The sequence below is a fragment of the Apium graveolens genome, chromosome 1 (assembly GCF_009905375.1).
Source record: "Apium graveolens cultivar Ventura chromosome 1, ASM990537v1, whole genome shotgun sequence".
NCBI classification, from domain to species: domain Eukaryota; kingdom Viridiplantae; phylum Streptophyta; class Magnoliopsida; order Apiales; family Apiaceae; genus Apium; species Apium graveolens.
Genome location: NC_133647.1, coordinates 9,047,142 through 9,119,230, shown reverse-complemented (window position 1 = coordinate 9,119,230; position 72,089 = coordinate 9,047,142). Strand labels below are relative to the sequence as shown.

At 34.8% G+C, this 72,089-nt stretch overlaps 2 protein-coding genes across 3 annotated transcripts; one reads left to right on the top strand and one right to left on the bottom strand.

Annotated features, from left to right (window-relative positions):
• The first annotated feature begins 26,275 nt into the window (after positions 1–26,275).
• On the top strand, positions 26,276–30,440 carry LOC141719136 (uncharacterized). 2 transcript variants are annotated; one of them, XM_074521520.1, is made up of 12 exons: positions 26,276–26,496; positions 27,306–27,390; positions 27,960–28,011; positions 28,105–28,125; positions 28,222–28,275; positions 28,601–28,651; positions 28,905–28,967; positions 29,114–29,179; positions 29,315–29,353; positions 29,458–29,580; positions 29,726–29,818; positions 29,964–30,440. In XM_074521520.1, exons 1-12 carry the CDS (start codon positions 26,424–26,426, stop codon positions 30,231–30,233), a joined length of 990 nt encoding a protein of 329 aa, XP_074377621.1. In that variant the 5' UTR covers positions 26,276–26,423; the 3' UTR covers positions 30,234–30,440. The 2 variants fall into 2 exon arrangements, with proteins under 2 accessions (XP_074377621.1, XP_074377625.1); XM_074521524.1 differs by lacking the exon at positions 26,276–26,496 and having other exon boundaries at positions 27,300–27,386.
• Positions 30,441–31,042: 602 nt separating this feature from the next.
• On the bottom strand, positions 31,043–43,677 carry LOC141660577 (protein ARABIDILLO 1-like). The gene is made up of 13 exons (XM_074467571.1): positions 43,577–43,677; positions 41,451–42,949; positions 41,117–41,275; positions 40,943–41,023; positions 39,968–40,099; positions 38,797–38,924; positions 36,917–37,004; positions 35,934–36,028; positions 34,526–34,589; positions 34,069–34,244; positions 32,162–32,383; positions 31,719–31,803; positions 31,043–31,605 (listed from the first exon to the last, which is right to left on the bottom strand). Exons 2-13 carry the CDS (start codon positions 42,801–42,803, stop codon positions 31,429–31,431), a joined length of 2,760 nt encoding a protein of 919 aa, XP_074323672.1. The 5' UTR covers positions 42,804–42,949; positions 43,577–43,677; the 3' UTR covers positions 31,043–31,428.
• Between the last annotated feature and the right edge of the window lie 28,412 nt (positions 43,678–72,089).

Genomic DNA, 72,089 nt, shown 5'->3' with positions numbered 1-72,089 from the left:
AAACTATGCTTCAGTAGGGATTCTGACAGTGTGTCATACCAAGCTCTAGGTGCCTGTTTTAGTCCATATAGAGCCTTGAGTAACTTGTACACAAAATTTGAAAATTCTGGATCTTCAAATCCAGGTGGCTATTGCACATAAACTTCTTCTTCTAGCTCACCATTCAGGAAGGCACTCTTGACATCCATTTGATACACTTTAAAATTTGAATGTGCAGCAAATGCTAGAAAAATCCTTATTGCTTCAAGTCTTGCAACTGGAGCAAAAGTTTCATCATAAGCAATTTCTTCTTCTTGTGAGTAGCCTTTTGCAACCAACCTTGCTTTGTTTCTGGTAACTATACCATTTTCATCCATCTTGTTCCTGAACACCCATTTTGTTCCAATAATGCTTCTACTCTTTGGTGCAGGAACCAATTCCCAAACTTCATTTCTTTCAAACTGATTCAGCTCTTCCCGCATGGCAGATATCCAATCAGGATCCAATAGAGCTTCATCAATTTTCTTAAGCTCTACTTGAGACAGAAAACATGCATGTAGCCACTCATTAGCAGCTGCACTTCTAGTTCTCACACCAGCAGTAGGATTGCCAATTATTGGTTCTCTAGTGTGACTTTTATCTCACTTTCTTGTATGAGTTTGTTGACTTTTGCCTTCATTATTTTCTTCATTTTTGGTATGACTGTTAGATTCTTCTCTCTTTCTCCCCCTGAGTTTGTGCTATCAAATTCAGGTGTTTGAGTTGAGTTTCCATTTCCATGATTTTCTTGTTCAGTAGACTCTTCATTTGTCATCTGTTGTGCATCAACTACATCTTCCCCATCAGAATCACTATCAATGTTGAGGTTTTCAAATACAAGGGCTTCAGCTTCATTTTCATCAAGATATTCCAAGCCTGGACACTTGTCATCATCAAAAGTCACATATGTGCTTTCCATAATTTTCTTTTGATCTATCACATAAACTTTGTAGGCTGTTCTTTCCAATGAGTATCCCAAAAAAATTGCTTCAAAGACTTTTGAGTCAAATTTTCCTACATATTCAGAGTTGTCTTTCAAAATGTAACACTTGCTTCCAAACACATGAAGATGCTTTACAGTAGGCTTTCTTTTAGACATGATTGAGTAAGGTGATTTGCCATGTGCCTTGTTGATGAAATATCTGTTCTGAGTGTAACATGCAGTGTTAACAGCCTCTTCCCAGAAACTTGTTGGCAACTTGGCATCTTGCAATATTGTTATAGCAGCTTCAACTAATGTTCTGTTGTTTCTTTCAAATACTCCATTTTATTGAGGTGTTCTAGCAACTGAGTATTCTTGAACAATGCCTTTACTTTTGCAGAATTCACTCAATGTTGCATTTCTGAATTCTGTTCCATTATCACTTCTCAATCTTTTTACACAATTGTGATCTTCAGCCTATTTTTCTATCATCTTGATGTGCTCAATTATGATGTGTGAAGTTTTATCTTTAGAGTGCATGAACTCTACCCAAGTGTATCTTAAGAAATCATCCACCATCACAAGTGCATATTTGTTTCTTAAAATCGATAAGACATTTACTGGCCCAAACAAGTCCATGTGAATAAGTTACAATGATGCACTTATAGAATTCACAGTTTTTGACTTGAGACTTGATCTTTTCATTTTTCCTTTCTGACAAGCTTCACAAACTTCAACTTGAGCAAACTCCAGTTTAGGCATATCTCTTACTAACTCCTTTTTGACCAAGGTGTTAATTATCTTGAAATTCAAGTGAGACCATTTCTTATGCCATAACTTGCTTTGTTCTTCTGATGCCTTAGTGTAGAAGCAACAAATTCCATCTTTATTTATTGAGTCTAAGTCTACAACAAATAAGCTTCCTTTCCTTGCTCCTTTCAGAGCAACTTCACCAGTTTTCTTGCTGATAAAAATGCATTCTTCTTTGTTGAATAAAACTTCAAAGCCTTTGTCTGCAAATTGGCTAACACTGAGAAGATTCACTTCAAGACCAGCTACCAGTGCTACATCATCAATGACAATATTTTCAGAAACAATCTTGCCATATCCCATTGTGAATCCTTTGCTGTTGTCTCCAAAGGTCACCAAAGGGTCAGCTTTCTCCTCAAACTGTGATAGCAGGGCTTTATCACCTGTCATATGCCTGGAACATCCACTATCTATAATCCAGATGACTTTCTTCACTTTGCCCTACACACAATGAGTTTTAAGTGTGTTTAGTAACCCAAGCAGTGTTGGATACTTTCTTCTTGTTAACTGATTTAGCAGAAGTAGAATGAGTAGTTTCAGATAAAATAGAGTTCATTGACTGTTGAGCATTTTCCCTTTCTGTTGTAGACCCAATTCTTGTTTATTTGAGGTCTACTCTCAGTTTGTGGCAACTTTTCATCATTTTTAAGTTGCAAGCAATGCAGTCAAACTTGTCATAGAAGGAGTAGGGATCATTTGCATTTACTTCATTGTATTTGCAAGCTCCTTCAGCTGACTTGCTAACCGCCTTTTTACAAAGGTGAGTTAGGTGATTTACAGAGCCACATTTTTCACATTTCTTTCTTGGAGCATCTGCAACATAAGAAAAAATGTTTCTTTTGTTTATCCCTATTTTCCCATTTCTATTTTTCTTTTTCTTTTTTGCATCTTCAATTTTAGTTTCTTTAACATGTGTCTTGGGACTTTGTTTATCCATGAGCTTCTCTTCAGTATTGGAGGACTGAGTTGATTCTGTAGTTTTCTTCTCTTTGTCCTCATCAGCAATTTCTTGCTTGATAATCAATTCTTCTTCACTGAAGTTGACTTCATATGCCTTGAACATAGGTGATACAACCTTTTTCAGCATAGCTGCAACATTTTCATTAGCCGCTGCTTTTCCTTTGTCACCTATCTCTTTCTTCTTATTATTCAAGGCATCATAGTAAAGACCAATAACAATATTTGCACATGGTTTATTTTTCTCATGGTATTGTCCAACCAGCTCAGATGCATTTATGAAAGACTTCATCTTCACCTCATTCATTTCCAGCTTCTCCCTTAACACTACTTCAATTTCATTTTCACACTTGAGCTTGTTCTTGAGATAAGCATTCTCTTGCTTTACAGCTTCAAACTCCACCAACAATAATTCAGTTTCTTGCTTTTCACTTTCAAGCTTCTCATTTATCTTTGTTAATATGATAAATTCTTCATTAGCAACAACCATGCTTGTGTGAATGTGATACATTTCCGTGCTCGTCTTCTCTACAGTTTCCTTATATTGACTCACATTTAAATCAATGGTGGTAAGAGTTGGTACCTGTGATTTATATGAGGATGATTCTCCTTGCTCCAAGTCCATGAGTTCATAATTTCCAAATTCTTTATCTTCATCATTTTCATAGTCATCCCAACTTTTACCCTCTGCAATATAAGCTTTGCTTTGTTGTTTTTTCAGAAGAGCTTCATACTTTGCTTCCAATTCAAGATAAGATTTATCCTTCTTTGCTTTCTTAGGTTTCCTGCATTCTGTAGAAAAATGACCCAACTCATCACAGTTGTAACACCTTATCTTAGATCTGTCAACATATCCAGTTTTGTAACCATTCTTGCTATCAGAAGTGTACTTCCCTTTTCCTTTCTATCTGCTATCTTTGTTGAAAGACTGTCCTTTACCCTTGAAAAATCTTGGCTTCTTTACTCTAATGTTAGAGAATTTTCTAGCCAAATAAGCCATTGACTGATCTAGCTTATCCAGTTCATCAAAAGTGTAGAACTCATCTTCTTCCAATTCCAGAATGACTTGTTCCTGTGAATCATTTGTTCTTTGCTCACTTGTTGAGGCAACTGGAGTTTGAGATCTCGGCTCATCAATAGATGTTTGGCTTTCATTGACAATTAAAGCACTTGAGCCATCTATAACATGTCCCTAACCAGATATCAATGATTTCCTTTGAATCATTTCTAGTTCATATGTTTTGAGAATTTCATATAAAACTTCCAGTGTTATTCTGCTCAGATCTCTCCCTTCCCTGATTGCTGAGATTTTCTGTTCCAAATGATCAGGGAGAGTAAGCAAGAACTTCAAGTTCACTTCTTCAGCTTCATAGTATTTGTCATGGAGCTGCAAGTCATTTATCAGCTTGTTGAACCTTTCAAACACATCTATTATACTTTCCTTTGGCTTAGCCATGAAACCCTCATACTGTGAAATCAGTATCCTTCTCTGATTTGATCTAACTTCCTTAGTTCCCTCATAGAGTATCTTAATCTTTTCCCATATTTGCTTGGTAGTGTCATAGTTGACAATGTTGTTGTACATCACATTGTCAAGTGACTCAATCAATATCAATTGCAAGCCACTATCCAGGGAAACTTTCTCTTTTTCAGGCTCAGTATACTCATAGGGGTCTTTTGGAGTATAATGAGCTGGAATGACCATATCACCATCTGTTGATTCTTCAACTCTAACCATAGGAGTGAAGGGCCCATTTTGGAGTATCTGAATATAGAGTGGATTGGCCATCCTGATAAACAACAACATTTTCTTTTTCCAAAGAGTGTAGTTAGCTTTGTCAAAGGTAGGAATTTTGATGCTACTGATTTTTTGTGTATTCATTCTTCCAAGATCTTGAATCTGTTTACTTTCAGATTTCGCTCTGATACCACTTGTTAGGAAATGAATAACACACAGAGGGGGGGGGGTGAATGTGTTTTACTATTTTTAAGCTTTTCTTGAATCTTTTATGGTTGAACAAAGTAAATTAAATCTAGTAGTGAAAGTGTGTTCATGCAGAAATTAAACTTGCAAGAATAAAGAACACATATCTTCAAAACTCACTTAATTTTATATTAAAATTAAGAATGTTTTGCTACAAAATTTCTAGGCTCTTTGTTGTTAAAGAGCTTAGCTTCTTCTTGAGAGTGTTACAAGATTTTCTATCTAAATTGCTACATATGACTTAAGGACCAGTGTTAACTTTATAATTTAGTTAACTGCTTGTTTACAGAGTGTACAATAAGACATGCTATTAACTTTAGTAAACAGTCACTTGTCATTTCCATTTATAGAAAAGTATATCTTCTATTTTTGGCTTAGCATATCTTTAGCATCCTGTGATCATCTTGATCTACCTTTGTCAGTTAATCTTCACCATTGATCTTGCACATCCTTCAAGCTGCTTTTTGTAGACTTGTCAATCCAGCTGTTTGGATTGTTTGTTGATTGTTAATCTTGGATATTGAACTAATCTGTAATTTTGTACTTTGGGATTTTACCTCGAGATCTCCAGTTTGATCTATAGAGAACTCGACATCTCGGTAAGTATATTGGCTTATCGAGATCTCTAGTACTCTATAGTTAATTTGGCTTGTAGAGGTCTCAAGTTCTCTATAAGAGAATTTGGCTTGTCGAGATCTCCAATCTTCATATCTTCACTTTGACTTATCGATAACTCTGAATTCTCTAGTGACTTCTTGACTTATCGATATCTCAGAGTTCTCTAGTCAAATTTGACTTGTCAACATCTCAGAGTTCTCTACTGGATTTGACTTATCGATATCTCTGAGTTCTCTAGTGGAATTTGACTTGTCGATAACTCAGAGTTTTCTAATGAATATTGACTTGTCGATAACTATGAGTTCTCTAGTGAAGAAATGACTTGTCGATATCTCCAATCTTCATGTCTTTAATTTGGCTTGTCGATATCTCTGAGTTCTCTATAAGCTTTCCTGAGTTCTTTATAAGTCTTCCTGAGTTTTCTATAAGTCATTCTGGAGTTCTCGAATGACTTCTCTATAACACTAAATTTGTGACTTGTAGAGATCTTGACTTAGAATATTTTCCTAAAACAGATTTATTCAACTCCAAGTTTCTTCATAATTCTTCTGAGGCATGATCTTCTTGATCTTCTTCCAGATAGAATTTTTAGGCTTGACACTGTTTATAGAAAAAGACTCCAGTCTGTTCCTTTGACATTTTTATAGACTTTAAGTGTTACAAGTACAAAATACAAATTAAGATAATAATACAACTTACTTAGGGTTGACAAATTGTCTTAGTCTTGTTAAAGTACAGGCATGTCTTGTACAATAATAATAGACTTTCAGGTTTGAGCATGCCAAGTTCTTGGGACTTCAAAGCCATCCATAGTCTCCAGCTTGTAGGATCCTCTTCCTTGAACACTTTTGATCTTATATGGCCTTTCCCAATTTGGAGCGAGCTTTTCCTTCTACCCAACACCAGAAGCTTCCACCTTCCTCAGAACCAAGTCACCTTGCTTGAAGAACCTTTCTTTCACTCTTAAGTTGTAGTAGAAAGAAGCCTTTTTCTGTTATTCCGCTATCTTGGCATGTGCCTCATCTCATACTTTATTAACTGAATCCAGGGCTAGCCTTTTCCCTTCCTCATTTTCTTCAGCATTGTATGCTTGGATTCTGGGAAACGAGTGCGATAATTCCACATGAACAACCGCCTCTGCCCCATACGCCAACATAAAGGGTGTTGCTCCGGTTGTGAATCTACAAGTAGTCCGATAAGCCCAAAGTATTGAGAGTATTTCATCCACCCAATTATTCCTAAATTTCTCGATTCTCTTCTTCAGCCCATCTAGAATTATACGATTTTCCACTTTCGCTTGCCCATTGGCTTGCGGATGAGCTACGGAGGTAAACCGTAACTTGATCTCATTCTCCTCGCAATACTTCCTGAACTCTTCATTGTTGAACTGTGTTCCATTATCGGTTACCAGGATATGGGGAATTCCATATTTGCACATAATATTTTCCCACATGAATTATGCAACCTGCTTAGTTGTGATCTTGGCTAAAGGTTTAGCTTCAATCCACTTAGTAAAATAATCTATAGCTACAATCAGAAACTTTCTTTGAGCTATGGCCATGAGAAAAGGCCCAAGTATATCCATTCCCCACATAGCAAAAGGGATGGGAAAATTGATGGAAGTCAGCATCTCAGGAGGCTGTCGAACAACTGGTGCATGTTTCTGACAATGTTCATATTTCTTCACATAGTCTTTGGCATCGGACATCATCTCTGACCAATAAAAGCCTAAACAGGTTATCTTATGTGACAGTGCTCTGCCCCCCAAGTGTTGCCCACATATACTTTCGTGTACTTCTTCAAGAGCCAAACGTGCCTCATCAGGTCGGAGACATTTTAATGAAGGAACTACATAAGATCTTTCATACAAAATCTCATCGATCAAGGAGTATCTCAGTGCTCGCACAACCAATTTTCTTGCTTCAATCACATCATTTGGCAGCCAGCCAGTTTGAATATGGGCTTTAATGGGATCTATCCATGACGTCCCCAACCCTATAGGGGCTACAAGCTTAACATCAATGCTCCGTGTTTTCAAAACGCAGAAGTACACACTTCCTGAACTCTTCTCTATCTCTGATGAAGCAAACTTAGACAACACATATGCCTTAATATTTTCCTCTATTGGAATGTGCTCAACATAGCATTCATCGAACTGAGTCATCAAAGCCCTTACTAGGCGGACATACCTAGCCATTGTTTCATCTCTTGCCTCAAACTCTCCCTTGACCTGGGATATGACAAGCTTCGAATCCCCACAAACTTTCAAGTTCTTGACCCTCAATGTCCCCGCTAGGCCGAGGCCAGCTATTAGAGCTTCATACTCTGCTTCATTATTTGTGGTTGGGAAGTCTAACTTCATAGCATATTCAATTAGGAACCCATCTGGGCTTTATAAAACTAGCCCTGCTCCTCTTGAATTTGTTTTTGATGCTCCATCAAAATAGAGAACCAAGTATTCCTTCTCTTTAACGCCCTCTTCTTTGTCTCCTTTATTGCCTTCTGTGTCTTGAGGTATAGTATCATCCTGCCCCCCGACTTCTTGGTTGGGTATGGTACATTCCACCACGAAGTCAGCCAACACTTGGGCTTTTATTTCCATTTATGGCTTGTACTTGATGTCGAATTCTCCAAATTCTATTGCCCATTTAATCAGTCTCCCACTAGCTTTGGGACTGTGAATGATGTTTCTCAAGGGCTGATTCGTTAGCACTTCAATTTTATGAGCTTGAAAGTAAGGACGCAACTTCCTTGAAGCCATTACTAGGGATAAAGTAAACTTTTCAATAGTCAAATAGTTCAACTCAGCTCCGTGCAGGATCTTACTGACATAATATATGGGTTTCTGGACTTTAAGTTCCTCCTTAACCAACACAGCGCTCAAGGCATTCTCTGAAACATCAAAATATAAGTACAAAACCTCATTCAGAGCTGGTTTGGCCAACAACGGGGCTTGAGCCATATACTTCTTTAATCCTTCAAACGCCTCCTGACTTTTCTCACTCCATATGAAATCTTTTACCTTCTTTAGGGATTTAAAGAATGGCAAACACTTATCTCCAGACTTAGAGATGAATCATCCTAAGGCAACGACCCTTCGAGTGAGTTTATGAACGTCCTTTATGGAACGTGGTGGTTCCATATCCAGGATAGCTTTTATTTTATCGGGATTGGCCTCGATTCCTCTCTTGGAGACCATCAATCCCAAAAACTTTCCAGATCCCACTCCGAAAGCACACTTTGCAGGATTTAACATCATTTTGTGATATCTCAGGACCTCAAAAGCTTCCCTCAAATGGGCTATGTGGTCAGCCTTCACCAGACTTTTGACTAACATGTCATCGACATAAAATTCCATAGTTTTGCCAATAAGATCTTTGAAAATCTTATTTACCAACCTTTGATAGGTAACTCTTGCATTCTTAAGGCCAAATGTCATAACAAGATAACAAAAAACACCAAAGTCAGTGATGAATGATACCTTCGGGATGTCATCCTTATGCATCTTAATCTGATTATATCCACTGAACCCATCCATAAAACTCAACATCTCGTGACCAGCGGTCGCATCTATCAATGTATCTATTCTTGGTAGTGGGAAACAATCTTTCGGGGACGCGTCATTCAGATCAGTGAAATCCACGCACATTCTCCATTTTCCATTAGCCTTCTTTACCATTACAGGGTTTTCTAACCATTCCGTAAATTGTATCTCTTCAATGAAACCAGCTTCCAAGAGCTTTTCCACTTCTTGCTTGATCGCCTCCTGTCTCTCAGGGGCAAAACTCCTTTTCTTTTGCTTCACTGTCTTTCGATTCAGATCTACATTCAGTTTATGCGTGATCAGTTCCGGGTCAGCTGCCGATCATGCAAATACATTGTTATTCTCTTTTAAAAATTTCACCAACTTCCCACTAACTAGTTATGCTCCAATGAAAGTTACTTTCTCAGGATCCTCGGGAGCCAAAGGAATCGGAACCAAGTCTTCTGTTGGCTTCCCTCTTTTCTCGTTATTCTCACGGATATCCAGATCTTCAATAGGCAAAATGTAATATCCCATATTTTCAAATATTATTATTATAATTATTTGGAATTATTTATGTGATTTTATGTGAATTTTAGTGAATTATCTAGTAATTGGAGTTGATGTTTTGGATGTTTATATGTGATATTCTTTGAGTATTTTAATTTTTATGTACAGAATAAAATATAGATAATTGTGATATTTTTCTGGTAATTTTTGGATTGTTACATGATTTTATAATAATTTATGAATTATTAATTATTTTCTGAATAATTACAAAATTATTTTATAAAGCCGAGAATCGTCAGACTTCAACAGTTTTTGCATTTTTAAAACCCGAAACTCTTCCAAAAACTCCTTCCTAACCTAATCTGGTAATTTCGAACATTTTCCGTGTTTTGACTTTTTCGATCCGGATTACGGTTTGACCCGTGCGCGTCCCGACGTACAATTTTCGATACGATAATCATTTCGGTAATCAACAAAACCCGTCTTCTCGAGAGACGGGATATTTTTACATTATTTTCGTATATGGTGTTTTGTGAAAAGCTCGGTTTTGATAATTATCCAATTCTGGTATTAAATTGTATCATTTTATAGTTACTGAGCGGATAAGTAATCTATTTTTGGATCATTTTGCAGTTACTTCCGGCTAAGCAACTAATTTAACGATCCAGAACGAACCAATATTCCGTAAATATAAATAGCCTATTTCTTATTTCATTTATTTCGTTAATTCATTTACAACCAGTAAAAATAAAGTAAATACAGAGAAAATCCTAGAAAACCGATACGTTCCTGAGAATCAATCGTACGAACGAAGGCGTTATCAACTCCGATTCGGGCGTGCAGCATATCAATACGAAGCTCTCGAAATCTTCTTTCCGAATCAATCATCATTTTTTTGCCCAGAAATCAAGGTTATTTTCTTATTTAATTATTTTAATTCGAATTATTTAGTGAATAAAATATGAATTTTTGCAGACGTGATTATTTGAGTGTTTTGATGTTTCCATGTTGTAGAGCATGCTTTTCTGGTCAATTTCATATATTATACTTCAAAAATAGAGTTCAATATCATATAGAAATTAATGTTTGATTTTCGGGAAATTATTTGAATATGTGTTCTTGGTGTTCTTGAAGAGTTCTGAGAATCAAACCCAAATTTGAGGGTGATGCAGATATCACTTTTTGAAGTATGAGTAACCAAAATGTTCAGATTTTCATGCTCTTTCTGTTTATGCCATCAAATCATTCAACGATGGGTAATTTATTAATTTTGTAATTTGGGGTTTATACCTGAATTTTGGGGGTTTATGATTTAGTGGTTTTTGATTGTTTGTGATGATATAAGTAGGTTGTAATCGTTCTTGGCTTTATTTTGACACTGGAATCATCGTATTTGGTTAAGGATTGAGCCATTTGAGTTCTTGGCCGGAAAGCTTCTCGCCGGTTTTAATGGCTACCGGTCGTCGTTCTTTGTTTTTAGAGTCATACAAATCATTATAATGCGGTGTTATTGATTCTGAGTAGCTGTTGTGATGTGGTGCATAATCAGTTTGAAAAACGATTGAAACCGAAGCGTTTTAAGGTCAAATCGGGACTCACCGGATTTTCTGGCCGGCCGGATTCTGGGCAGAAATCCGGCGAGTTCTTATTGACCCGATTGAGATAGCTGACCCGTTTTGAAACCCAGCAAATGACCCGTTTTTGATTTGTTTTCCCCCAAATTTTCCATCTGAAATATGTTTCTGTATTTTCTGTTTTATTTTAATTCAAAAATCCTATTTTTAATTTCTAAAAATTCATTTTTATTTTGAAAATCATTATTTTAATTCTGAAAATTTATTTTTAATTCAAAAATAAATCTAAATTATTTAGTTAATTAATTTAGTTGATAATTAATTATTTAATTAGTCAATTAATTTAAATATTAATTGATTAATTAATTTAATTAGTTATTAATTAATTTTAATTGATTATTTAATTCGATTTAATTATTTATTTTTGATTTAAAAATTCTGAAAAATAGTTTCGAGCTTTAAAATATTATTTTAAATTATTTTCCAGGCTCGATAATTTTTATAAAATTATTTTCGGGTGTTCGAGCCCTATTATTTAATTATTAAATGAGTTGGAGACCCGTTTTAATTCTGAAAAATGTTCAAAAATTCATAATAAATCAACCGTTCGTCCGTTTAATACGAAACGAACGCGTATAGACTCAGAAAAATATTCCGCTTTCATTAAAAATACTTTAGAGACCCAAATCCTTTTGTTTCGAAAGGTCGCTTGTTTTACAAATCATTCTGAGTTGATTTTTGATCGATAAATCATATTTTTGACCCGATTTCCGTTTTAAACGTACCTAGTCGAACCTTTTGACGAACCGAGTCATAAGTGATATGAATTATATGATACGTGAGTTACGTGCTTATGCGCTATGTGAATTATGTGTGTATGTGGATCAAGAGTCCTGTGTTTGTCTGTTATATTTATGTGTGGGCTATCGTGTGGGTAGACGATAGACTTTCGACTCGCAATTCGTTGAGTGATTATCAATTAGACGATTAAAGTTATATCTTTTAATTATAGATATGGATCATTCGAGTTGATCAGGACAAGACGATGGACAAAGAATGAGATGGAATGGTATTGGGTATCTAGCTTCTAGCAATCGCAGGAGCACCATATCGGTAAAGTGTTGAAAAGAAAGACGGTGATATTTTAAGACAGAATGTCAGAATAGATGCGTCATTGCGAGTGTGACTAACTGCTAAACCTCAAAGGCAAGTATCCCTATCATCACTTATTGTTCAAGTGATATTTATCTTGAATCCTATTATGCAAGTAGTGCTTTTCTTATTCTCAGTTCAAAATAGATAAATGTTTTACAGATCGCTGAATTAAATGATTCTGTTTATGCAAGTATTCTTCTGCTATTCTATGTTGAGAATAGTCAAGTGATTTTACTTATCAAATTACTGGATTTATAACTGTTTTTGGATTTTGAGAAAGATGATTTTGTTGCGAGTATTCCTGCCCAAGTGAATGGGGGAATAAAAATTATTTAGGATGTCAAAGGATTCGACTCCTTTTTCAATAAAAAGGTTTTTAAGATTGGAATGGTTACTGGTTATTGGTTACAGCGTAGGTGATCGAGATATCGGTCCAGTTGTAATATCTTTTAAGGCTAGTTATGCCTTTTCTGGTGCCCTATAGGTACCGTATGTCTTCGGGATACGGGTAGTACCTATATTTATGGTATGGTTGCGGGATATCGGTGTTGTTTCGTGACTGATCATCGGGAACAGCATGAAATGTTATTGGTTCCAATCTAAATTGATATCTAAATATCTTTATTGTTTTGAGAATCATAAAATAAATGATTTATCAACTGATTCTATTTTGGATTAAAAGTGAATTGCGGTTTGATTCGGTTTCTGATTTATGCTGATACTTATATTATTGTTAAATATCAAATGTGGTATTAGTATAGATAATTGATGTTGACTTCAGTATGGAATGTTGTGAGCATCATAGTTCGTATTGATATCTAATTTGATATGACAACAAAATAAGTATTAATTTCAAGAGTTCGGTTTTGAGTAAAGTTTATGATTCAATCCATAATCATTGCTTCTTGTTATTGATGTTTATGATATTTCCGTAAACACTGTTTTACGAGCTTTGCTCTCGTCAAGATTCAAAGTGTTGCTGAAGCATTTTGCTCGAACGTGTCAAAAAGAGTTTTAAATATAATTAAGGAATCAATTATGGGATTCCTCAACTAAAATTTTATGATTCAACAATTATGATTTTAAATGTTCTGCTCTAATGCAGATGTCGGTTTTATATCAAAATGACCCTATATATGTCATAATGATCTTGCTGAGCATTTCTTTCGCTCATACTTTCCTGTTTTCAAATTTAACCTCCAGTGAGGATTAGCTTGCGCTGTTTAGTTATGTAATTCAAGGAAGCAAAGAAGAAGCTCTTGGAAGGTGGTTGGTCCTGGATTTGCGGGCTAGTGTAAGTTTTATTGTGTTAAGTTATTTATATTATATTATATTATAGTTGTATATTTTATTTGGGCCTAGTATACTTCATTTCGAAGTTTTACTAGTGGGTTTAGTTTTGAGTTGGAATTTATTGAAAAGAGTTTTAAAAGAAAGTGAAAAATTTATTGATGAAATTCGGAATTCTTGTTTCTAGAACTGTAACCTGAAAAGATCTTGGATTAGTTTGGGGTCATAAATGATAAATATCTTCCGCTGCCATTTGCTTATTGATTAATCAGGTTAATTTGGATTGATGTTTCATAGTGACGACCAAATCCTCTGACCCTGGATTTGGGGGCATTACAAAAACCTGCCCCCAACTCCATCAGCCCTAAAAGAGGCTACATAACAACTCTTCGCCATCTTTTGATCTCCTCTCTCTTCTCCAATCCCGTTCCGAGTGGGAAACTTCATCACTGAATGATAAGAGGAAGGGCTGCCTTGAAAACATGTAAACCTGTTCTTCCCATGATTGCATTGTAAGTTAATTCAGTCTTTACCGCTACAAAGTCCAATATATATGTTGCTTGTCTTGGTTCCTGACCTATAGTCAGAGGCAACTTAATTATTCCCTCCACGGGGCATTCGACTCCAGCAAAACCATATATTGGCATATCAGTTGGGGTTAATTGAGAATCATTGTAACCCATCCTTATAAAGGTATCATAGAGCAGGATGTCTACCAAAACTCCATTGTCTACAAGGATTCTTTTCATTGGGTTGTTCCCTATTATCGATGTTATGACCAGAAGATCGCCATGAGGAAATTTGACACCCTCTAAATCGAAATCATCGAACGGCATCGTTACTCCTGTCCTAGCCCTCTTTGGGGCTTCTCCGACAATATGCATAGCTTCTCTGGTATTTGAATTTTTTAACGAACCAGCCACAGTTGGTCCTCCAAAGATCGTATTTATCACTGACCCTATGGGTTGTGGTCCTCCAAAGATCGCGTTTATCGCTGGTCCCCTGGGTTGAAGATTTCGCCCCTGATCATCCTAATCCCTTTTGCAATCATCAAAGTTTCTTCTTCCATTATTATTCCTATCTCCTCCATCTCCAGTATACTTGCTCAGCCTTCCTTTTCGAATGAGGAACTCTATTTCATCTTTAAATTGTCTACACTCATCGGTGTCATAACCACTATCCTTGTGAAAGCTACAATATTTGCTCTTATCCAGCTTGGTAGGATCATCCTTCAGGGGCTTAGGCCAAAGAACATCTCTATCATTCTCGATTTCCATCAAGATCTGACTTCTAGGAGCATTCAACTTAGCATATTCGGTGAATTTTTGTCCAGGTCCTCCCTTCTTCGGGGTTGAATCAGTGTTTTGCTCAGTTCTAGGATACTTGTCCTTAGAAATATATTCCAGGTCAGTCTTTCGCTTCTTGCCACCAGCAGGCTCGTTATTCATCACCGTCTTCCTCATACTTTCTTCCACTTTAATATAATTCCCGGCCCTGTCTTTGAGCTATAACATACTTTCAGGGGGCGCTTAGCTAACGACATCTTGAAGAACTCGTCCCTAGTTCCCTGCTGCAGTGCTATCATAGCTACCTTGTCATCAAGGTCCGAAACCTTCAAAGCTTCCTTGGTGAAACGGTTCAGATAGTCTCTCAAGGACTCTATGGCTCCCTGCACAATGCTCATGAGGGATGCTGAACTTTTCTCATACACTCTCCCACTGATGAATTGCTTGATAAAAGCTTGACTTAGATCTCTGAAGGACCCAATGGAATTCGGAGGCAAACGACTATACCATATTTGAACCATTCCCGACAGGGTTTGAAGAAAGGCCTGACACTTAATAGCGTCATTCATAGGCTGCAACAACAGTGCATTATAAAATGTCCTGACATGATTAACGGGATCTCTAGTGCCATCATAAGCTTTTATGGTGGGCATCTTAACCTTTCTTGAGATGTGGGCATTCATTATCTCTTCAGTAAATGGTGGAGTTGGATCATCAGGATCTCCTAGGGGCAGAAGATCACTCAGATCAGCCCTAGGGACAACAGTCCTTCTTTGTAGTGGACCATCCAGGTCTATGATTGGAGGATTTCTTCTCCTTGGAGGTAGTGGGGGTCTCGGGGTCAGGTGCGCCTCCAGGTCGCGCTTCATTATTTGGATCTCAGCTTCATGAACCCTGATCCTCTCTTACACTTCTTGGGGATTCGTCCCTCGGGTGCTTCTGGGGCGTTGGTTAGCATCAGGCGTTGGTTCTTTATTAAGCATGCCTCCTCCTTGGAGCCACATCATCATCTGAAGATTTTGAGTCTCTCTCAGTATAAGGCCCAGAGAATTCTTGATCCTTCGGAATAGGAGCCAAACCGCGTATATAGGGGGCGTCTGCCCTTGTGCTTCACTCCAATTGGCATTTCCACTTCCTCCAACCTCGGGGTATAGGGGCATCCCATAAGGGGGGTTAGTGGTCATAATAGTGGAATACTCATACCCAATGGGTCGAGGATTCACAGGTGCATGTAGCTGCTAAAGTTGGGAATTCATCCCTTGAGGAGCCGGGGGATTCGTCCCTTGTGGCTGAGGCTCAGTAGCTCCTATCTGGGTTCCTCCTTGGGTGGTGGCATAGGTTGAATACAGGGGTATTTCCACCGTTGACGAAATCGTTTGGGTCGTCCCAGTTGGTGTTCCTTCGGGGGCGTTGCTCCCGCTCCGTGTTCTCACCACGGTTATTGTTATGCTTTCCTACAGACGGCGCCAAATGTTATGGATAAATATTTAGGTTATATTTAATACTAGGTTTCATGATCTTCGAGGCTCGATTTGACTGCTCTTGTGTTTCGTGACTCAATTTGCCTTAACAAGATGCCTACGTACCTTGCTGTTTGCCAATGATCAAGTCAAAAACGTAATTTTGATTTGTGGGGTGAGACCCCTTATATAGGCATGGGATGTCTTCGAATTAGGTTAAGGTTAGGAGACTTGGTGGAAAATGTTGGGTTTCGAGCACATAAACGCAACGGAAACAGTAATTAAAAACGTGAAAAATCAGAATTGTCGAAACCCACCGCAGGATCCATGCGAAAATAGATATTTAATTCGTAGATCAGATTGTTTACCTTAAGAAGCTTTACAAATTGGTTGACTAATGGAGATCCAAATCTTATTCAATCACCACGCATCCTGCTCTCGCGATCTACGCTCTATCGGTATCCACATGAATGCTTGAACGCAAGGATTGGATGTGTACTAGCACAAACTCGTTTCTTCTTGCTCTCTCCATCTTCTCCCTTGGTGGCTAGGGTTTTAGTAAAAGTCTTTTGCACATAAAAATCAGCCACACAAGAGATATTATATAGAGAGTAGAAAAGCGAATTATAACTTTTAACTAATTAGGAGTTATTATTAATTCAAAATTCCTATTTGTATTATAATTAAGTCTCACTTAGTTATTTAACAATTAAATTTCATAATTAATATTGGTAAATTCGAATATCAATATTTATCTAATTAATTAAGTCATACTTAATTAATATTATAAATAATTTGAATTACTTTAATATAATTTAAATCCAATTTAAATTAAATCCTTCAAGCATTCTTTGTGTGTGACCCTATAGGTTATTATTACGTTGACAACGAGTTTTAAATCTAATTTAAAATCGTAAACAATGAGTGATATCTAGTAATACATCATTGCTACCCAAGTAATAATAACTGAATCGGTGATCGATTAAACCTTTCCTGAATAATGTACAATGTAATATAATCCCTTTATCCACATATTATAGATTAAACTAGAGGCATATAATGTATCATCCTCATCAATGTTTAATTCAGGTTTCCTTGATCAATGAGTATACTATCATATCAAATCAACATTTGAGTGTGACCACACATTTCGTAGTCTAGCTCACACAAGAGGCCAATAATATCACTCCTAAAATAGAAGGGTTAAATCCCTTCTAGATCATTCATATTTCTTATATGATTGATAATATACCTAATGTCCACTTTTATCATTACCCGGTCGAGGATAACTTTTAATGGAATCAATGTATATAAATTCTCGTATAGAAATATAATGACTTCAGGTCTAAGGACCATTACATCATTATCACTGTGAGAATTACTTATGACACAACAGACATATAGAATCTCACATCGGGTATGTCCAGCACCATGTACATGTACATCTGCCCGTGTCTTTGACATTAGTATCACTATACCTATGATCAATGAGATGTGATCATCAGTCAACAAACACACTAGTCTTAATGCATTATTATTGTCCCTTAATAATTATACTCGACTAGGGACCTTTAGGAATATTGATACTATTCTCATAATCTCATTTCTAAGTCACGTACTTAGAGATATAGAATTGCATATCATATTCAAAGGACATTTATTAATCTAATATTTATATCGCCGTAAATTAAAAATTAATAAATTATAAAGAGAATAATCGATAGAACATAAACATTAATAATCCTAATATCTTAAACTAAAACATCATAGTGTTGTCTCTAGGGCACAAACAGTAACAATCTCTCACTTGCACTAGAGCCAATCACCCATGTATCTAATACTCATGGAACTAGTATGACCATCGTACTTCTGCTGTGATAAAGCCTTAGTCAGTGGCTCTGCAACACTATCATTACTATGCACTTTACATTTATATCTCCTTAATCATTAATCTCATTTATAAGGCGATATTGCCTAAGGACATGCTTAAACATTCTCCATGGCTGTTCAAAAAAAATATCATATATTCGGCTTCCATAGAATCATCAATGTTCTTGATGTGAACTATTCAAGCTAACATCAATTATATTTAGACAAAACACAAACCAAGCATAGACACATAATTATCCTTGTCTATCCATAAATTAGGTTAAGAAACTAGTATTAGTGTAACCCTTTACAACCAGTTCCCTATCTTCTCCATACACCAAAAATAAATCTTTAGTCCTCTTTAAGTACTTAAGAATATTCTTGAAAACTATCCAGTGACCCTCACCTGGATTAGACTGGTATCTGATCGTCATGCTCAAAGCATATGAAACATCGGGATAAATATATATTATTGTACACTTTATAGATCCAATTGCTAAAGCATATGGAGCTTTCTCAAACGGCCCTTATCATCTAATGATTTAGGGGCAATTATCTTTTGAGATCACTATCCCATGAGACATCGAAATATATCCTTTCTTTGTCTCCTTCATCCTAAAATGATGCAATATTTTATCAATGTATGTACTCCGACTCGGTCGATTAATCTCTTCAATCTATCTCTATAGATATTGATCCCTAATATATAGGTAGCATCGCCTAAGTCTTTCATCGAGAAACTATTTCTCAACCAAGTCTTAACAGCCTGTAGAGAAGGTATGACATTCCTTATTTGTTATATGTCATCTACATATAATACTAGGAATGTCACATGGCTCCCACTAACCTTCTTGCAAACACATGGTTCATCTTCATTTTGAATAAAACCAAACTCTTTGACCGTTTCATCAAAATAAATATTCATTCTCCTTGAGGCTTGCTTCAATCTATAAATAGATAGAAGAAATTACAAACTATCTTAGCAAACTTTGGATCGATAAAACCCTCAGGTTGTATTATATATACATCCTCTTCAAGGCTCCCATATAAGAAAGCAGTTTTGACATCCATTTGCCAAATTTCATAGTCAAAGTAAACAACTACTGCTAACAAAATTCTGATGGACTTGACCATAGTAACTAGTGAAAAAGTCTCATCATAGTCTATACCATGAATTTGTTTGAAACCTTTTGCCACTAGTCGCACCTTATAGGTCTGTACTTTACCATCCATGTCAGTTTTCTTCTTGAAAACCCACTTGCACCCTATAGGTTTTACCCCTTCGAGTGGATCAACTAAAGTCAATACTTTATTTTGATACATGTATTCCATCTCGGATTTCATGGCCTCTAGCCATCTCTCGGAGTCTGAACTGTTCCTAGCATCTGGGTAGGTGAAAGGCTTATCATTATCCGTAAGTATCACATCACTATCTTGAGTTAAAAGAAATTCATAATTTCTCCCGGGCTCATGGTGAATCCTACTAGATCTACGAATAACCTGTGTTTCCTAAACAGGATTACTTTCAACATTTTAATGTACATCCTAATCTTATTCCAACTCTGGTTCAATGTTATCATATGGTTCTCGATCTTCATCGAGATGTATTATCCTCCCACTGATTTTATTAGAAAGTAGTTCTCCCTTAAGAAATACAGCGTCCTGAGCAACAAACACTTTATTCTTGAAAGGATTATAAAATTATACCCTAGTCTCACTTGGATATCCCACAAAATAGCATCTATCTAATTTTAGTCCAAGCTTGTCAGAGGCTAAACATTTTACAAATGCTTCACGTCCCCAAATTTTCATAAATGACATGCTATGACATTCATCACTCTATATCTCATACGGAGTATTTTGAACCGCTTTAGTCGGAACTTGGTTAAGTGTATATGCAACCATTTCTAGAGTATAACCCTAGAAACTGAATGGAAGATCCGCTTGACTCATCATCGATCGCACTATGTCCAACAAGGTACGATTTCTCCTCTCAGAATCCCTATTTCATTGAGGTTTTCCAGAAGGAGTAAGTTTTGATACACTATCACACTCCTTCAAGAAACTCTTGAAATTGAGGTTTAAGTATTCTCCTCCACGATCTGATCATAAAACTTTTATACTTTTTCCTTGTTTTCTTTTCTACTTCGGCCTTATATTCTTTGAACATTTCAAAAGAATCAGATTTGTTCTTTATAAGAACCACATATCCATATCTACCGAAATCATCAGTAAATGTTATGAAGTAGTATAAGCCCCCTTGCCATAATACGAATTTAACCACATACATCATTATGTATAAGTCATAATCGTTCGGTGGCCCTTTCACCTGATCAGGTAAAAGAAGCTTTAGTCATTTTGCCAATGAGACAAAGTTCGCATCTTCCGTATGATTCGAAATCAAACTTATCCAAGTATTCATCTATATGTAACTCAGAAATGCATTTCTCATTAATATGGCTTAACGACAATGCTAGAGGTAACATATAAATTGTTAACTAATTGTGCAACATTATAAGTCTTATCATTGAAATAGAATAAACAAGTATTGTTTATTTAATTAAAATGAAAACCTTTCTTGTCCTGACAAGAAATTGACTTAATGTATCAGCTAAAGGCATGCACGTAATAACAATTTAATTAAGTTCTCTATCTCGCCTTATGGGAAAAATTAGGTATCGAGTTCCTTCAACTAGAGCAACAACTTCTGCTCCAATTCTAACCCTATACTTGAAGCTTGACCATTGCTAGTCTTCTTCTTTAGATCTTCCAAATAAGCTCGACAATTTAACTTCCATTCATCTAGTTATTTCCACAAAAATGACAATCATCTCCTTTAGCAACACCACTATTAGACTTCAAAAGCCCTTTGGGATTGGACTTTGCTTGGCACCGAATAAGATCAAATCTTCACCTTGCCTGTCCACTTTCCTTTCCCATTTGCATTCCATGTGTACATCATCAATATGGACATAATTCATGCCTTTACCGTGTTATTTTCAGCAGTTCTAAACATGCTTAACAACTCAATGAGTGTTCTGTGTATCTCATTCCTTTTGTTCTTAACAAACCGAGAATATAAGTTGTTCAAAGATCATTTGATCAAATCAAACTGAGTCTCTAGAGCATTCTTGAAACCCAAAATATTAAGGTACATATGCCTATCACCTTTAGAACATGTGGTCCAACCGGATATGATTCTCCCATTAATGCAAAAGTATGGTGCCTTATTATTGTCAAATCTTTCTGGCGAGCCTATACTTCAAACATCTTTTGAAGGTGCTCAATCATATCATAAGCATCATTATTCTCTTGTTGCTTCTAAAGCTCAGCACTCAAAATAATAAGCATGAGACATGAAACATCAGTTGCATAATTAATTTTCTTTTGGTAAGTATTTTGTTCTGCACATGTTTCATTCTCAGCTAGAAGAAATAAGGGAGGGGTTTGAGTGACATCCTTGAACCCGAGGACAATCCTCAAGTTCCCATGTCAATCGAGGAAATTATTTCATGTCAGCTTGTCCTTCTCAAGGACTATTACATAGAGAAGTTATTTGTGTTATTTGTCATTTGATATCTACAATATTAAAGTGCATAAAATGACTTAGTCTACAGATGATCATTAAATTATGTTCAAGTGATTATTCATATATATATATATTCACAATATATATCTCCCACTATTTTTATCAAAACAATAGCCCTAACTATTAATTCGAAAAAAATATATTCTGTATCCTTTCTAGTGAGCCAAGATCCATATTTCACCACGCGTTAGGTCAACTCTGGCTTTTCTCCTAAAATATTATTATTTAGGTAGATAACATTTGTCAATTATATCAACTATATAACTCTTGGATAGCTTGGTGGATAAACATTTGTTCATATTTATCTAATAAATCTCGCCAAACTTTATGCCTCTAAGTTCACAATCCTATTGTGATAAATTTTTTTTTATCGTAGGTAACCCGCAGCCGCTACCCTTCAGGTGCGCACTGGGTAAACCCTACGGGCTCACGCAATAGCGTGCAAACCACGTGAACCAAGGTAAACCGCATTTAAGCGACATGCTCTGGCTCAGGAGGCATAATCATAAATTCTCCTCCCGTGGGATTCGAACCTGTGACCAAGAGGATAGTTTTCCTCTCTTTAACCGTGATAACTTAGTTAAGTCAAACCCAATAGTCAAAAAATATCAATATACTTCAACACATCTCCCACGATAGATAGGAGTACTTCGCTTTGGCAAACCCACTCCTGGTCGATCTAGGGGTTAACGCATTAGACTCATTGGAAGACATCTGATCAACTTAATATTAAGTTTGGGGTTTTGTTAATTTAAAATGATCATGATCCCATCATAAAGAGATTCCCAATTTTTCCTTGAATAAAATACTTCAAATAAATATTCGTCAATGGTTTGATTTCTAGGTAGTAAGGGAGTCACAACGGTCTCGCTTAAAACCCACAACCTTACAAATTCAATGAACTCACTTTTGACAAAATCGCCCCATGTTAGAAACAAAGAAAATTTGTATTTTATTCTGTGTTTCATAAACACGAGAATCTCATAATCGTTTGTTCATTTTAAAATCTTGAATCGTTACAGATTTTATCTTGTTTAGCAAGCATGACATGAGTGTCGTATCTAATACATACATCCTTAATCTAATTAAGCATGCATTTTTATAAATTACTCTACACATACATTTATCATATACTCATATATATGTAAAGTGCAATAAATAAACGTGGTTGATTATGGCTTCATCCTATGTGATATTTATCAAGCTAATGACAAAGATCTAGGTCAATCTAAGGTGGAAAATAAATACAGGCTAACTATTACATGTCTTATTTCTTGTATTGCTTCCTTGGATGGCCTCCGTGTGGGATTACCCTTGATCTTCAAATCTTCATGTCTTCATGTACATTACAAGAATGAAATATGTAAACTAATCTAATGAACTTACAAGAAGAACTCGAGTTACATTCGAGATTTAATAATTACAAGATTAAACGACATGCAAGCCGTATTTGAAAAACCAAAACCATTAACCTAAGGTCACAAGCCATAACCATCCACCATGCTCAATTAACACAAAATAACATGTTAAAACACATAATCTGATCTTAACATATCATACCCATCATGATCTAATCATAAAAACCAAATATTAAAATAATCAGAAAATTCAAAATTAAATCTGATAACATTAAATCGCAGATTACAGGGCCTAAACGACGTCAAACACCTTACAGATCAGTCGATGATAGCTTTATCTATCAGTTACGTTCATACACTCGATTCCATATGAAATAGCGTATTCGTTTGCCAAAATCGGACACCAGACACAGATTTCAGCAAATCTGCTACATCCGATTCAGAATCGTATCAAATACGATTCTTATAATAAGAACAAACACAAAACATGTATATATCAGTATATATATAGATTATATAATCATCATATGATTATACAACTCTCATGAATATCATATATTCAAAACATATATATACATACGCATATATAAACATAATAACATGTAAAACATACAAAATCGCATATATAACAGTCATGGAATATTGTATACATGTTATCATCATAAACCAGTAAACACATAAATGAATTAAACACTTTTCGCAAGTAGCTCTGATGCCGTTGTTGGGTTTCGAGCACATAAACGCAACGGAAACAGTAATTAAAAACGTGAAAAATCAGAATTTTCGAAACCCACCGCAAAATCCATGCAAAAAATAGATATTTAATTCGTAGATCAGATTGTTTACCTTAAGAAGCTTTACAAATTGCTTGACTAATGGAGATCCAAAATTTATTCAATCACCACGCATCCCACTCTCACGATCTACGCTCTATCGGTATCCACACGAATGCTTGAACGCAAGGATTGGAAGTGTACTAGCACAAACTCGTTTCTTCTTGCTCTCTCCATCTTCTCCCTTGGTGGCTAGGGTTTTAGTAAAATTCTTTTGCACATAAAAATCAACTACACAAGAGATATTATATAGAGAGTAGAAAAATGAATTATAACTCTTAACTAATTAGGAGTTATTATTAATTCGAAATTCCTATTTGTATTATAATTAAGTCTCACTTAATTATTTAACAAATAAATTTCATAATTAATATTCGTAAATTCGAATATCAATATTTATCTAATTAATTAAGTCATACTTAATTAATATTATAAATAATTTGAATTACTTTAATATAATTTAAATCCAATTTAAATTAAATCCTTCAAGTATTCTTTGTGTGTGACCCTATAGGTTATTATTAAGTTGGCAGCAAATTTTAAATCTAATTTAAAATCATAAACAATGAGCGGCATCTAGTAATACATCATTGCTACCCAAGTAATAATAATTGAATCGGTGATCGATTAAACCTTTCGTGAATAATGTACAATGTAATATAATCCCTTTAACCACATATTATAGATTAAACCAGAGGCATGTAATGTGTCATCCTCATCAATGTTTAATCCAGGTTTCCTTGATCAATGAGTAGACTATCATATCAAATCAACATTTGAGCGTGACCATGCATTTCGTAGTCTAGCTCACAAAAGAGGCAAATAATATCACTCCTAAAATAGGAGGGTTAAATCCTTCTAAATCATTCATATTTCTCATACGATTCATAATATACCCAATGTCCACTTTTATCATTACCCGGTCAAGGATAACTTTTAATGGAATCAATGTATATAAATTCTCGTATAGATATATAATGACTTCAGATTTAAGGACCATTACATCATTATCACTGTGATAATTACTTATGACACAACAGACATGTATAATCTCACATCGGGTCTATCCAGCACCATATACATGTACATCTGCCTGTGTCTTTGACTTTAGTATCACTATACCTATTATCAATGAGATGTGATCATCAGTCAACAAACACATTAGTCTTAATGCACTATTATTATCTCTTAATAATAATACTCTGACTAGGGACCTTTAGGAATATTGATACTATTCTCATAATCTCATTTCTAAGTCACATATTTAGAGATATAGAATCGCATATCATATTCAAAGGACATTTATTAATCTAACATTTATATCGCAGTAAATTAAGAATTAATAAATTATAAAGAGAATAATCGATAGAACATAAACATTAATAATCATAATGTCTTAAACTAAAACATCATAGTGTTGTCTCTAGGGCACAAACACTAACAGATAAGTCTCAGAATTAAAATGGAATTTGGAGTCCTATAATGCAGGAAGTTGATTCCTTATCCTATGGAATTTTTTGGAGGCCAATCTCCAAGGAATTTGTCCTTTTTAGACTTCACTGATCAGCTGATTTATCCCATATTAATTAATTACGAAATTATTTAATATTCAGGGCTATTGGGCCTTCTCTGTTCCATCAGACTTGATCAATGTGTTAACCTTCTTGGGCCTAATCAATGTGTTAATCTTCTTGGTCTGAATGTCATACATATGGCCTTCTTTAATGGGTCTGGCAGTTCTAGATGCAATTAATGTCACATTAATGACGTAATTAAGATTTATTTTATCCCCTATCATCTTTATTCTACATTGCATATTCAGAGTCAGCTCGCTGACAACATATATTTAAACTTAATATCAAGTTGTCTCACAATTTGATAAATATTTGGTAACACATAAAAATCGGTATTAGTTATTCATAACACCTATTCACCCCTCCCTCTAGGTGTGCACATTCAAACATAAATAGAAAATATTGTAATAGGCTTATGTTAAAATGACATTTAACATCACTCGAAAATATCGGTACAATTTTTTTTTAAGATCGGTTGTGAACCGGTATTTGATGCCATATTTCTAGTTGTGACATTGGCGGACGGGGACTCAGTACGTATTTTAAGACTCATTTAAACTACAGTTCCGCAAATAATTTTTATAATTTTTTCTTCAAAAATTGTTGTTTAATGTTTAATACAAACAAAATTCAAAAATAAATTATGAAATTATACTTTGTATTTACCGTAAAATGCATGTCGAGTATTGAAAAAAATTTGTATACAATCGGATGGAACAGAGGAAGTATCTTCTTTTTGAATAAGAATATTAATTATCATTATATAAAAAAAGAATATAATTTGTCATGCCTCTTAGCTAGCAAAGAAATAATAAAAGATGGAGATATTTTTAAATTGAGACATTTTCAAATATCAGCAGGTAGTTTACTTATTGTCAAACTATAAATGCTACACGGCACGTAAAAACGTTGTCCTCCTGATCAAATAACTTGCTTTAGATTATCACTTCACTCTCACCTTCTTCTCCCATTTTCTTGCAACAACCAACATAGCCAAGCTCCCTAAACAATCATCTCTCTTTACACATACATGTTATGCATTACCTTCTGGTAGTAATTTGAGATTGATATTTCATCTTGTACATTATTAATAATGCTTATGAGATGCATGATCTTTAGTCTTATGGTAGCAACTACAGGTGCTCTACCTTTTGTGGTCTTTCATGGTAATGTTTCTGTAACATTTTCTCGATTTTAAGTACGTGTTTCGTATATAATCGAATTCAAATGAAAAGTGTATTTCTGTAACTGCAAAAATTCAAAATATGTATGTAAATGTGTTTTAGGTCTTGTTCATGAATTAAATTTTATGATCACATCAGTTTGATGGCTTTAAGGTCTCAAGATTATACCTACTCTAAACAAGGGTACAAAAAACCTGTATTATGCATTGAACGGCGATCCATTCAGATATAAAACAAATCCTTTAGTCGTGCTTAGTGTGCTTTCTTAAGTGTCTACTTGCTATCCGTTAAGTCACAGATTAAATTCTTGAAAATAGTCTTTTCTTGAAAGAGGAAAAATTTTGTTGATGTAAGAAAGTATTATGTCACTACTGTAGTCCGTATATTGTGGGCTATTGAATTCATGTCGATGATAAGTTCATAAGTTCTGTATTGATTATCTATTACATATGTTGCTAAATTCTAAGGTGAGGAAATTACAGACAAAAAACTGTGAAGATATTATACAAACTTCCAAAGCATTATAGGGGATAGATATCTTAATGACAAGGGGTAACATATGATCAGAATGCTTGCAGTTAAAACTTTTGAAGTACCTCCTTGTTTCGGAGTCACTGGTTTTCAGTCTATTGCCAATTTTTAGCTGTTTTTAGTTTAAAGAACTTTATATGAAACTTCACACGAGTCTGTTTTTATTCTACTTGGTCATTTATATGCCCATCAACTGATTCTTAAGAAAATCTATGAGCACTAATTTCCTAAGTTTCTTATTCATATTTATAATCTGGCAGGAATGCACGAAAGTTGTTTAAGCGAGGGAGTTAAGAATTTTACTACAAGTTTAAGCAAGTGGTCTGGGAATAGAGGACACTGTATGTACGTACTATTGCATTATATTCGCAAAAAAGTTATGCAATTGCTCTGCGGCTCAAGGATAGTATGTGTACATTCAATTATAATTGTCTGATGTTATTGTTGAGTAACCAGCTCATCTAAAACCTTAAGGTGTTAGAGGAAGGCCCCAATAGGATCATATATTTAACACTCCCCCTCACTCGAAAGCCCATTTATGGGTCGAAGAGTGGAACACCGGCACCCATCTTTGGGGTATTAATTGCCTTTAGTGTCCACATTAATTTGTGAGAATATTGGGGGTGGCTGGAAATCGAATCTTAGTTCTCCCGCCAGCCTAAGCTCTGATACCATGTTGAGTAACCAGCTTATCTAAAACCTTAAGGTGTTAGAGGAAGGCCCCAATAGGATCATATATTTAACGGTTATGCTTTCTGCTCCCTGATTATACCTAAATCCTTGAGATATCTTCAATTTATAAAGTGTTTAAACAAAACATAACTTCTTTTTGTTGCTGAAAATTCTGAATGTATTTCCTACCTAAACTTCTCACACCCTGAAATTTTTCTAAATTATGTTGTATACAAATGTAGTGAAATTGGAAATGGAAAATGGGATTCGTGGTTTATGCCTCTTGAAAAACAGGTAATCTTTAAATCTTATTCAAAGAACTACCAGTTGTGTCACTTTATCAAGATTTTATGTTGTAAACCGACATATTCTTTCTCTGATTTGTAGGTTGACATTGCCTGCGAGAAGGTGGGGAAATAGTGCTTAACACATTATATTCAACAAAAAAATTAAGGCTTTTTATATTTTACCTGTAAATTATCATGCACTTGTTTCAACTGATAGGTGAAGACAATGAGTGAACTCCGCAAGGGTTACAGTATTGTTGGATTTTCCCAGGTCAGAAGCGAGCTTTGTTTCATAGAGAAAGGGTTTGTACCTTATGATATCTTATATGACAACCGACCTTATTAACTGATTCCACATGCAAAATGTTTGAAATGGAACTAATGTTCTGACTGACGAGATTGTGGTTTATGAATCAATTGTTTGTTGAATTCTGCAAAAAAAGGTTTATTTTAGGGCTTTGAATAGAATTTTTCATCTGAAAACATTTATAACTTGCTTAGGAAAGAGATTACCAGAATAAATTCCATAAAGATCATGCAATCTTGCTGTTTTGTTTAACGTCTTGAACATATTGGTATTTCCTTGTGTCGTACAGGGTAACATGGTTGGGCGAGGGGTCATTGAGTTCTGCGACGGAGCACCTCCTGTAAGGATAATTTCTCGAAAAATATTAATATAGCACCTAATGGTTAATCTTGACTTTGATTTGAACTACCTTCAACTTATCAAGATACATTTTCAATCAAACAGAGATGCCTTCTTCTTAATTTCATCACATTGTTAAACATAAGATGATATAACGATACAAATATAATATTGTATATTACTATCATCTACAGGTTTCTAAAATGTCAAATTTTTTATTCGCTAATGAGTCTTTTTTTTGCAACGACAAACAGGTAAAGAATTTCATATCATTGGCAGGTCCTCATGTCGGTGAAGCATCTGTTCCATTTTGTCGGGTGCATATCAAAGCCCTCCATGCCAGTTCATCCTTCAATTTTTGACAATTCTCATATACTAGTAACTCTGTAGTATTTGACATGAAGTTCTTTCTTATAATCTGCAAACTCTTGCAGCTGTGCTTTGACATTTCTTCTTTGTGCAGACTGATGTATTATGCAAACTTGTGGACAGTTTAATCAAATCGGCAATTTATAGCAAATTCCTACAGGTTTACAAGTCATTCTCTTTTCTTGATACAGTTTCCAATATGAAACTTCAATTAGATTCAAAAAACAAACAAATTAATAATGCCTGTTCAATATTTCAATTTTGTTGGAAAACTTAATTTCGTGATCCACTGCAGAATCACTTGGCACCAGCCGGATATATTAAAATTCCAACTGTAAGTTAGGAGAACTAGTGAGTTTTCTAGTTCTAAGAACTTTTTCAGGTGTAATTCATTCCCAAGTACAACTAATATGAAGGTTATATATAAACTTATTACAGGACATTGATGATTATATGGATGCATGCAAGTTTCTTCCGAAGCTTAACAATGAAATTGCTGGCCACAGAAACTCGACTTATAAGCACCGGTTTGCAAGCTTGCATAATTTGGTGCTTATCATGGCAAGTTCATACTTCCATTTAACTTCAGTAGAATCTATACTTGATGCAGTTGAAAATAAAATACAGTATCTAGGAACTTGGGGTAGTTTAATTAATGTCGTTTAGTAGTAATCTTTCATTAACTTATTTTCGTATAATTTTTCAGTTTGAGCAAGATATAATTTTGATACCAAGAGAAACAGCTTTGTTTGGTTATTACAAAGATGGATCCTGGAGCACAATATTGCCCGCACAGAAGGTAACATCTGTGCCTGAATCTGATAACCAATCTCTATATCCTAGGGTTAGTAACAACAAAAATGTACGTATGGAATCGGGTAAACAGGTCTATTAGCATCTATGCCTTCCTTTGTCTTTAACGTAATATGTCGTGTGGAGTGCAGACAAAGCTCTATCTTGAAGACTGGATCGGTTTGAGGACACTAGATGAAGCTGGAAAGGTAAAATTTATAACACTATCCGGAAGGCATCTTGAAATTTCTTCGAGTGATATGAAGAAATATGTGCTGCCTTACTTAAAGGACAACGAAACAACTGCAACTTTGGAAACAACAGACACTTCTCGAGTGCAATCTTCTTTCTTGATCTGGAGTTCTATTAAGAAAGCCATTGGTGTTTCTCGGAAATTCTTTCTTGATATGGAGTTCTATTAAGAAAGCCATCGGTGTAGAGCTCCGTAGAGCTCTGAGTAATCAGCGTTACAGAATTAAAGATTAATGGAGACGAGGGGGGTGAACAGATTAATTTTTGCTTAATTTTTTGTCACTTCCCGCAATTGTCTATCTGATTGACTCTAATGCTAAATATATCATCACATTAATACATATCACTGAGCTAAGGCCATCAGTTTACTTGTTTTAGTATGCCTAAGCAAGGTTTAGGAAGGTTTGAACCCTCTTTACTTGGACCTTAATTCTTATCGGGCTTGTAGGAACTAGGAAGATTTGAACCCTATTTACTTGGACCTTAATTCTCGACCTCAAAGGATAAACCGTCTTTTATCTCAGGAAGGTTTACCCCGCTTCACTTGGACCTTAATTCTCGACCTCAAAGGATAAACCGCCCATCTCTCCCACCTATTGTTTCTTACTCGTACCTTCTCCCAGCTGTTGCTCCTGTCCCTTCAGAGAGGTTTAACAATGCTATAATGTCCGGGACAGTCCATAGTTCAAAACTGACACTAATTGTAGTTTTACTTCAAATCATGTGATTTGAGTTTGTAAAGTTTAACTCCAAGATTTCACAATTTCCAAATTATTACAAACAAAACTTGCATCTTCTCATGATTCTAAAATGCCTTCTAATATTTTAAGAAATGGTGTCTGTTGATCAAAAAACAAGCAATACACTATTATAGACTTTGTTATTTATAGTTTCAAACACCCTGCTAAAGTAGATATCGTGTGTGTGTGTGTGTGTGCGCGCAGGCATAATTTAAGGTTCTTGTATGAACTCAAACCCAGGTAAAAAAACATAACGCAATAATATTTTTATAAAATATCTATTGTAAACTTAGTCTCAAATTCTCGGTAAATCACAAGACAAAACTATCAATATAACCTTCACACAAAGTAACTCTATGGTGACCATATGTTTGTACAGACAAATAATAAGAATGGGAAAACTTGAGGGTAATGAGAAGAAAGTTGCGGATCAGACATACACCGATCACAATTTGATCAAGCAGACTGCCCGCACAGAAAGATTCTACATTTATCACATTTTGATTGTCGATCTGATTGCTCGCACATAACAGAACACACAACTAGGACATTTCAACTTGCTGCTCCAACGAGATTGCTTTTTAGCTTAAAACGAGAAAGTGAATAAGAAAACTCAAGCACGTTGTTATATAGAAGTTTCTGTTTGATGGTGCTCAAGATTTCGGAGTACAATCCTTGCAAATATTTTTGCTTCAAGAGGTGCATTAGCTGCTGCAGCTGCAGCTCGCAGAACCCTTGGGGCAGCCGTATTTTGCAAAAGGGATACGTGGTGGAGTGCATGCCTACCACCCGGGATGGTAAACTACAGGAAGGTTGCAGAATTGAAAATTAGCACAAGTTTGAATGCGTTCAATTTACCCACAATCAATTTAAAAAGAAGAATTTAAATAATAGAGAGAGTTAAGGTTCATCCACCTGGAGAAGGGCGAACGCAGCACATGCCTTGAGCACGGAAGATGGATTTCTAAGCATAATAACAAATCTTCCAATTTCAGATCCACTGCGCAAAATGATACATGAAAGTCAAAAAATGAGACTATTAGATTGTTCGGGCAGAGAGATACATTACAAGCTACATAGTATTTACATTAAATTGGAATAGCTTGCACTAAAAGAAGAGACTATAGTTAATTATTCACTCTTAGCATATAGACAATGCTAGAACACATTCACTACAAATAAAAAACCAATTTTTTTTAACAAGATATGCTAAAAAAAACTCCTGCGAACTACTCCCTTAATTGTGGCAAGTAAACATGCTCACAAAAAGATTATGCACAAAAGAATGCTGGCTGTCCTGGAAATACTATCATGACAAAGAACTTCAATTCTGGTAAAAACAATAGAGGGAGAAATACCTGCATCTCAGATGACCTGCCTCATGAATACGAGACAATTCAGTGACTTGCGTCAATGCTGCAGGGGCTGAAGATGCAGCTGCAGCAGTAAATGCTTGTGGGTCAGTAAATGTAAGTATGAAAGCTTCAATATTCTTGAGCGCCATTCTCCTAGCCCCTTCTAAGTTTACACTTTTTGAACTGCTTTCTGAGGACGTCCCAACCAGAGCAAACTCATCCATTCTGCACAACACACATATTTTTCAACAGCTGATTCTGGAGAAAAACATCTTAATTTATTCCCCATCAACATTTAAATCAGAAAAGGCAAGCCGAATTCTAACAGTGATAAACCATCAGGAGAGAAAGGTTAAATTTGACAATCAAGTAGATCTAGAAGACTGTGTTAGAGTGGAGCAAGAAAAATACTAGTCACTCTTGACTCTTGTTCCAAGGCATTCTCAAAGGTGTATTAAAAAACATTCTTTGTACAACTAAAAAATTATCTTTATGAAATTAATTCATTAAATAAACACTATCTTATACAACAAAAAATACTGGCGAACGGCAGTCAAGATGTCTTGAAGACTTGAACTGTTGAACATTACTTCAGAATATAAATTCTCCAAACCAGAGAAAAAAAAAGCTAGTCCACGAAGATGAACTAAAATTTTTGGAGACCTAACAAAAATGTTAAGAAGGTAGTTTAGAAAGACGCGCTACATCGTTAGTCAATTATACATGATAATCCCTAATTAAGATGATGAGTTTATTGGATTGCTGGGGATTTCTAAAAAATTGGAGAGAAATAGGGCACGCCATTGGACATGACCAAAAAAAACTAAAAATCTTTGTTATAGAAAAAATAATATAATTCACAAACTAGATTTCATTACTAGAGTTTTTTCAAGAAAAAAAACTAAATAAAATGCACAATTAAATATATATGTCTATACTATACTACTGAAGCCGAAACATTAAAAGAGGATGGAGCTAGGATTTCTATTATCAAAGTAGACCAATTTCTTTTCGTTGTTCTTCGGAGAGACTGGCATCTCAAAATTCTAGTGTATCAAATTACATGTTTTACTCAATCAAACGTTGTTCAGTTTACTTCTATTAGCCGGTAAGTGTTTAATTTGGTGTTGATAACTATCTTAGTCTGTCTCGAGCAAACAAGATTTGGGCAGTTGAAAATGAACATCACAATAAAAATAAGTTACTAAGAAGTTAGAAGAAGTTTTATTTCATTTTATTCTTCAACAACTAAACTTATGTAACCATAACTCAACTTTCCCTTAAACATCCAAAAGTGAACTAATGGATAATGGTACTTTCTTTATGCCTTTATTATAAGTAATATAGCACCATTTCTGTATGTTTCAACATAAACTTGCACAAGAATCAGGGAAAATTATTTCACCTCTTTGTTGAAGTTGAATTTGATCACAAGATTTAGTTGACTTGTGCATATCTCTTTCAGTAATTTATATGTACGAGACTTACTCTCCTGTGTTCTCCCTTGATGGGCAGAGGTCAAAGGACCCCTTTTCATTCTTTGAAACACTAGATTGGGTCAAATGTAGCAATTAAATGATCTCAAACAAATAGGCGTTTTTTTTCTTCTTTTTAGATTAAACTATCTAATTTATTGAAAGTTCTTATAGATATGTTTATAATACATATAACTTAAATCATAATCTTAACATTTAAAGATACAAGCTAATAAGTGTACATCCTTAACAAACTCAAAACCATTATTTTTTTCTTTCTCAATTTTGAAGTCCATTCTAAAGCTTTCTCCCATTTTCTTTCTAGCAAGAGAATTTAAAACTTTCACTTACTACTATTAAGTTGTAACAAAATCATGATCACTACTCGAAGGCATCTATGATACGATATATAAATGTATACATAAATTTATATACCTTCCATCAAACATATATGACAGCGCCAATGCAGCCATGAATCTTGCCATTTTTGATACAGATGAAGAACAAAGGTTAACTAAAGCCGGTACTCCACCATCCTCCACTATTCGAAAAGCATTACCAGGATTAAAAGCGAGATTCCAAAGAGCTCCAGCAGCAGTCTCATGAACATCCTGAAGAGATGAGACACACTGGACTCAGCAGAGGCATGTGTATTTCTTGTGACATTTACTGGAAGGCCCCCCCCCCAGCCCAAATTATGAATTTACGACTGAGCTCACTTATTTTGTAATAATTCTGGTAACAAAAAATAACCCAATGATGTAACTTCATATTCTCATTCTAAAGTTCAGATCATGTCAAAAAGGTATATACTAGTGACGACATAGTTATATACTAACAAGAGGAACCCAATTTTAGAAAATTATTATAGTACGTGATGTTTGGTACTTACTTCAGCTTCGGACCGTGCCAATGCAATAAGTGGTGCAACACCTCCTTCCCGCCCAATAGCAATGCTGATGCAGATAAAAGAGACAACCAAGACTAGTCAATTGGAGAGAAAGAGAGTGTGTTCAAAACTGTAAATACATATATGTATTTATTTTAATAAGTAAAAGACACGAGGAGCTGCATGCTGTGCACCACTACAGTACCCTTGGAGAGTACAAGAAAACAAACAGAAAAATCTCACATATTAGATGCTTGATGAAAAAAGTATTACATCCTTTACGGAAATAACCAAAAGTATAGAAAGTTCACAGGATAAAAAATAACATTTGCGAAAAACCAAAGGACATAAGAAAATCAGTGTAGCTCTTGCTGCAAAAATTTGTGACTTATGAATAAAAATTGTAGTAACAAGCGACCAGTCAAATCACATAGCAGCAAAACCTTCCCACGATAATAACAGAAGATGGTGTAGCATTAGTTCTCATTCTCACTATTCAAAAGTTTGATCTATTTTTAATTGATTATCAATTTATGGTTGGCACCACTTATCAGCTATCTATGGCTTTACATACCATCATGACTTGGGTTGTGCATTAAATGCTTCTTTCTAATAGTAATTGATAAGGTCTGAATCTCCAGAATATGGTACAAAAAACTTTAAGATGGGCAGGAAAGTTTTAGCTCTAACAGCATCCTCTTGGACTTGAAATCAGTTAAAGATTAGCAGGCATCTATACGATTTACTGTGGTGCCTTTTTCCTCAAATAATATTAAGAAATACAACTCAATCAATATTGCCCTGCTACAGTGTGCATGCCTGTTGCGTGTATATATGGGTCATACCTAGAAATCATATATATATTGACAAGTTTATTGCAGATTGGAATTTTGTAATGCTTTATTCTACGAAAGGCTGTTTCAAACTATAACCCCAAAACCCGAGGTTCAGGAAACTGCTTAAAATACAAATATCTCAACTCTATATAGTACTGCTTCATGGGGTCGGAAAATATTTTTGTTAATTCCAAAATGCCAATGCATAAATGTCGTGTGCATTTCAAACTATACTTATACAATTTCTTAGCAGTAATATATATAGTATAGCCATCATTAATGTCATGTATATAACTAGATCGGAAGTCGATTAACTGATTTTTTTAAATTTTAGGAAAGTTCCAGAAATGTTGATTACCATTTACTATATATGTATTGAATTCCACTTCAGTTTCTGAATTTCATATAGTATAGAAAATATCTTCTCCCCACTACCATATATTGTTTATGAGGATAAGGAAAGATGGAAGCAGGCGGGAAACTGGAATATACTTAGGTTGACGCAGGAAGAAGAATGACAGAAGCATTATCATCACAATGTTGTCAAGCACAGATGAGTTGCAATGCTACAATACCTATTGGTTTCTGACACGGATAATCCCCAAAGAGCACCAGCCGCACGCTCCTGAAGACCAGGAGAGGCATTTGAACACGAACGAGCAAGAGAAACCTAATAAAGTAGAAAAGAGTTGCAGATTATAGATAAATCCTTGCACCATTCTGTAAGTAAATAAAGAGCAAAGGTACTGAAGTTCATTTCGCTTCTTTATACACAATTTGTAATACCAAACTACTTCAAAATAATGTTACTGAAGATAAAGTATCTTATTATGATTTTTCTTTTTGAAAAACACTAAAACTGGAATACTATCACAACAGTTATCACAAGTATACTTCAGTTTTGTTTCTTTACTGGGAAAAAAGGACCATAAAATCATGAAGAACTAAGATGTATGCGCATAAAGACACGTGTTGCATAACTTAACAACATGATAATCACATGACACATCACTGCCTGTACAATGCGCATTAAGAATGAATAGGACTTTCCGGACACAACAGATGTAATAAAATTGATGTGCTAGGATTAACTATTTAGCCACTCCTTAAGAGCACACGTCCTGACAAAGGTCATATAAGACCAATAGTCAACACAGTCTGGGACTTGTTGGTTAACTAAGATAGTCTATCGCTATATACACATATTTTTAAGGAAATTTAAGGCTTATTTAGCAATGTTATCAATTCACTACGTTATCTGGTGGCAATTAGCCAAACTCTAGCACAGATGAGCATATTGTACATGACATCAGCCACTGGTCTACATCCTACTCTATCTCATACTACCAACTCATTAAGAACTTTGCTATATTACTTTGTGACAGATCAAGTGTCTAGAATTCTGTGTAGTTCATTATTAGAAGGGCACCATCACAGAACCTAATCACGATGCAAACCTACATATAATTATTGTGAAGCCACCAGATGAGTTGTATTGTTACTACCATAAATGCAGTTTATATCTATCACATAAGTTCTAAAGAATGGAAGTCCGTACCAAGGCTTCAACACCACCAGTCGCTGCAATTGCTTCTCGATTTCTGTCATCAAATGATAAATTCCATAACGCACCAGCAGCTTCTTGTCTATAAAGAACACAATGACGATTTAGCAAAACGATAAAACAAACAAAGAATAACACACTCCTTTCATCCTCAGAAAGATGAGAGATAAAATAAATTTAGCTACTATGAAGAACGTACGACAACTGCATAATTGCTAATGTGATGACTCATTTAACTGATCACTTTATAAGAGAATATTCATTATACCCTCTCTTTGGACTCAATTTCTGTATGCTGTGAAAGGGTACATCTTCGAACCTTTTCATCCTTTAAAGGAAAGATAAAGTATTTTTGAGACTTTTGGTTAATAACAATGCATATTAGTAGCAGATTAATTATAAGCATGTAAGAAGTCTAGTTGTCCCGAAGGTTAGGAGCCAAACTTATGACCAAACATGGTTCTAGTCTCTTATCCGACATGCCCGGGTCTTTTTCTGGAAACTACTTAGTTGAATAAGCAAGTTACTTTAACTATTTCTATGAACTATGCACATGGAATGTTATTTGCAGGGTGGTTCTCACGTTTTCAAACACAATTTTAACTCTTAAATATATGCTTGAACACAAAGATATATATTTCCTTCAAAGAGAGAAACTAAACTACAGTTCTTATACATAAAATTACATTTACATTTAATTCATCAAGCAATCTCTGTGAGAATTTTGCATACAAAATAGGCTCCGTCTGCTTGGTGTAAAATATTATCATATTATGTTTCCGACCGAAAGTATAGGACAGAGGAAAAAAAATGTTTGTGAATAATTTGCAAGATTTCTAAAAGTTTTATATTTTCCTCAATTCCCTTGGTCTTTTTACTTTGATTTGCACAATACTTTATGTTCCTCTTGACTAATTTTCCCAAGCAAGCATAGTAAAAGGAAGAAAAACACATTTTGCCATAAAATATTTATACGCCAAAAAAATGAGGCCTCGTGTAACTTTATAATGTGAAACTTAATGTGGAAGGCACTAAAGAGCACAGAAAAAGCATTTAAGTAGACGGACTCCTATGGGAAAGAGATCCAGAAACCTATTAAATTATTATAATTTAGAAACAGTTTCACGTTCAAATGTTTCCAGAGCATGCCATTTAAGTTCCACTTACGTTATCTAATAAAGTAAAAGAATAAAGAGTCTTTCCGCAGCTCAAACATGCTAGATAAAGTACCAAATAATTTTCAGGCAATACTGTAATTAATACAAATGATTCCTAAACGTTGCTAATGAGGCAACTACAAACTATTCTTACAACTAAAATAAAACAAACATATTTCATCAAGAAGAGTATTTTTCATCTCTTGTTTTCTTCGATTAAGTAAGAGTAGTGAAATGAGCTCGAAATAACTTTTTAACCCGTCCACGGGAAATGTATACTTTGCCCACTGAGGTAACCAATTCAAAGACAAAACACTAATAAGTTAGCAGGGTGAGAACTTGTCGAGACACAAATGGATTTCTTTCGTGGACAAATATTATAGCTACTCTTTCGCTTATGTAGTGGAAACATAATGTTTTGTATTCCAAATTTCTTTTGCTGATATAATCGACAGAAAGTCTAAATTCTAGTATAAATCAGTTCCACATAGGTGTACCAACCTACCATACACATCTCAGACGTTAGAAACAAGAAACTAGGATGATATACGGCAGCCAAATGCTTTATCAACAAATTGGGAAGGACTAGAGGTTACAGTCCAACATTTCTCTCTTCTTACCAAAATTCAATCACCATAAATCTTTTGAATGTGTCATAAGTAAAATAATACTTATCAAAATATGCGTGAATGGAACTTTGAAATTACAAATTATTACCTGACGCCATCATGAGGAGAACGAGTAAGCTGCACAAGTGCTTCAAGAGCTCCAGCCTCTTGCCCAACAGCAGCATTATTACCGTTGCTATCTCCATGGGCAGCTAAATTCCCTAATGCACGAGCAGCCTGAAAAAAAATTGAAACAGGAATTAATGAATAAGTGGCAAACAGACGGTAGAAAAACAGTAAAGGGATTGTACATGGTACTCAACTAAAGGACAAGACATGTCCAGTATTATGTTCAAAGACTTATAGAAGAATAGCCTTTTAGATGAAAATAAAAGAACAATATTCATATACCATTCGACGTGATGCAAGTTGGACAAATATAACTCTACATACTGTACGTTACTTTTTAGTGGTCTTTATTTCAGCAACCGAAAGAAAAATTCTGATGCAATGCTGAACTTGACCAAAATAATTTTATTATTACGGAAACAAGTACATAAAACAACACGCACACATAAAATAATTGGAAAGAAATCCCCAGTGAGATGAAGATGATGGGTGTTAAACGCATCCAATACAGAGGTCGATAACAAGGCATTTAAAATGACTATTCAAAATAGTGCAAATAACTAAATAAATAAACTTATCATAAAGACAATTAGAGGATTACAAGATACTTGTTACTTAATTACTCTTTCCAGTCAACTTTTGGAAGTTAATCAGTTTCTGGCGATTCAGTGATACGAATCCCTGTTCGGGTGCAAGAAGTAACACGTTATTCCGCGCTTTTTGTTTTTTATCAAATTATTACTAAGAAACTCTCTTATGGTAATGACTCTAAAAACAGACACACATATTCAAATTAATTAAAATACTAAAGTGCTTGATATAAAAATCATATGCAAAAAAATTAAAGATTTGTCACAAGAATCTGGTGATTGGCTTTCTAGTTTCTAACAATCTAAAGCAACATTGTTCTACAACCACCTAATTATATATATACTAGGTCTACTCACTTTCTAGCACTTCTTTGCATATATATATATATATACACACACACACACACACATGCATAACATTTTGGTCTTGGTCATGGAAAGTAAAATAATTTTAATTCTCGAAGGTCAATAGTTCCAATGTGCACAGTAAATGAGTAAAACATGGACTAAAGAAAGAATTACTGATAAGTGACTATTTTTATAATTACTAAGAAGTTCTACCTGCTCTTGCACTCCCTCGTACTCGCAGCTACAAGCAAGCTTTACAAGAGCATGTACACCACCTACTGCTGCAACCACCATGCTACATTTGTCATCAGCAGCCAAATTTGCCAGAGCTCCAGCAGCACGTTCCTGATAAATGACAAATATATCAGTTTAATCCTCTATTTTGTACAAATATAGTCGTAAAATTTTGAGTGACACTAACGTAAGATATTGAGCATGATTAGAATCAAGAAATGCTAACATTACAACTTCGAAACAGTAAGTCCCTCTCGGTAAGTGAAAACATAATAACTTGACAGTATAGGATTACCAATGTATGCAACAAATATTTTAAAAAATAATATTTCTAGGACTAATTACTTTCACACATTTCATCAGATTCACAAAAAAGGCATGTAATTTTACCCTAACATCACACTAAATGAAGTATCGTAATAAACATAAACATTAAAAATTGACCCAGATTAGACTTTCCCTTGCAAAAAAAAAAGAAAAGACTTCACTTAAAAAATTGTCTGCAATAAGCCTTCTGTTAGGCACATTCACCGAAAGACATGTTAAATTTATGAAAATACAGCTACAGCGGAGAAACATAGACTTGCAAATGTTACCCCACAAACTCATATGGAAAGTGTAGGAATATAATCCTATGTTATCTTAAATACATTAGTATTAAAGAAGACTCTATCTCCATCATCTCAGATGTTCTTGAATAAAACCTCACAATACCTTCCGCCAAACCACGAAAAAAGCTGAAAATTTAATGAACAAGGATTCGGAAAGTTATGAAAAGAAAACAGAAACAAATATACATAACTTTTGCTATGTCGTCAACACATGAATTTACTAAAAGCGTTTAACATTCTCATGCTGAAAGCTAATTGATGCTTGACCTCGCAAAGCTTTTACAACGTATAAAATAATTACAAGCATGACAGCATGTAGTGACATGACAAATGAAAAACATACCAGAACACCGTCACCGCCAATAGACCACTTAAAAATTAAATCAACTAAAGCTTGGACGGCTCCAGCTTCAGCAATAGCACCCTGAAATTGAATATAATTACTGAACTGTAATTGCAAGTAGGAAAAAATGGCCAACAATACGAAAGATGTGACAAAAACTACAAAACAGACAACCTTATGCTCCTCTCCGACAGAAAGATTCCAAAGTCCTCCTGCAGCCTCTTCGGCGACCAATCTATTCATAGATCTTGCCAAATTTGTGAGAATATTAATTCCTCCATCTTCTGCTACAGCTTTGGCAACATTCGCATTTACTGACAAGTTAGCTATTGCCTGCACACCCCAAAAAAAATGATTTCACCAATACTCTGTGTATAAGCCATTCTATCTTGCTAAATCGTCAACAAATTAACCAAGATCATGGACGGGGGTGAACTCAACGAAAGGAAACTTGCATAAAAGAATAAAACCGTCAAATTTGAAGAAATGTATATGTACAACATGTTACCTTTGTTGCTTCCGACTGGAGGCCCTCCCTCCATGATCTTGCAAGATTTAACAAGAGACTTATGCCACCATCTCTCATAACAGCTTCAGCCCGTCCACCATCGATACTAGCATTCTCATCATCTATGACCACGAAAGTTGCTAGGCCTGCAGCTGCCCTTTCTTGAACATCTTCCTGCAAACTCTGTGTTAAATTAAGCAACAGTGCTGCTCCTTGGGTGAGCCAGAAATTATCTAAACCCTGAGGGTTGCTCTCTGCAATGCGAAGAAGCGAATGGGAGAGAACCCATTCTAGCCAAATTATTATCTCATTTAGGTTTCGATCCTTATTATTTGAAGCCCTCCAATCTGAGAAAATATTTCTCTCTTTCTTAGTAGTATCGGCAAATAGGGAAGCTACAGACTTGAAAATGTCAGTAAAAAGGGCCAGTAACAGTTTACCCTTATTACTTTTATGAGCCACAAAGTTGGCATCATCCTCAAGATCCGGACAGTTTAAAGCACACATCACCCTTAAGCTCTGTGAGGAAGAAAATAATTTGAAAACAGAACCAGGAGTTATATCAGTTCTCGAAACATCTAGACCACTTAACTTTGGCAGTTTAGACCAATGCTCCGACGCCGTAGGCCACTCGATGTTTGTAGTCCCTGCAACAGATAGAAAACGAACTGATACAATGTTACCCAATGACTTCACATCAATGCTGAGGCAGTCAATGAAACCAATGTCTGTCAACTTCTGACAATTCTTGGCCAAAGCATTAATAGCATCTCCATCAACTTCCCTAATCCCTGAAAGCCGAAGTTTTTGAAGTTTTGGACAGCAAACTGCGATTGCTTTAATTGCATCGCTGCTGATCCTTTCACAAAAATCTGGCCCAAGTTGAAGGCTCTCAAGCACCTCGTGTCGAGCTGCTATAATGGAAAGTGTGGCATCAGTGATCTTTCTGCAATAATCACCATTGATTTCCCGCAATCCCCTAGCTTTGAGATTTATCAACGCATCAGCAGATTCTGCGCCACGGAAGCGGAGTTTACGAAGATTGCTACACCGATTAGCAAGCAAAGTTGCTGTACTTGCATCACATTTGTGGGTTCGAAGATCCAACGTGTCCCACAAGCAAGGAGAATTTCCTAGAACCCTCCACGTCCGACATGTTGTCGCCAAAGCAGCCCGATCCCGATAATTCAAACACGAAAACAACTGTATAACAGAATCATCAGGCAATGTAGTCCAATCAACGACCCCTCTTACCTCCAACCGTACACTCTCACCACCAATCTCTGTATAACCTGGCAAATCCAATTTATTACTTCCCTTCCTCGTCACTTTCCTCCGTACTCTCCGACTCATTTCTAACTTCCGCACGCAATGCACTAGCTAAACACCCTTCAACTTCTCTCAACTTCAATCCTTCAGCCAATGATCACGCAAAATACCAACAATCCACAACTTCAGATTCCGAAATTCACAATAGTTGCAGCATCACCAAATCAAACCTAAAAAACAACATAACCAACTTCAAATAAGCTCAAACAATCAAAACCAAAACCATCAATGCAAAACACACAGACCTTTAAACACCCACACACTCAAATCACCAAAATCAAACACACACAGCAAAAAACCACCCAAAATCATCCACCAAACAATCCAAACCCAAACCTCCAACAACCCACCTAAAATTTCGAAAACCCAAATCAAAAAACCAAAAACCACCCAAACAAAACCATCAATTCACCTCAAAAACCCCAACTCCCATCACCCCAAACCCCATCAAATCCATACCCACAACCCCACAAAATTACCCATCAAATTAACACCAATCAACAACACATTGCAGCAAAAACAATCAAAAAACCATCAACCAACAAAGCTAGAATCTTCAAAACTCATAAAGATAGCACCTTGAATCTATTTCCTATCTGGGTATTTCTCTAACAACCAAGATTCTGATTAAACCAGCTAAACACAAGCAAAAACGTACAAATATGAACATATAGATACATATATGAAGATATCAAGCGAGAAAGAGATAGAAAACTGAAAAGGGTCAGAGAGAATTGAGGTGAATAATGGAGAGAGATGAAGTTTTACATGAAACCCTGAAGAGAATGAGAACTTACCCTCCTCTTGTTCTTGCAAACTCTCCCTTTGTTGGTGTGCTCCCAAGTGTTGTAATTTTCTACCAATTACCTACAATATAAATGTGCTTATATATGTATTTTGGTGTTTTTGTAATTTGGATTGGATCAAAGTAGTGTGGTTTTATTAGAGAGAATTTTATTTTTGAAATTTTAATTTTCTTTTATGGATGGTAAATAAAAATATTGTAATTATATATCTAGATTATGTGAATAAAAAAATTGAGAAAAAAATTGAGAAAAAAATTATTTTCTTGTAAAATATAATGAAATAACCTGCAAAACTAACAATAAAATTTGAATTCGAATACTAGTTTAAAATTAATTATATGATACTTACCGAAAGATCTCGAAATAACAAATAATGAAAATTTTACGATAAAAGTGATAAAAGTTAAAATCTAAAACCAGGTGGTAATACTTTGCTTAGATACTAACTCAAATAATTTTTAAAAAATAATCAAATTCGTATTTTATTAATACTTAGCGATACACACATTATTACTGTTTTATTTTATGTTCAGGCATTTTGAACACTTTCATATATATCGAGTTTGGATTTTCTTCATGAGTGATCTAGATAAAAACTTATATTATTTATAGAATGTATACTTTAAAGCAATTTATTCAATTTATAATTTATATATGTATATTTGTGTGTGTGCATGCATGGTTCCTAGTATTATGGTATAATTAGATACATATTATCGATATAATTTATCATATTATTAGTTGAATATTTTAAATGCATAAGTTGACTAGCCAAAATTCGGGACAAATGTATGTATGTTTTCCGACTAACTTGATTTGATAAATTCTCTTCATCTCATATCCACAATCTTCAATATTATCTTCTTTATTGCTTCGATACGTGTATATATATGTATATCCTCGATTTTCAATCTTCTTTATATAAACTTTTGAGTTACTTAAATTTATGTCTATACACGGAAATTTGTTACTATACTATGAAATAGTTAAAATTCAGTGTATGGTCCATACAGAGTACCTCATTAAAATTTAGTTGGTTATCATAGTTACGGCACATATTTCTTCAAAAGCCATAATAACTCTCATGTTTCACCATTTTTTGAATAAAGAATTTTTTCAGTGTTCATTTTATCTTCCCTTTTTAAGAAGGCATTATGTGTTAAAGTTATTTTCTTTACCATTATCATTTATTTAATATATGCTTAAAGGCATGACTGGTGATTAGCTACACAGTCCAACTGCATCGGGCCCAAAATTTTTTAGGAAACCTCATTTTATTAATACCCATTTATTATATATTTAATACGACAACTAGGGGGTTCCGTGAGTGATTTTATTCCACGTAGGATCTGTCATAGCTCTTTATCTCTCTGTTATATGTGACTATTTACTATCAATGTGCCTCTTTAACCCTTCTTCTACTCGTGTTTAATCCTTTTACTTGTGTCATATACTTGTATTTATATCCGCGCCAAATAGCTTATAACGGCTCGCATAAGGGTATGACGATCTATAACTACCGGTTACAATCATGCTCGGGAACATATTCGAGGTAGATGATCTTTCAAGCACATTATATATGTATATATGTATGTTTGTATGTATACATTTATATATTGATAATTTAGAACATGATTCTTCTTGATAATATACTTTGCAAATAAACTGTTTGATGTAATGATTCTTCAAATCTATGAAGATATGTCGATTACTAGCAACAAAGTTTGCCATTTTCTTAAGGTTAGATAGCTTTATTTAATTTTTCTATCTTACCCTTTAAGTTTGAAACATGAAATGATTCCAAGTGATCCAAGTGAAATTTCTAGACGTTAGGTATCACGTTGTAGATAATGAGAATGTAGGTATTGGGAACTTAAAAGAAACTCTCATTGAATGTTACAAATAAATCTTATAAAATATTATCTGCTTGTAGGATAAACAAAGGTACAATCTTATAAATTGGCTACAAATTTATCTTGAATATTAAGCTCTCTAAAAAATAGTCTTAGTTAAAAGGTTTGAAACTCTTATCGTTGTTAGCCCATAACATTTCTAGCAGTACTGAAGGGGGAGGGGGAGTTCACTATATTTCTTATGTTTAATAATATCTATGTAACTGAATTCTATTTTAGCTCTTACAACGAGCCTCAAACTCTAAATCCCTACTCATTTATTCACATTTTCTTGAAGTGCCGAATCAAAACTTTAATGTGTAGGAAGGCTTTTACATTTTATTATACCCGATGATTCTATTTTCTGGTGAAACAGAGGCTTAAACATGCAAAGAAATCAAATGATATGGTTTAAAAGACATTATATACGAGTCAAAAAAATTAATTGTAACTAATTTCCTAGGCAATATATCCTACTTCGAATTACGCAGAGATTATCAGCTCATGGTTATTGTGTTTGTGACTATATTAGAACAAAATTATAGTTGCCTTATAATGTCATTACTTAGACTTTCTATATACATTCTGTTTATATTTATTTAGTGCACGTGTACACTTAGGTTGTTTGACATGCTTAACTGAAAGCTTATTAGTTTCAGGCCACACAGTTAGTGCGTGATCATTGGCCCCTCAAAAAATTATATAGCCCTTCCTAGGCACATGACACTCTAATATATTTGTACCTTGGCAGTCTATAGTTTACTCATAAATCATAAATCTTTTCTAATGCAACCAGTTGCTCAGTCTACATGTAGTTTTATGCATGTTAACCTGCTAGGTGTTCTTATTTATGCACACATCAAGAATTAATGCTTCATCCTTCTTACAAATTATGTGTAGTTTCCTATAGGCATTGTTAGATATAATTGATGATATATGGACAAAAACTATCAGAAGTTCTTATCAAGACTTATATCAGCATTTACTGAAGAGTGATGTCATCAGTACTTATATCAGTACTTGATGATCAGCAGATGATATCATCAGGATTTGTCACCTCAGTAAATATTCGAGAAGGAAAAGGAAAGCGGGATCTCAAGGCGGTGAAGGACTTTATCTCAGAAGCAATCATACATGGTTATGTAATAGATTTCCTTATTGTAATAGAATATGATTCCTTATTGATTGTGTAATTGTGCTCTATATAAAGCATAGATTAGGTCCATGCTATAAGCATTGCGAACATTGTTATATCATTCGCATAACCTAGCAGCTCTCAAGGATATTTGTTCATCCTTTTGAGAGAGTACGTTTATAATCAGTTTTTATCTCAATTAATATAAAAACTGTTGATTTTATTAAAGCTTTGTCGAATTATCTACATAAACTGTATTCATCCCCCTCTACAGTTGATTACAGACCTAACAATTGGTATCAGATCTTGCTGTTGACATACAAACAGTTTAAGATCTAAAAATCAATCTTTAATGGTAGACAAAGAAGCACCATAGAATCCACAACCACCACCCCCGACCACATCACAGATTAGTAGCAACATGAGTAGGTATGAAGCCATCAAGGTGCCAATCCTGAAGATACATGAATATAAAATCTAGAAAGTCAGGATGGCTATGTGCTTGGAAGCCACATATCATAAATATCTAAGCAGGATTTATGATGGTCCTCATAAACCAATGAAGGTAACTGTTTCTGTTGCAGGAGAACCAGAAAAGATGGTTGACAAAGAAAGGAAGGACTACACTCCTGAAGATCTTTCATCTATTATGAAGGATGCTAAAGTCAGATACATCTTGCACAACAGTCTTGATAGTGTTATGTCCAATAGAGTTATTGGATGTAAAACAGTAAAAGAGATATGAGATGCTTTAGATATAAAGTGTCAAGGTACAACTGTTATCAAGAAGAACAGGAGGACAGTACTTACTCAAGAATATGAGCACTTTGACTCAAGAAATAATGAGTCCTTAATTGAGATCTATGACAGATTTCAGAAGCTTCTGAATGACTTGTCTATTGTCGACAAGGAGTATGATTTAGAGGATTCAAACTTTAAGTTCCTACTTGTTTTCCCTGAAAAGTGGGAGTTTAAGGTCACATCAATAGAGGATAACTATCAACTTAATGACACGCTCTATATGATATCTATGGAATACTGAAAACTCATGAACTAGAGATGAAGCGAAGGAGCAAGAGGAAAGGATCAAAGTCTAGACCGGTAGCACTCAAAGTTGAAGAGAAGCCAAAGGAGAAAGCTAGGAGAAAATGCTACTCCAAAGGAAAAGCTATGATTGCAAAGTCAGATAATGAATCAGATCCTGATAGTGATCATGACAACAATGAAGACATGGAATAAATAGTTGCTCTATTGGTTAAAGGCTTCAAGAAGATGGTCTATAAGAACTTCAAGAAAGGAAGAAGGTTTTCCAGAAAAGGTTCCAGTTTCTCAAACTCTGATAAGAGGAATTACAAAAGAAGTACTGATCGGAAGGAATCAAAATCTAGAAAACTTGGAATTGGACACTTTGCAGCTGACTGCAAAAAACCCAAAGCTGAGAAGAAACAAGCCTTGATCTCAAAGAAGAAAAACTGGGATGATTCATCAGATTCAGATGATGGGATCAATTATGCTCTCATGGCAAATGCAGACACTGAGGTTGACAATGTTGAATTAAAGGTACCTCAGACTACTCTTGCTTTTGATACTAATGATATCTGTGAATTAAGATTGTTTCTTAAATCTCTGCATGTTAGTTATAGGGATCAAACTTTAGAGAATAATAGAATCAAGAGTGAGAACTTTGAGTTAAAGAAAATGAATGATCACCTAGAAATTGAGTTGTTTTCCATGCTAGAAATTCAAAAAGAAAAGGATAATGTTGTTTTTATTAAAGAAAAATTGTTAGAAAAGCATGCTTATCTAGAAAAGGAGTTAGCTAAAGAAAGAGAGGTTATTAAACCTTGGACTAACTCAGGAAAAATAACTCAGGAAATTTTAGAGAATGGTTGTTAGGGATCATGAATAGGATATGCTGATAGATCTACATTCTGATAAGAAAATTGAAAAAGAAATTGAGAAAAAAAACCAGTAAATACTGATACCAAGGTCAAACTGAACAAGGTTCAGTTAAAGACCATTAAGTTTAACCCAAGTGCTGATGTTGTTAAATCAGTTAATGAGGTAGGTTCAACCTCAGCACATAGTTCGAACTTAATAACTGATAAGATTGAACAAGTTCACACAAAATCAGTAAATATTGGTTTAATGACTTAGAAATAGCTTAAGCAAAAGCTGAAGGATTTACACATGAAAGAAAAGGAGAAAAGGCCTAGGAAAAATAGAAATGGCAAGGTAGGTGTTAATAAGAATGGTAATTATGTAACTCCTCTCAATGCACCTAGAAAGGCATGTTTGAACTGTGGTAGCACTAATCATCTAGCTAATTCTTGCAGGAAGAATAAAGAGATAAATATTGTTACTCCTAAATCAGAGTTTAGGAATAGAACAGTTAGATATAAACCACAGAGTCCTTGTTTTCATTGTGGTAGTGTTTGACACTCTATTTATACATGTAAAGAGTATCACATTTTGTATTATGATTATTATGAACTAAAACCTCTTTAAATAAAGTAAAATATGTTTCTGCATGTGTAAATACTGATAATAAGGATGTTAACATAAACTCTGATAAGAAGTCTTCTGCTACATATGTTAACAAACTTAAAAAGGCCAAAGGATCCAAGCAAGTCTGGGTCCTTAAAAACACTAACTGATTTCAAATACTGATTGCAGGTTAACAGGAGAAATACTCTAGTCTTGGACAGTGGATGCTCAAGACACATGACTAGTTATAAATACCTGCTATCAGAATTTGAGGAGAAAGCTAGCCCAAGTGTTTCTTATGGAGATGGCAACTTAGGAAAAATCTTGGGATATGGTAAAATCAAAATTGGAAATGTCATCATTGAGAATGTAGCTCTAGTTGCAGGACTCAAGCATAATCTGATCAGTTTAAGTCAAATATGTGACATAGGTTACCATGTGAACTTCTATGAGGAGCATTGTGAAATTGTCAGTAAGTCTGATGGCAAGATTGCAATGACTGGTTTGAGACATGGTAGTTTATATGAAGCCAGGGTCTTCACAAGCACTGATGAATCAAAAATTTGTCTACTTGGTAGAGCATCTGTGGAAGATAGCTGGAACTGGCATAAAAGAATTTCTCACCTCAATTTCAACAATATCAATAAACTTGTGAGGAAAGATCTTGTAAGAGGATTGCCCAATGCAATGTTTACTCCTGATGGCTTATGTGACTCATGCCAGAAAGCCAAGCAAAGGAAAATATCTTTCAAGAGTAAGACTGAATCCTCCATTTTTGAACCATATCATCCACTTTATATTGATCTCTTTGGTCCAGTAAATGTTATGTCAATTGCCAAGAAGAGGTATGCACTAGTAATTGTTGATGAATATACAAGATACACATGGGTATATTTTCTGCACACCAAGGATGAATCTCCATCCATTCTTCTTGATCATGTAAGAGAGCTGGAAAAAGGATCAACATACAAAGTGAAGATCATTAGAAGTGATAACGGAACTGAATTCAATAATAGCTCCATAGAAGAGTTCTGCAAATTCAAGGGAATAAAACAAGAGTTTTCTGCTCCTGGAACTCCACAACAAAATGAAGTTGTTAAAAGAAAGAATAGAACTCTCATAGAAATTGCAAGAACCATGCTAGAGAAAGCAAGATTGCCTACTTACTTACGAGCTGAGGCTGTGCAAACTACTTGCTTCACACAAAATGCACCATTGATCAACATGCATGGAAAAACACCATTTGAGATGGTGAAGGGAAATGAGCCAAATTTGAAATACTTTCACATTTTTGGTTGTAAGTGTTTTGTTCTCAAAACTCATCCGGAGCAGCTGACCAAGTTTGATCTAAAAGCTGATGAAAGCATTTTTGTGGGATATCCCTTGTCTACTAAAGCCTTCAGAGTTTACAATCTGAGAACAAGAACAGTCATGAAATCCATACATGTATCTTTTGTTGACAAAAAGATTACAGGTCTAGAAGATGTAGATGACCATGACAAATTGAGATTTGAAAAAGAAGTATCATATGCTGAACTCTTAAATCCTCATCCTGATACAGTAAATCCCGATATCACTCAAAGCTCTGATGATTCACATAATAATGAAAATTCTTCAAACACTGAAGCATATGTTGAGGGGGAGCAACATGATTCAAATCCAGAGACTTCTACAAGTGATTCAACTCAAGCAACGTCAGTAGATAAGTCATCAGACTCTCATTCTGATGATTCAAATACTGATAACAATGGGAACACTGATTTAGGGGGAACATCAGGACATAATAGTGGTACTAGTCAAAGAAATAACAGAGAGTTCATGGATCGAGGAGGAGGTTCTTCGTCAAGGAGTCAACTCCCATCTGCAAGAAAATGGTCTAAGTCACACACACCTGATTTAATCATTGGAAACCCTGATAGTTGTGTAAGAACCAGAAAAGCCACTCAAAACGAATGTCTCTACCATTCTTTTCTGTCTCAAACTGAACCCAAGAAAGTAGAAGAAGCTCTTCAAGATGCTGACTAGGTTACGACAATGCAAGAGGAGCTTAATGAATTCGAAAGGAACAAAGTTTGGACTCTTGTGCCAAGACCAAAGAACCGATCAGTTTTTGGCACAAAGTGGGTGTTAAAAAACAAAACTGACAGTGAGGGAATTGTTACAAGAAACAAAGCAAGACTGGTTGTAAAGGGCTATTCACAGCAAGAAGGCATTGATTATGAGGAGACTTTTGCTCCAGTTACAAGGCTTGAGGCAATAAGAATCTTTCTAGCCTATGATGCTCACAAGAAGTTTAAAGTGTTCCAAATGGATGTAAAGAGTGCATTTCTAAATGGAGAACTTGAAGAGGAAGTGTATGTTGAACATACTCCAGGGTTCATTGATCAAAAGTATCCAGATTATGTCTACTTGCTGGATAAAGCACTCCATGGACTAAAACAAGCTCCAAGGGCCTAGTATGAAACACGTGCTTTATTTCTGTTAGAAAGTGGTTTCACAAGAGGTACAATTGACAAAACTTTCTTTTATAAATACCATGGTAAGGACTTGTTATTAGTACAAATATATGTTGATGATATTATTTTTGGATCTACTTATGATAAACTTTGTGAGAGATTTGAAAAGCTAATGCAGTCTAGATATCAAATGAGTATGATGGGAGAATTAAGTTATTTTCTAGGGTTACAAGTTAAACAGACTGATGAAGGGATCTTCATAAGTCAATCGAAATACACCAGGAATTTGCTCAAAAGATTTGGAATGCAAGACAACTCAACTGCATCAACTCCCATGGCCACTGCAACCAAGTTAGATTTAAATACTGGTTTTTTAGTAGATATAACTAAATACAGAGGTATGATTGGCTCACTCCTATATTTGACTGCTAGTAGACCTGATATCATGTATTCTACTTGTCCTTGTGCAAGGTTCCAAGCTGATCCAAGGGAACCTCATATATTAGCTGTGAAAAGAATTTTTAAATATCTTAAAGGCACCATGAATCTTGGATTATGGTATCCTAGAGATTCAGATTTTAAGCTAACTGGATATTCAGATGCTAATTTTGCAGGATGCAAAATAGACAGGAAAAACACTTCTGGAAGCTGCCAATTTCTTGGTGGCAGATTGGTTTCTTGGTATAGCAGGAAATAAAAGTCAATTTTTGCATCAACTGTAGAAGCTGAATATATTGCTGCAGGAAGTTGTTGTGCTCAGATTCTATGGATGAAGAAGCAATTACTGGATTATGGTTTAGACTATTATGCTATTCCTATATATTGTGATAATCAAAGTGCTATTGCAATGACAGGAAATCCAGTGCAACATTCAATGACTAAACACATCAGCATCGGGTACCATTTCATAAGGGAACATGTGGAAGAAGGTACAATAGAATTGGTCTTTGTTACAACAGATGAGGAATTAGCAGATATATTCACCAAGCCTCTCTGTGAAGCTACTTTCACAAGATTGGTGAATGAATTGGGAATGATATCAGGACATTTCTCAAAATCTGATAATTAAGAAATAACTACTGATAGTTGAAGCATGGTATCTTATTATGTGTCAGTACTTGTTAGATACTGATTATTGTGTTAAATTCTGATGCCATGATAACATGCAATTAATTTCTATTAATCCTAGCTGATAGTTGCATGTTAAACTATTGTTTATGCGTATATGCTCTGATATTAGTTAAACTTGCTTTGAATAATAGATCGTGACAGTAGTTGTTAAATTCTGATATTGGTCAAACTAGTGTTGACTGATAAATCCTAATAGTCATGATTAAATACTGATAATGGTTAAACTTTGATTGACTATTATATTTCATTGATTATTTTGAATTTCTTCGAAATAAATTGTTACTCGGTATTTTTTTATTAACAGCGAGTTAATGGAATATCTTTTAATTACTTGCATGGGTTAGCTATTGCTGTAAGTAACCATCAACTCTTGAGTAATTACTTTGGGAATAGGAATCTGAAGAGAGAGATTACTTTTTGCTTACCTAGATACGCGAAATCGTGTATACATACTATGTTTAATTATTACATGGTTAATCAAAGAGTCTTTTCAGTTTCTATCTCCTCTGCTATAAATTCAAACCCTCCACTTCCAAAACTTCTCACTGCCTTTTCATTCACAACTTCAAATACACTCAAATTTCTTCATTAAAATTTGGCTCAACCTCAATTTTTCACACGCAATGATGGATGCTACCTACTAATCTTCAATCCTAGTGATGAGAAGGTGTACTTCGACCCATACAAACTACTTCTTCGTATTGGTGGTGAAATCTATCATCCAACTGATGTACCAGACTCGATCTATGATCATCTCTCTTCGGATGATCAATTAGAATTGCATTTCTTCACCAGAGAAGTTCTTCTTGAGGAAGAACGACGTGCTGAGTTGGTGGAACATTTTCGTCGAGAAGCTCTTGAGCTGCAAGAGAATATCATTTCTCTTGCAGGCTCTATGTCTAGGATTTATCATCACCGGGCGATGAGGGCGGAGCAAGCTTCAAAGAGGCAGAAGAAGACCGAGTAGTTTAGATTATGTTAGGATTTTATGTTTAAAATTCTAAAAATCTTGTACTTCTCTTCTTCATATTAATGAAAATCTTTAATCTTCTTTGCTTCCTTAATTGAATGAATGTTACTTGTCTTGTTTGTGCTTAACTTTGAATGACTGTTCATATTTCAATTAGTACTGCATGCTTAATTTCAGAAAATTTTCAATAGTGCATGTGAAAGACTAATCTCTGTTTGAGTTCATACGTTTACCACAGTACACATTGAGCACATTACAGGTAGAAACTGATTTCACAGAAGAAATTTATGAAAGGTTTTATTCCGCTCTCATGAGAATTATAATCTTTGAGTGTACTTATCTATCTCAAAATGTCTATTCAGGACATACTTTTGAAACTTTCTTTTTCTCTCCAATGAAGTTGTCAGCACTCAAATCTTAAAATCATATATCTTCTATCTTAAAATTTCTTCTCTAAAATGAAACACTTGAATACATTTCTCAAATGTTGCCAAAATCAAGTGACATAGTTTTTAAAACTATGTTCACCACTCAAAAACAACATTAAGTTGGTAAGAGACTGCATGTTGAGGTAGATCTTTATGACACCAACAGAGACACAGGGGCTTCATCAGTTTTTAATGAAGACCCTGTGAAAGATTTCAATAACACATTCAAGTGTCAATTCTTTGCAAGAAGAACAAGGTACATGACAGTAACTTGATCAAATCCTCCCCAATTAAAATGGAGGTTCTCATAATTGATGAACAACAACTGTCATAACCATGGTCTTAAATGTGAGTTCAATTATGACTTCAGATTCACAAGGTATAAATACTGTATTTACTTTATCAGCATTTATTCTAAATACTGATTTGGTATTTTCAGCATTTATTTTTTATATTATAAATCCTGTTGGTATGATTATTTCTAGACCTTATTTAAGGATTACCTCTAGTTGTATGACCATAGATCACCCTTCTTTATCCACCTCTTATTTCCGTAGGACAAATTATCTGAGCTTTTCTGTGAGTTGTGTGAAAAGATTTAGAGAAAAACAGAATTAAAGAGAGGCAGGATCCTTCCTGGCAAAAGGAGAGGTAGATGAGAGATAGGATTTAGTAATCCTTATGAGGAAACTCTGACTATTAAAAGTCATGAGCTATGTGGTATGAGGTATAGTGAGACTACTTTAAAAGTATATTTTTGTAGGTGCACAAAGTATCAAAGAAACAGATGCTGAACAACAGTCTGTTGACCCTCGAATAAACTTTGATGTACCAAGTGCTGTTAATCTCCCTGCAAGTCTAAGTACTGATGTAATATTCGAGATATATCGTGTAATTATTTTTATCAATAAATGAATATTCTGTATTTATTTTATAATTATTTTGTGAATTATCTGTTAAGTGGTATCTGTGTCTGGATATTTAAATATGATAAATTTGAGTATTTTAATTTTTATATGTCCAAATTAAAGTATAGATATTGTCATATCTTTCTATTAATTTTTATGTGGTTATATGAATTTATAAAAGATTTATGGATTTAATAAATTAATTTTCCGAGTATTTATAAACTATTTTGTATAATCAGGAACCAACCGACTTCAACCGTTTTTACATTTTTGCAACCTGGAAGTCTCGGGAAAACTCCTTTCTAACTTAATTGCAATATTCTGAGTATTTTCCATGTTTTGACTTTTTCGATCCGGAGTACGGTTTTCCCCGTGTGGGTCCCAGCGTAAAATTTTCAATACAATATTCGTTTCGGTAAATTGATAAAACCCGTACTTTCGAGAAACGAGATCTTTTGATTAAACTAATATATTATCTTCTCGTAAGACGTGTAACCAAAGCGTTGAGACCAAGTCTGTATTTACAAAATGTATAGATTCGGATAATTATCCTAAAACCAGTCCCGATTTGGATATGTTTTCTAAAATAAACGTAATATTTTATATCCGGTATGATCCAACGGGGTACCAATATTCCGTAAATATAAGTAGCCTTTACCATATTTTATTTTATACAGATAATCATTTGCAGTTAGTAAATTATATAATTTTCAGAGAAAATACAATATATTCATATTAGTTCTTGAGAATCAACCCTAGATTTGAAGGCGTTAGCGATATCGGATTTTGGAGTTCAAGTAACCAAATCAAAGGTCTTGAAGAGTACTTTCAGAATTTGTAATCCATACACCTGCAGAATCAAAGGTTATTTTTCTATATTATTATTTAATTTTGAATTATATTGGATTAAAATATGAATTTTTGTTCTTGATGTTGTTTGTGTGATTTGATGCTTGAATATTGTAGATCTTTTCTTCCTGATCATTTTGGTATATCATATTTTGAATTTGGAGTTTAGTAACGTATAGAAAAAGGGGATTTATTCTGGGATTCATGAAATTAGGGTTTATATATAGTATGAATATTTTCAATTGAATTTAGGCGTTTCTTGTTTAGGGGTTATTAGTTGAAATTTAGGCGTTTCTTGTTTAGGGGTTATTAGTTGAAATTGATTGCAAGTGTAACACCCTCCAAATCCGGGGTATAGATTTGGGGCATTACTAATAATAACTACTCACTAATCTTGCACAAGCGGAATATATTTGAAATAGTTACCCCGAACTACTACTACTCAGGATCTTTTAAGGTTAAGATTTGAAAACAAGAACCACATACTAACTTTATTACAAACCAAATAAAAACAATCCGTCTCAAGAACTCTCTTTATTACAAAACTTTATTCTATCTACATGCCCACCACACAACTTTTATTCAAACCATAATAGTACTTATCCTGTTACACCTGATCTGATAACTCAAAGCTCTCTTCAGGAATAGGGATGAACACCCTTGGTATAAGAGGGTCCCGCTGCTTGACTCGCTTCTTGACTACGCGGGTTCTGATGGGTTTTATTCTCTACCTTAACTGTAAGATAATAGGAATAACAATAAAAGAGGATGAGCCAAAATTGCTCAACAAGCCTGCAACAATATAGATAGTATAAAGAGAGGGAAATAAGTGAACCAATAAGCTGCTGGTTGTAACAACCATCTGTATCTGTATCGAATAGTAATTTGCCAATACTGGCGAGTGCCAAATGAACAAGACTGGAAACAAAAACCAACATATGCACTATAACCCGCTGATCAGTCAGGATACAGTGCAAATCTATACCCAACTGTATAGATCCAACCAACAATAAGAGTACTCAGGCAGCTATGGCCTATTAATTAAAGGTCTGAGTAAAACCCAGCCCGTATCGTAACCATCCAGTCCGAAGTTTAGCATCCGGAACAATCGGAATGCTTTTGATGTATCCCAACATCAGGATATATCATAATATATGTAACAAGGGTAAAAATATTGGAATATGAATAGAGGATTCAATAAATTGGGAGAAATCAAGAATCGAAATGAAATAGAAACAAGAATCAATAGATATGTATCAGTGCATATGAACAAGAATTATCAAAGTATAATTGATATGTAAAATGGAATATAATTCACTATTCTGAATTTAGAATAGGGGAAAAACTTGCCTCGCGCGTACTTAACCTGATTCAACTCACCGCCTTCTGTCCCTAGCTTACTCTGCCTTGCTAACACTGAACCAATTATGGAAAGATAGTTGTTTAGATAATTTACTATATACGTGTATCTGGAATTGATATCACGTAACCTTATCAGTCTACCCATGCGTTTCTATCTGATTCGCATATATACACATATATTGATATAGCACATAGGTTCACATAATCACATAAAGCATATAGCACATAAAGCACATAATCAATTTTTAGACTTATAATTATTTTTAGAATTGATTCTAGACTCATACCTGCATTAACTAGCCTTATCTGACTTTATTATAATTTTTCGGGATTATTCGATTAAATTATACCCCTATTAGGGCCTACGAACTATTAATTATCACCAAACCATTCTCTTTTGGAGGAAATTATAACTTATAATTATTTTTATTGGATTTGTTTCATTTTTCTGAGTCTAGGGGTCTTCGTTTCGCTCAAATCGGATTAACGGTTGAATTATTATGAATTAAACAAGATTTAATTAATTAATAATTAATTATAAATAATTAATTATAATTAAATAATCCTTAATTATATTTTTAAATAATTAATTAATAATTATTGTATTTTAAAATAATTAATCCCTAATTATTAGAATTAATTATAATTTATTACAATTATTTACAAATTAATAATACTTACTCGACCAAATCGATTATTTATAAATAAAAATCGATACAACTAACTGATACAATACTTATCGAATAAATAAATATTATTCGAATCATAATTCAACGAGCAACTATTCGTATAAATACGAGCTACTCGCGATTCTCGAATAACTATCGAACTGTTATTATTATTATTATAACTTATACAATTCGTTAATTAATTATTGATATTTAATTATTCGATACGAATAATTAGTACGATATTCTTCGAATAAATATCGCTCGATTAATAATTTTAACTTAACGAATCACTACTCGTATGAATACAAGTTACTCGTAATATTAACTAATTATCGGATTATTAATCATATTATTCAATCCTTATTTATTAATTAATTACCTAATTATTAATTAATTACCTAATTAGTAATTAATTAGATAACTAATAAATAATTAGATAAATAATTACATAATTAAATAATTAAATTCGAATTTCAAAATAAATAACATAATTCAGAAATTGTTATTAATAATTTTCCAAATTTAAATTTGATTTTTTTAAAATTTACAATTAAATTTTTGAATTTATAGAAATAAAAGTAATTAAGTAAAATTACAGAAACAGGTTTTAGGATTCTGTTTTTAAAGTTTAGAAGATCAAAACCGGGTCAACACTTTCTGGAAAACGGGCTGGAACCCGGGTTTTTGGGTCAAGATGAACAACCCCGCCGGCAACGACACTGGTGGTTTTCCGGCAAATCAATCCGGCCAAATCAGCGATGAAACGACGAATTCAGTTGAGGGTTTTCATTCCCCAGCCCTCCAGGAACACAATCCCACCGTCCTCTTCTATCCCCATCGTGTGGATCGTCTTCTCCGGCTAGAACCGCCATAAATACCGGCGAGCTTCAATCCAGAATCCGGCGAAGTCGTTTTTGACGAATACGACACCAAACAACGTGATTTTTATGCCAAAACGAAGCTATAGACTTCTACAATCACTTCCTAACATCAATCACGAGCAAAAACATATATAAATCTAAAAAAAACGAAATCAAAAATGGTTAAACTCAAGAACTCGGCATATCGATTCAAGGGTTGTAAAATCATAATAAAAATACCTGATTACTCCTAAGACTACAACGAAACTAACTACATAATCCAAACAATCAAATGATTCTTCAAAATCAAAAATCGAAATTCATGCCAAGAACATAAAAATCGATTTTGAGATTAAACAAACCTCAGTTGTTGATATTAGTATCAATAGATTCGTCTCTTCACAAGGATTGTATTGGTTACTCGAGCGTTTTCAGTGGATTAGTAAATCTCCCAAAATCACTGTTTGATCTTCTCCCTTCTTCAAGAACACAAACTTCACCCACACTTTCTAATTTTTATTTTCTGATTTTTTTTTAACAATTAATTAATGAATAATTAATAATAAAATAGGTATTTATACTAATGAAAATAATACCCCTAAATAAAATTAAGGGTCTAATTATACCTCTAATAAAAATATTTGGCCCCAATTTTTATAATTTTTGGGTATTAATAATAAATTTTTAAATATCCAATAAATACAAAATTAATGTCAAAAATTCCCAAAAATTGTGAATATTACAAAAATACAAAGAAAAATGATATATGATAATTTCATGATCATATAAAAATAATAATGTGATTTTTGTGGGGCTTTTGGTACCCGAAGGGGTCCGGAAAAGTCGTTTTTCACGAAAAAGGTAAATTTGTAAAACGTTTAGGGGTTCAGAATAGCGATATGGGATAGGGCAATTTTGGCAAAATAGGGCCAATGATTTTGTTTGAAATACGAGTTTTTAAAACATAGTTTTGAGCTGTACAGGTTTTGATATACTATATATATAACTGATGATAAAATGCTCAATAAATATCCAAAACACGTTTGGATCAAAACAGCCAACACATAGCACATATCAGTTAGGGTTTAACGACTTAACACATTTAATCACATAATAATACACATAATTTATCATTATTATAATATAATACAAGCGTAATTCCTCGGTCGTTACATTCTCCCCCCCTTAACAAGATTCTGTCCTCAGAATCACATTATGCAAATAACTGAGGATACCTTTCTATCATTTCACTCTCAAGCTCCCAGGTTGATTCTTCAACCACTGGGTTTCTCCATAAAACTCTCACTAATGACACAGACTTATTTCTTAATATCCTCTCTTGCCTATCTAAAATTCTTATTGGCTGCTCTACATATGACAAATCTGCCTGAAGTTCTACTGGTTCATATTCTATTACATGCCTTGTATCAGGATTATACTTTTTAAGCATAGATACATGAAATACGTTGTGAATGTGCTGCATATTGGGTGGTAGAGCTAACTCGTATGCAACCTTCCCAATTTTCTTCAAAATCTCAAATGGTCCAACGTATCGTGGCTTCAATTTTCCTTTATTGCCAAATCTGGTCACTCCTTTCCATGGCGATATTTTGAGTAATACGCGTTCTCCTTCTTGATAGTCCACATCCTTCCTTGCTTGGTCTGCATATCTGCTTTGCCTGTTTTGTGCTGTCTCGATTCGTTTTCGAATGAGTTTAATTCTTTCTTTTGTCTGCTGAATTAATTCTGGACCCAAAATCTTGCGTTCTCTAACTTCATCCCAATGCACTGGTGATCTGCATTTCCTTCCATATAATGCTTCATACGGTGGCATTCCAATACTGGCGTGATAGCTGTTATTATAAGAAAATTCCACTAGGGGTAAATGTTCATCCCAATTACCTTCAAAATCGATCGCACAAACTCGTAACATGTCTTCAATCGTTTGAATTGTCCTTTCACTTTGACCGTCAGTTTGCGGATGATAGGCTGTACTCATATTCAATTTCGTTCCTAGACATTCTTGGAATTGTCTCCAAAATCTTGAATTGAAACGAGGATCTCGATCCGATACAATTGATACTGGTACTCCATGACGCATCACAATTTCTTTAAGATATAAATGCACTAGCTTGTCCAATGAAAATCTCTCATTAATTGGAAGAAAATGTGCTGATTTCGTCAATCGATCAATAATAACCCAAATTGCATCATGATTGGCTTTCGTCCTTGGAAGTCCCACTACGAAATCCATCGCTAGATGTTCCCATTTCCATTCTGGAATGTCTAATGGTTGCAATAACCCACTAGGACGTTGATGCTCTGCTTTAACTCGCTGGCATGTGTAGCATTTACTCACCCATTCTGCTATCTCCTTCTTCATATTCGGCCACCAAAAGTTTTCCTTCAAATCGCGATACATTTTCGTGCTTCCTGGATGAATGGAATACTTCGAATTGTGCGCATCTCGCATAATTTCTTCTTTTAATTCTACTACGTTAGGGATCCAGATTCTTGATGTAAAACGTAAAATTCCTTCATTATCTTTCTGAGTTGTAATCTCTTCTCCTGTTAAGTTGTCGTCTTGACTCATCACTTTATCTTGACAATGGCGAATCTTTTCTAGCAACCCTGGTTGAAAAGTCATAGCGTAAATAGTTCTTGCAGATTCATGAGGAATACGAATCTCAATTTCCAATTTATTGAATTCTTTAACCAATTCTTCACATGAAGTTAACCGATTCAATCTTTCTTTTCTGCTTAGTGCATCTGCTACAACATTTGCTTTTCCTGGATGATAACTGATTGTAACATCATAATCTTTAATCAATTCCAGCCATCGACGTTGTCGTATGTTTAGTTCCTTTTACGTGAAGATATACTTCAGAATTTTATGATCCGTATAGATTTCGCATTTTTCACCGTACAGATAATGTCTCCAAAGCTTCAATGCAAATACAATTGCTGCCAATTCCAGATCATGCGTAGGATATTTCTGCTCATGAGGTTTAAGTTGTCGCGACGCATATGCAATGACGTTACCATGCTGCATCAACACACATCCTAAACCATGATATGAAGCGTCACTGTAAATAACAAAATTTCCTTGCTCGTCTGGCAGTACTAATACTGGTGCAGTCACCAACCGATTCTTCAACTCTTGAAAACTTTCTTCACATTTACTATTCCATTCGAACTTTTCACTTTGTCGAGTTAATTTGGTCAACGGTATTGCTATCTTCGCAAAATCTTTGACAAATCTTCGATAATATCCTGCCAAACCTAAGAAACTTCGAACCTCTGTCGGCGTCTTTGGTCTTTCCCAATTCAGCACAGCTTCAATCTTTGCTGGATCAACTTGAATGCCTTCTCTGCTGATGATAAGCCCTAGAAACTGCACTTCTTTCAACCAAAATTCACATTTTGAAAATTTTGCATAAAGCTGCTCCTTTCGTAATATCTCCAATGTCGTTCTTAAATGCGCTGCATGCTCTTCTCCCGTCTTTGAGTATATCAAAATGTCATCAATAAATACAATGATAAACTTATCCAAATACTTCTTGAATATTCGATTCATCAAATCCATAAACGCTGCAGGTGCATTCGTTAATCCAAAAGCCATCACAAGAAATTCATAGTGTCCGTACCTCGTTCTAAATGCTGTCTTTGGAATATCTTCGGCCTTGATCTTTAACTGATGATAGCCTGATCGTAAGTCGATTTTCGAAAACCATGCTGCTCCTTTTAATTGATCAAATAAATCATCGATGCGAGGTAAAGGATATTTATTCTTGATAGTTAACTTGTTCAGCTCACGATAATCAATACACAGTCGCATACTGCCATCCTTCTTTTTCACGAACAATACTGGCGCGCCCCATGGGGATACACTTGGCCTTATAATTCCTTTGTCGAGAAGTTCTTGCAACTGCTTTGCTAATTCCCTCATTTCAACAGGTGCCATTCGATATGGAGCTTTCGAAATTGGTTCGGTCCCTGGCGTCAAGTCAATAGTGAACTCGATCTCTCGATCTGGTGGAAGTCCTGGTAATTCGTCTGGAAAAACATCAAGAAATTCACAAACTAATGGAATATCTTTAATCTGTGGATTTCCCTTATCAGCATCACGTACATAGGCTAAATAAGCTTGACATCCTTGGCGTAGCAATCTTCTCGTTTGCATTATTGATAAGAATTTCTGCTTTTGCTTCTCACCTTTGAATATTACCGTTTCATTTTCTTCAGTTTGCAATTTCACTCTCTTATTCGCACAGTCAATTTGAGCATTATTACTAGATAGCCAATCCATTCCTAGAATAACATCAAACTCCCCTAACCTAAAAGGTATTAAATCAACTGAAAAATGACATCTTCCTATCTCAATATCACAACTCGGGCATACTCGATCTACTGCAACCTGATCATTATTCGCTAATTTTATGACTAACACTTCATCTAACCACTGTACCTCATAATTTATTTTAGAGATAAAAGCTTCAGAAATAAAAGATCTAGTAGCTCCTGAATCAATCAATACCAAAGCATTTACGGAATTTACAGGAAGTGTACCTGCAACCACATTCGGACTCTGTACCGCTTCCTTCATTGACATGTTAAAAGTCCTTGCTTTGGGCTGATATTGCTGTGGTAGTGGAGGTGGAGGTAATGCTAAAACTCTTGGAATACTAGCGGCCATTGTAATTCCTCTGCAGTCCCTGACAATATATCCTTTTCTCCCACATTGAAAACAAGTAACTTCTGCTTTTCCCATCGGACATTCTCCAGAATAGTGTCCCCTTTGCTTGCATTTGAAACACGTGACATTTGGCTTGTTGCAAATTCCCGTATGCTTTCTACCACACGTTCTGCAATCAGGTACAGGCGCTCGAATAAGCCTTTGCTGAGTTGGGGCAGGTAGTCGATTACCCATCCTCTGGTTGTTTTGTTCTGGCCTCCTAAAGTTTACTTTTCCTCGAGCTTGAAATCCCGGCCTTTTGTTGAAACGATTCTGAAAATTCCCCGGTCCTTTCTCTTTCTGAGCTGCTTCACTTTCTCCTTCAATAATCATAGCCTTCTGAACAATAGCCGTATAAGTTGTCAATTCAAACACAGCTACCCTGCTACGAATCCATGGTTTTAGTCCTTGCTGAAATCTCTTGGCCCGCTTCTCGTCCGTATCCACCTGCTCTGGAACAAACCTTGCCAATTCCGTAAACTTGGTCTCATAATCCGCAACCGATAAGTTGTCTTGTTTCAGCTCCAGGAACTTGATCTCCATCTGGTTTTTCATAAAACGAGGAAAATATTTCTCCAAGAAAAGATCAGTGAATCTATCCCAAGTCACCACACCTTCTTCTTCCAAAGCTTTCTTCGATTCCCACCAGTAATTAGCTTCGCCTTTCAGGAAATAGCTAGAAAAATCCGTCTTCTGCTCTTCCTCAACCTTTACCAACGAAAAAGCCTTTTCCATTTCTTTCAGCCAAGCTCTCGCTTTTATAGGATCCGTGGAACCCATAAATTCCGGTGGCTTCACCGACTGAAATTGCTTGAAAGTGGTCGTAGGCGCTGCTGGTGGTACTTGATGTCCTGGATGAGCGGCTTGCTGTAACATCTGTTGCTGGAACTGCTGCTGTTGCTGCTGCATTTGTTGTTGCATCATCAACATTTGCTGTTGCATGAGATTAAACATCTGATCCATCTGTTTATTATTGTTTTGGCCCTCGGTGTTCCCATTTGATGAATCGGGTTGTGTTTTTCTTTTAGGTGCCATCTTTCTGGTAAATAAACAACGGTCTTCTTTAATAACAGTATATTAAACATATATTAAAACAGTCGATTTGAGAAAATAAAATAGCTTATTAAATAACTGAATAGATAAAACAGTATGATGTGTGTTTTTTTTTTACATAAGGATACAACATGATCGTAAATAAAACTACATTTTTAAATATGCAATGGTACTGAAATAAATATAAATGCTTAAATAACTGGAAATAAAATAAAGAAACGTGCAAAAGATCATCTCGTATATATACATGTAGAACACCAGCTACAGGTGTCAGTGCTTGATACAAAAACCTATGATATAACAGTCATACTGCTACTACTACTATCGGTCAAAGTCAGTAGCTACACTCATACACACTAGTCATACAATACTATGCTGCCTCTATCTACAAAATATACATAATACCACACTCATTGATCTGCTGGTCTCAAAATCCTGGTGGTACGTGGCTCAACTCCTCCTGCAATGCCTCTAGCACTGCCTCGGTAAGTCCCAATGCTCTGCGATATGCTGTCTCCGCACTAAGATCCTGCTGTCTCAACTCAGTAAGCTGCTGCGAACTAACCCGGTGAATATGATGTAGCCTCTCTCTCAGTATATAATCCGGTCGTAATGCTCTGACAGGACCATCCGTCTGTGTCTCATACAACCCAAGGATCTCCCTACACTGGTTCTGCCATCTAATCCTCTCCTCCCTCTCTGCCTGAAAGCGCTGGTATGTCACGGTATGATGCTCCCGAAGATCAGTGCTGGAACCTCGAGAAGGTAATGGTCCATCCACCACAATATCATCCATAAACTCTGGCTGAGGAAACTGATAAACTCCTGGAACAGGTGCATAAATGGCTAATGGGGCAGGAAATAAGACAGGCTGCTCCATCGGCGCATATACTGGTGGTTCTGCCTCTAGCTCCATATGTGGCAGCTCTGGAATCTCGACTGGTGGCATAGGAATCTGAGGCTCTAAATCCTCCCACTGCGGAAGATCAATTATGTCAGGAATATCGAACCTCGGGAACTCTAGTGGTGGAAAATCTGGTATCTCTGGCTCAAAATATGGAAAATAATCTACAACATCTGGTACCTCTGGGGGAAGTGGTATCTCTGGTGCTGGCTCAGGTGGCAATGGAGGTAAGATCTGCTCTGACACTGGGGCTACTACCGGTGCATCCACTGGATCTGTCTCGGTCCTCTCCGTAGATGATGATAAAGAAGCCATCTAATATACATAAAAATAATAACACAAAAACAATAAAATCACAATCCTAAACTCATAACTTCTAATCACATAGACAAACAATCCTAACATTCTTACTCTCATCCTATCTCATTTTCCTATCTTATCTTAGCCCTAACGTTCTTGTTTTCAAAGGTCAAATCTAAGCTCTGATGCCAACTGTAACACCCTCCAAATCCGGGGTATAGATTTAGGGCATTACTAATAATAACTACTCACTAATCTTGCACAAGCGGAATATATTTAAAATAGTTACCCCGAACTACTACTACTCAGGATCGTTTAAGGTTAAGATTTGAAAACAAGAACTACATACTAACTTTATTACAAACCAAATAAAAACAATCCGTCTCAAGAACTCTCTTTATTACAAAACTTTATTCTATCTACATGCTCACCACACAACTTTTATTCAAACCATAATAGTACTTATCCTGTTACACCTGATCTGATAACTCAAAGCTCTCTTCAGGAATAGGGATGAACACCCTTGGTATAAGAGGGTCTCGCTGCTTGACTCGCTTCTTGACTAAGCGGGTTCTGATGGGTTTCATTCTCTACCTTAACTGTAAGATAATAGGAATAACAATAAAAGAGGATGAGCCAAAATTGCTCAACAAGCCTGCAACAATATAGATAGTATAAAGAGAGGGAAATAAGTGAACCAATAAGCTGCTGGTTGTAACAACCATCTGTATCTGTATCGAATAGTAATTTGCCAATACTGGCGAGTGCCAAATGAACAAGACTGGAAACAAAAACCAACATATGCACTATAACCCGCTGATCAGTCAGGATACAGTGCGAATCTATACCCAACTGTATAGATCCAGCCAACAATAAGAGTACTCAGGCAGCTATGGCCTATTAATTAAAGGTCTGAGTAAAACCCAGCCCGTATCGTAACCATCCAGTCCGAAGTTTAGCATCCGGAACAATCGGAATACTTTTGATGTATCCCAACATCAGGATATATCATAATATATGTAACAAGGGTAAAAATATTGGAATATGAATAGAGGATTCAATAAATTGGGAGAAATCAAGAATCGAAATGAAATAGAAACAAGAATCAATAGATATGTATCAGTGCATATGAACAAGAATTATCAAAGTATAATTGATATGTAAAATGGAATATAATTCACTATTCTGAATTTAGAATAGGAGAAAAACTTGCCTCGCGCATACTTAACCTGATTCAACTCACCGCCTTCTGTCCCTAGCTTACTCTGCCTTGCTAACACTGAACCAATTATGGAAAGATAGTTGTTTAGATAACTTACTATATACGTGTATCTGGAATTGATATCACGTAACCTTATCAGTCTACCCATGCGTTTCTATCTGATTCGCATATATACACATATATTGATATAGCACATAGGTTCACATAATCACATAAAGCATATAGCACATAAAGCACATAATCAATTTTTAGACTTATAATTATTTTTAGAATTGATTCTAGACTCATACCTGCATTAACTAGCCTTATCTGACTTTATTATAATTTTTCGGGATTATTCGATTAAATTATACCCCTATTAGGGCCTACGAACTATTAATTATCACCAAACCATTCTCTTTTGGAGGAAATTATAACTTATAATTATTTTTATTGGATTTGTTTCATTTTTCTGAGTCTAGGGGTCTTCGTTTCGCTCAAATCGGATTAACGGTTGAATTATTATGAATTAAACAAGATTTAATTAATTAATAATTAATTATAAATAATTAATTATAATTAAATAATCCTTAATTATATTTTTAAATAATTAATTAATAATTATTGTATTTTAAAATAATTAATCCCTAATTATTAGAATTAATTATAATTTATTACAATTATTTACAAATTAATAATACTTACTCGACCAAATCGATTATTTATAAATAAAAATCGATACAACTAACTGATACAATACTTATCGAATAAATAAATATTATTCGAATCATAATTCAACGAGCAACTATTCGTATAAATACGAGGTACTCGCGATTCTCGAATAACTATCGAACTGTTATTATTATTATTATAACTTATACAATTCGTTAATTAATTATTGATATTTAATTATTCGATACGAATAATTAGTACGATATTCTCCGAATAAATATCGCTCGATTAATAATTTTAACTTAACGAATCACTACTCGTATGAATACAAGTTACTCGTAATATTAACTAATTATCGGATTATTAATCATATTATTCAATCCTTATTTATTAATTAATTACCTAATTATTAATTAATTACCTAATTAGTAATTAATTAGATAACTAATAAATAATTAGATAAATAATTACATAATTAAATAATTAAATTCGAATTTCAAAATAAATAACATAATTCAGAAATTGTTATTAATAATTTTCCAAATTTAAATTTGATTTTTTAAAATTTACAATTAAATTTTTGAATTTATAGAAATAAAAGTAATTAAGTAAAATTACAGAAACAGGTTTTAGGATTCTGTTTTTAAAGTTTAGAAGATCAAAACCGGGTCAACACTTTCTGGAAAACGGGTTGGAACCCGGGTTTTTGGGTCAAGATGAACAACCCCGCCGGCAACGACACTGGTGGTTTTCCGGCAAATCAATCCGGCCAAATCAGCGATGAAACGAGGAATTCAGTTGAGGGTTTTCATTCCCCAGCCCTCCAGGAACACAATCCCACCGTCCTCTTCTATCCCCATCGTGTGGATCGTCTTCTCCGGCTAGAACCGCCATAAATACCGGCGAGCTTCAATCCAGAATCCGGCGAAGTCGTTTTTGACGAATACGACACCAAACAACGTGATTTTTATTCCAAAACGAAGCTATAGACTTCTACAATCACTTCCTAACATCAATCACGAGCAAAAACATATATAAATCTAAAAAAAACGAAATCAAAAATGGTTAAACTCAAGAACTCGACATATCGATTCAAGGGTTGTAAAATCATAATAAAAGTACCTGATTACTCCTAAGACTACAACGAAACTAACTACATAATCCAAACAATCAAATGATTCTTCAAAATCAAAAATCGAAATTCATGCCAAGAACATAAAAATCGATTTTGAGATTAAACAAACCTCAGTTGTTGATATTAGTATCAATAGATTCGTCTCTTCACAAGGATTGTATTGGTTACTCGAGCGTTTTCAGTGGATTAGTAAATCTCCCAAAATCACTGATTGATCTTCTCCCTTCTTCAAGAACACAAACTTCACCCACACTTTCTAATTTTTATTTTCTGATTTTTTTTTAACAATTAATTAATGAATAATTAATAATAAAATAGGTATTTATACTAATGAAAATAATACCCCTAAATAAAATTAAGGGTCTAATTATACCTCTAATAAAAATATTTGGCCCCAATTTTTATAATTTTTGGGTATTAATAATGAATTTTTAAATATCCAATAAATACAAAATTAATGTCACAAATTCCCAAAAATTGTGAATATTACAAAAATATAAAGAAAAATGATATATGATAATTTCATGATCATATAAAAATAAAAATGTGATTTTTGTGGGGCTTTTGGTACCCGAAGGGGTCCGGAAAAGTCGTTTTTCGCGAAAAAGGTAAATTTGTAAAACGTTTAGGGGTTCAGAATAGCGATATGGGATAGGGCAATTTTGGCAAAATAGGGCCAATGATTTTGTTTGAAATACGAGTTTTTAAAACATAGTTTTGAGCTGTACAGGTTTTGATATACTATATATATAACTGATGATAAAATGCTCAATAAATATCCAAAACATGTTTGGATCAAAACAGCCAACACATAGCACATATCAGTTAGGGTTTAACGACTTAACACATTTAATCACATAATAATACACATAATTTATCGTTATTATAATATAATACAAGCGTAATTCCTCGGTCGTTACAACAAGTACCTTTTTAAAGGCGGAATTAAGGATAAAACCTCGATAACTTGAGATGAACCTAGGGGAATGCATAAAGGTTGGCATTTCACCCTTAATAGGGACATTATGAGTTTGGGTAATACGGAATGAAGGACTAAGGCAACAACAACCTTTAAAGATCAGTGGAGAAAGTTTTCAGAACTATATAGACAATGGTTTTAATATTAGTAAATGGTATCTTGATATGCCTTGTACCTAAGGAGTACATAATGAAGGATTTAAGTATAACCTTAGAGGTTTTACAAGGAGAAAGGTAATATTCAAAGTTTTGAAGAATAGAAATTTTGATAAAGGAAATATGATGTAATTATAATAATGCCAGGTGGGCACGTATTGAACAATAAGAAAGTATAGATTGACCCAATGAAGGTCGAGATTGGTGAAAACAAGAAGGACCCAAGATAAGAGACGTCCTAAGTATTATCGAGAGTTAGTCGTGATAATGTTAACCTCTAAATACCGAGGTAATAACTTATGGAAAAATGGTGATATTTTTTTCTCTTTCACCAAATCTTAAGGAAGAGCATTTTCACACAAGCAGTGATTGGAAATGAGGTAGAAAATTTAGTTGGAGATCATTTAAAAGACAGTGATTATAAGGAACTATTACTATCTGGAAAGGCCATTGAGGTGGCCGACACTCTAAGTGTAAGAGAGCAATTATAGGCGCTCGTGCCATAGGAATACAGTGATGATGGTTAAAGCCGTGAAGGTTGTATTATGGTATGAAAGATTGACATTCCTTCTGATGATTGTGCGATACTCAACCGTAATAGTAGTTTGGTAAAGATTTAATTCATGTTAATCGTCGTGAGCGGGCTACCTATCTTAGAAGGTCATATCTTGAGATAAGACAGGGCCATGTTACAAAAGGACTATATAAACCTTTGAGCTTCATGTCTCCTAATAAAGACACATGGTTATTAATGGTGTTAACCCGCTATCATTTATTTGATTGAAACTCTTCTGCAATTTTATCTGCTTCATGTCATATGTACGCCAAGCTCAGGAGTGTTCTTCATGAATCATGAAATGGTAATTATGTTTCCTCTTTAGAAGATTTCGGTATGACAGATATGGACTTCGTATGATTAGCTATTAAGATTCCAAGGAAAATGAATGACTACAGTAGGTCAGTGGTGGACTATAGTAATGAATCAACGATTCCTTGAATAATGAGACGATAACAACCGTGAGAGTTGTATTGTATGGATGTTGAGATTGAGTACCAGTAATCGGGTCGTGTTCACGTATAAGTTATCTTTGATAGAAAAACTAGGTTGATTATCTACCTATTAAATATTTATTCCTTCTTATCGACAGAGAGTCGTATTACTACACGTGGAAGGTTGTGATGCAAGCGTAGAATTCTAGTAACGATGATGTCTAGAATGAAATCCCATATTCGATTTTCAATGTCGAGGGAGTTTCAAAGGTGATTGTTTATAAGCTCGAGCAAGAGCATGGGTCCATAAAACGATGGACGAAATAGTAAATATTCAGGCACTTGAATTGCGATGCGATAATACTTGATGTTGATATATGTACATATGTTTCATTCTTCTATGATAAACCTCTATAGTTCAGAGGTAGATTCCAAGCCAGATATTTTGTGGCAGTATTTTTATATAATGCTCTTAAATTCGTTTTTTTTCTCTCCTTTTCATTTCGTGTAAACTGAGAAGAACAACCCTTCTAGAAGGGGGTATTGACGAATGACTATCTATCTATGTGATAGAATCCTAGTAGGATGCCACATGTTGTTTAATTGCTTGTCAAGTACTAAAGGCTGGCCACCTTCTGTACTAACTGTGCGATATAACAAGTGTTCATGATCATAGTGATCTCTCAATAAATTCTTTTATTTCTATATGATTGATCGAGCTTTCAAAGATAGAAGCGGCTAGGAAAGGAGTAGTATAAATGTGTTTGTCTCCGGAATCGAAACGCATTCGTGATACTAAGGTCGGCGCAATTATTAGAAGATTACAAAACTCCAGTGAGTAAAAGTATAGACCAAATAGTATTATGAACGAAAGGTAGTAACGCCTACAAACTAGAAAAGAATGAGTATTGAGAAGCGAAAGCTGTAGAGCTAGATGATATAATGAGAGTCTGTGTGATAGACTTGAAAGAAATTTGGAATGATCACTTAGCACAGATTGAGTTTTCTTACGACAATAGATGATATGACAGTGTCAGAATGTCGCCTTACGAGGCCCTGTACAAAAAAGAAGAAGATGTCGATCTCCCTTATAGTAGGATGAAGTTGGAGAGCGCAAGATGCTCATGTCCAAAGTGGTCCAAATAACCAAGGACGTAGTAGATCTAATCAGAGGACGGCTGGTAGCAGCCCAATATCGACTATAGAAGTATGTCAGTTTGGCCCGAAAGGA

What these genes read in the sequence shown, in the direction of transcription:
- LOC141719136 (XM_074521520.1), top strand. Translation starts at nt 26,424, where the DNA reads ATGCTTATGAGATGCATGATCTTTAGTCTTATGGTAGCAACTACAGGT. An exon ending in TTTATAGCAAATTCCTACAG is followed by an intron (nt 29,180 to 29,314) that starts GTTTACAAGTCA and finishes GATCCACTGCAG; the next exon opens with AATCACTTGGCACCAGCCGG. An exon ending in CAATATTGCCCGCACAGAAG is followed by an intron (nt 29,819 to 29,963) that starts GTAACATCTGTG and finishes TGTGGAGTGCAG; the next exon opens with ACAAAGCTCTATCTTGAAGA.
- LOC141660577 (XM_074467571.1), bottom strand. Translation starts at nt 42,803, where the DNA reads ATGAGTCGGAGAGTACGGAGGAAAGTGACGAGGAAGGGAAGTAATAAA. An exon ending in TTGGCGGTGACGGTGTTCTG is followed by an intron (nt 40,100 to 40,942) that starts GTATGTTTTTCA and finishes GTCATTTATCAG; the next exon opens with GAACGTGCTGCTGGAGCTCT. An exon ending in TCCGTGTCAGAAACCAATAG is followed by an intron (nt 34,590 to 35,933) that starts GTATTGTAGCAT and finishes TATCTGCATCAG; the next exon opens with CATTGCTATTGGGCGGGAAG.